The sequence below is a fragment of the Argiope bruennichi genome, chromosome 2 (genome assembly GCF_947563725.1).
Source record: "Argiope bruennichi chromosome 2, qqArgBrue1.1, whole genome shotgun sequence".
Lineage (NCBI taxonomy): Eukaryota > Metazoa > Arthropoda > Arachnida > Araneae > Araneidae > Argiope > Argiope bruennichi.
The window spans coordinates 7,223,484-7,295,572 of NC_079152.1; the positions used below are offsets into that span (position 1 = coordinate 7,223,484).

The 72,089-nt window shown below is 31.5% G+C and overlaps 1 protein-coding gene across 2 annotated transcripts; it reads left to right on the forward strand.

Moving 5' to 3' along the window:
• The first annotated feature begins 24,037 nt into the window (after positions 1-24,037).
• Positions 24,038-53,037, forward strand: LOC129961810 (transmembrane protein 272-like). 2 transcript variants are annotated; one of them, XM_056075388.1, is made up of 6 exons: positions 24,038-24,112; positions 41,025-41,157; positions 44,012-44,122; positions 45,947-46,006; positions 49,493-49,690; positions 50,609-53,037. In XM_056075388.1, the coding sequence occupies exons 1-6, from the start codon at positions 24,110-24,112 to the stop codon at positions 50,791-50,793; spliced, it is 690 nt and encodes a 229-aa protein (XP_055931363.1). In that variant the 5' UTR covers positions 24,038-24,109; the 3' UTR covers positions 50,794-53,037. The 2 variants fall into 2 exon arrangements, with proteins under 2 accessions (XP_055931363.1, XP_055931362.1); XM_056075387.1 differs by lacking the exon at positions 24,038-24,112 and adding an exon at positions 37,529-37,618.
• The last annotated feature ends 19,052 nt before the right edge of the window (positions 53,038-72,089 follow it).

Below are 72,089 nucleotides of genomic sequence, written 5' to 3' on the forward strand. Positions count from 1 at the left end.
AATAATTGTATTCCCATTAAGAAGTCGTTTATCATCTACAGATAGAATAATGAAATAAATTTTGTTTTCATTTGGAAAATCCTATTGATTACGCCTAAATCTGAACTCAGTTTTTCAATTAGGAGGATTGAAGTCTAGTTTGGGATAGAGAAGATGCATTTACAATTATTTTAAACAATAGCGGCTCGTGAATTGTAGGATTGTAGGCATGAGTACGTTGCAGCCTATACTGAATTGCACAATTGACCTTTCACCATAACTTATTAACAATAAATAATATATATCTAATCGCACTCATTTTAAATAGTTTAACCATTAGTCAATAAACGATATCAAATCGGATTTTTGACTTAATACTTATAAATGACTGAATGTTTAATAAAGTAACCGTCAATAAACAACTACTCGTTTTTTTAATTAATTATAACTTGTTTACTTGTTTCTAGTGTCACTCGTAGTGAATAAGTTGCTGTTTTTCCATCAGCCGCTGCCCTTTTGCAAGAAACGAAAGTGCTTTGAGCAACAGCAAAAATAGGTCATGTTAGAAATCGTAACACTTATGAATAAATTGTCACGTTTTTGGAAGTGAAAAGTCGTAGTATTTTCCTCGGTTATTGAGAGCATTAAAAGGAACAGCAGATTGTTCTTGGACTTGAATATCACGCGCGAAATTAAATTAAGTAATGGTTATAATATGCTGAATAAAGGACACTGGAAACATTAAGCAGTTGCAAGTTCTTCCTTTTCTCTGATTTCATCGCCTGAGTTGCCACTGGTCAAGAAAAAAAGAAGGCCTACTTACTTCCTTTAAACAATTCTGTGAAATAAAAGAAAAATAAATGAATATAAATAGACATAATGTTTCAAACGCACATTCATTACAGATTTTCAAAAATTCCCCCAAAACTAATTTTTGATTCAAGTTATTGATAATTTTTAAAGAATTTTACAAAATTTGATTAAATATTGCTAGTGGAGAATTGAAGTCAAATAAATAAAAAAATATAAATTATTTAAAATATTTTTATTTAATACGTATGGTAACAAAATAGGTAAAATGATTTTTCTAAGTATAAATTTGATAAACAAAATTGGTTAAAATAATTTTTTTAAGTACAAAATTAATAAAAATATTGATAAAATAATTTTTTGAGGTATGGAAATAGAGGTTTAAATTGATAAAAAAAAATTCATATTTAAGGAATTGTTAGTAATTCCCAAATATTATTAAGGAAATTAATGTCAAGGAATTCTTAATGACGAAACATTACTAAAACCTTCACGATATTGAACATTGAAAAAAATCTGTTGTATTGTTTGGATTTCTAGGGTGTTTATAAATTTTATTTTTATTTATATAGACTATAATTTCAATACTCTTATAAAATTATGTAAATAACGTTTAAAACATATCTTGTTGAAGCAATATTCTTCTATCTTATTCTAATGTGTATCAATCAAGTAAAAAAAAAAAAAATTAAAATGTATTACTTACTCCCATCTATTAATGAAAAAAATATATTATTAGAAAGTATTAAAATATTAAATGCATTTACAATAAAAAATACTTAGTTATTAATTTTGCTAAGGAGCTGAATATGTACTTATAAAAGGAAGTGATTGTGCGCATTTTCTAGATGAATCTTTGAACCTTACAGGACACAAGCAGTCATTATGATGACTTTATCTTGATTCCGGAATTTTAAAATTCGTTGTAGAATTTTTTATTTAATATTTTGCTTTATTTCGGATTATTTTTTGATATATTTATCTGCAGTATGGTTTCTAATCTAACTTATATTATTCGTAGTATATCTAATGTTTGAAAAAAAAATTAGTGCGTGAAAGAATAGAACAAACAATTGTCGTTCTAATAAATTTGTTCTGTCTAATAAATTTCTTATCATCTAAATTAATTTACTTAGTTTTGAGAATTTGTTTAAAATGCTGTCAATTTTCCCTAAAATTAAAAAAAAAAATGAAAAATCAGTGCAGCAAACTTTTAAATTCTTCGACCACATTTTTGAGTAATAAAATTTGAAGTGAACAATTTTTTTCCTTATTTTAAAGAAGAAAGATAGAAATGGCTTTTTTTTTTCAAATGATTTTTAAGACAATATTTATTTGAGAAGTTCCCATTTTTCTTTTCTCAGATCCTCGGTATATTTTTTCTTCTCTGGACTATTATGGACTTGGAGTGCTACAAGACTCTTGACTTGGCATGGATTTTCCTAAATGTAATCCCCTTTCTTTTGCAGAATGTTTAAGTAGAACTGACATTTTCAGGCGAATGTGTATGGGATTACCACGACATGGCACTTTTCTGTGAACTTGAGCCCGGACATTGAGCAAAGTTTAAATATCACCCACAAATTCATCACACTGCACACGATGCTTTAGGAAAAACATTATTTGAATGCGCATTTTCAGATCATCTACTAAAATGCATACTTACCATAGTCTCCTTTGTTAACTAAATAAAAAAGGGAATTGAGCACATTTTAAATGAGAAACATTTCATTCAGTAAAAAATAATAGTAATATCAAAAATAAAAACCAGCGGGAATAGTCTTCCCAAAACTTTCTCGCATATTCTCTAATAAAGGTATTATATCAGAGAAAGAACGTCTTCTGTTGGAATTTCTGGCTTAACCATAATATGATGTAACCTTTTTGTGCATGCACGCAAGTGACGTCAGAAAAAAAATCCCATGATCCCACAGTAACAGAAGTAAGTTTCTGTTTCAGTTTGTTTCGTGAAATGTGTAAAAACTGAATAAAGGGTGTAGGCCTTGTAGATATCAGAATATTAGGATTCGTGCGCTTGAAAATATGTAAACAATCTTTGTATATAATCATCTGTGCCTATGTCCTCGTCTAGAAAATAAAAAAAAATATGAAAAAAAAGAGAGAATGCTTGGATTAATGATTTTGATGTTTATGTGAACTAATTCATGCTGGAATACCTCAGTTCTGATTTTGGGATTCCCGAAAAGACAGGCAAAAGTGAATTTTCTCTAACATTTCGATATTTTTGAATTTGGGGCCTATTAATCCCACAACCTTGCTTGGTGTGATTACGAGCCATTAACTTTTAACGTGACTTTAGTATTTTTACTGAATCTATCGTGCGATGAATCCCTGGGATGTGGTTAACCGCATCCAAAAATCGATTTTGTTTAAGGTACGCTCATTTTTATTACAGATTAAAACCAAAATTTGACGCAGAACTGCAGTTACAGTCACAGAATCCCGTGCCGAATGGATACATTTCATTTCATTGATAAATTTGTGTTTTAGATTTTACATGTTTCTGAAAGAATGGATCGACAGACGGCTGAACACCTGGGATTTGGCTCAAATCTAACAAGTATTTCATGCGATAAAACGTATTGGTAATATCAAAAATAAAAATCAGGGAGAATGGCTTTAATAGATATCTGCACTATAAATGTTAAATTTGTGTACAGAATTTTATACATCTAGTTCTCTTCATATTGTTGTTAGTTCATTTGCATTAACTTCAATTCGTTCAGCCGGGTAGACAATCTTCCTCTCAACGGAATTGGCTCAAAATTTGACAGAAATCTATAAATTTTATGCACCAAAATTGATGCGTTTGGCTCAAAATTATATTGAGTTTTCTTTGTCACAGACATAATGCCAAAACTGTGTTTTTCGAACTTAGGGAAGTCACAAATGTGTAGTTCCCTCAAAATCTCTAGTTACTATTTTTTAACGATTAAAATACTTTCTCTGTACTTCGTATACGAGCAAATAAAGATTAAGATAATCTGTTAATAAATATTTAGAGATAAAGTGCCATGTTAGAAAACAACAGCAACGAAGACTACCTTTTTACAAACGCTTAGATGTGAACCAGTGGGAGAGCTTCTTCTTCGGCCTTTTTTTTAATATATATATATATATATATATATATATATATATATATATATATATATATATATATATATATATATATATATATACTAATGCAACAAGGCGTGTTTTGAATTTTACCTCATAACAATGAATAGAATCGAATACGCCTTTGGGCTTCTTTCTAGCCGTCTGGGTTCACATTTTGATGATATTTACGTAATTAATGTTAAGACCATATGCCATTCATCTAAAATACTGTGTTTTTGATTTATCGCATTCCCTAATCAACGGCAGACAAATGTAGGGTTATTTATTTGTTGGATTTGCTCTACACTTCGATACGCATCTGCAAATCTAGTGGTGAAACAATTTGCCAAGCTATTTGCTTGTTTAAGCCATCGTATTTATATGGAATTGGATGAATAGACAAAAAGAATTTCATCCAAAATTTGACAGAAACGGGATGAAACAAAAGAGCGTTATGTTCTAAGAACTTTCTGACTCACTCTTTTTACAAGTATATTTTTCTGTTATTGGGACAGAAGTGGTAACTTCAAATTGTGCCCCTTGAGTCTCATTCCGTTGAGAATTCACCCGTTTTATTTTTGTGATGACAGCTGTTGCCAAGCTGAATGAAATTAATCTAAAAAGATGGCACCTTATCAGGTATCCAGTTTTTAAATGCATTAATAGTTAATTTTGGTTACGAATTTCGAATAAAATAAATGTTTAGTGATATTAAATAAATATAATAATTATTATATTAATAAAATAAATAAAGGAATATAAAATAAGCAATTATTAAAAGTAATGAAGTAATAATAAAAATCTAATAAATTAATTAATGAAGTTAAAAAATAATGAAATGGTTGAGAATGAGTGATATAGGTACGGAATACTTACCATTCTTTAAAGCTAAAGTATATAAACTGATTGTAAGTAAATGAAGAAGAAAAACACTCATAATAAATTATAGTTTGATTAACATAAAAATATACAAATTTTGGTAAAATATTAAAGAATTTTTATAAGTAAGTATATAATTAATGCCTCATATAAATATTTGCATGCTTAAATTACGCTCCAAAATGTATTTAAGAATTTCTTATCAAAAGTTATAGTTTTGGCATAAATTTGCATTAAGGGGATCAAAAGTATTTGGAATGCTTCATTTAAAATATTTATAAACAAGAAATTTTTTGAAAACTTTTATTACAATTTTTTTCACAACATAAGTATTTTGAAAAAAAAATTATTTCATATTATTCTTTGAAAATAAATTTGTTTTTAATCATATAAGAATTTTAAGTTTGTCGATTTTTCACAAATGTCGAATGTCGACCAAAGAACTACATTCATATTTGTGCTGCAAAATCTATTTGAAATCTTGAAAAAAGTTTTTGAAAGGCAAGGGTATTTGAGTGCTAAAAAAGTGCTTAAAGTAGGTGAAGAGGAAATCTCGCCATGGAAGACGATTCACTGCATCTGATCATCAGCGCCGATCACATCAGAGAATCGTTTCTTTACGATTGTCAGTTAATCCTGAATTGAATGAGCTATCGAATAAATTTGGTTCTTCGTACACCTGAGCAAGAAAACAAGCGTTTTCAGAAAATAATGTTGCAAAGAAAAACCCGAAGGATATGTAGTATTTCAAAATGATTTAAACTGTTTTGTTATGATTTAACTCATATAATTTTTTCACAAAGGATTCGTCACAACTAAATTCAAAACTTTTTATTTAATTTCTAAGCAAAAAATAAATAATCGAAGCTCTTGATAAATTTTTCGATTTTGTAAATTTATTTTAAATAATTTTTTCGCTTTTTTTCCCTCTGCCTTAAATTTTATTCTTTTCTTATATTATTCTTTTTCTTTTTCTAATATGATTTTTTAACAGAGTAAAGTAAAAAAAAAAAAAATTATGAAATAGTTGAAAATCTGATTGGAAAAGCAGATGATGGAAAAATAACTTAATGTAATCCACATGCCGCCGCTTTCCAAACTGCAATGTATGCCAGCAATCAGTATACTATCAGACTTATGTGGGAAAAACTCATAACTCATGGGCTTTACATCACGAGAACGCACCTATTCACAGTGCTATTATTATGCGTTAATTTTTAACAAAAATAATGATCATAATAAGCAGGGTTCCATAAGCTCCATATTCTTTTCAAATAGCTCCGTAAGCCTTATTTCCACGATTGGAGTGATCTCTTCGTTTTCACTGTTTTCGGCCTATTAATATCATGAAAACGAGCAAAAATGAGTTTCCCACATGCTTTCTAATAAAGATGAATTTGTGTCAACTGAATTAAAAGTTTTCACAAATCACCGAATAGGCAATTTCATTAATATAGGAATCAATATTTATTAAATTCATACTGAAAATTCCATTAAAAAATGTTGAAATATAAGAAAAGCTGTCTTCATGTGAGTGACTGATTTAAACAGCTTTAAACACGGTTAAATCACTACTTTAAGAGAAATAAAAGCAATGTTAAAAAGTATTAAAATAGAAGAGGAATTTTAAAAAGTCGTTGCAAAGTAGTTCAAAATGTAAGACTGGCAGAATTTTTGTCGGTTTCTAATTAAATGAATACGTAATTAATTTTGTGGTTGTAAAAATGGACAGTATACTTTCTCATGTCTAAAATAACAAGTTTCTTACAAAGAGGCGGCTGTCTGAGAGGAGACAGAACATACGCAGCCATAACGGTTTTTATTTATATTTATATTAAAGAATTGTATATTTAATAACTAGAGTGCTGAAGATTTTTTAGTTGAACTGGCAAAAATTCGCCCTTTCAAAATTTATAGATTATGAAGCATTTGCGTAAATATAGGAGCATAAAAATATAAATTTTAATATATTTGAGTTATCTGCTCACCTGTAGCAATATCTCCGGCTGAAATAGAAACAGACCGTTTGCTCAGTTGAGTTCACGATAGATAGATGGAACTTCAAAAGTTAAGCAAAATAGACTAGATAAAAATAGCTTCTGGTACATCTTTTTATTAGTGTAGCAGATTTGTGTTGTTTTAATTATTGCTACTTTTTAATCTTTTAATTCATTATTATTATTATTAGTTTTGGAATTTTTTTTCTTAATTTGTGTTCCAAGTGGCATGGAATCAATATTCATGAAACAATATGTCATCATTGATAACTCACAAGCCGACAAAATTGCAGTGCAATTTTGCTCACCAGGAATGGCTGAAGAATCGATTATTATTTCTATCAATTATTTATGCATTTTTTAAAACCTAAACAATTGTTTTTTTAATGTTTAGCATTTGTGAGACAGCCAACAGTACCTGTTTTCGTGTTAAAGAGATGTTTCCTATTGACAGATCTCAATAAGGATTTAAAAAAATAATAATAAAAAAAAACATGTAAAGGCATGTTAATTATAGTGAATTTTTTTGCTTCAAAAATATGGATTTAGAAACAAAATTTAAAAGCTTAATAGAAATGTTTAATACTGATGTTTTAAGTAAATTATAATTTTAATCATATTTGCGATGTATTTCGAATTTTAATAAAAGTTTAATTTTCTTTCATATGATACTTATCGTTGTTTAACGACATCGCAGCTGTTATCCATTACTATATTGTCTTCAGCAAGTCACGCTTTTGCAGCTTTACTTTCTCAACATCTCTTCTCTTTTTTGATAAAAAAAGTAAATATTTTCGTTTTTTAAATATATTAATAATAACGGATTTTAAAAAAATGTTTACTGTATTATCTTTTGCTTTTTATATTAATTACAAAATTTCAAAAAACATTTTGCTTTCATTTTTTCCCGTTTTAAATCTTTAATTTATAATTCATCAGTATAAATATTATGGAATTTGAGAAGACACTTTTCTGAATTTTTCTTTCCACTCGTGCAAGATAAGAATGGAATTAAAATTAATATATTAATTAATATTAACCTATGAAACTATTGAGGTAGTGTGTTGTCAACGAGAGAAAACAATGTGCCAGATTTCTAATTTAAAGTTAAAAAATGTGCATTTTTTTCTCTAGCAGATTATTATTATTTTGGAAATATTTGTCTTAATGACATGTAATCCTCAGTTCATTAGTATTTATGGATAAGTTGAGATTAAATCAGCCAAATATATTTCTTGTTAAGTCAATAATAACGAACGGCCGTCAAGAAGGCAGTGAAGAATCGATTGTAAAATTGCATCTTTACATGCATGAAATAAGTTCAATGGAAAGCGTTTAGTAATATTATAAGTCGCCTTACCTCCCATTTGGGCTCCTAAAAGTAGACAGAAAAAGTTCAAATTAATATAATTATAATATTTCTTTCTTATTTTAAACAGATTTTATGGTTTCATCCATACCGTAAGCCATTCGTGGAATAATCTTGTCATTTCTTGAGATTCGAATGATATTTTTCCAAGTTACGAAACAGTCCATTGCGTAACGATGCCACCTTTTCTGCCGATTTTTATTTATAACAGATGAGGTCATTCATCTTTTTTCGGCGAGTGAAGGCGTCGATAACAATGAATAACTAACAGGCGTGAAACGTGAAGAGACTTCTTTATCTGCAGGATGTCCACAAAGTCAAACCACCAGAGTCATTCTTCCCTCGACTTTCTTATACACATCCACAACACTATGCTTCCTGTGTTTTGGTTCGGAAAATGATGAAAACATGGAGGTGCAGATGTTTACACTGACCGACTCAATAAAAAATTTGATGCCGATTTATGTTGATGCAATGTGCCAATTTCCATTTATCTAGCTTTTTCACTTTTTAGCTATCACGTTAGCATACACACGAGTCAAAAGTCAGTCAGAGAACCGCAAGATGTACGCCGACAGAACTGCAGCTGATGACGAAATCGTCCCTCCACTCCACTCCTCTCCCCTGGCGTCTTCGAGAATGCAGATGGACAGATGAACGGATTCGTCCTCAAATTCGATTTAAATCTACGAATGCGTAGAAAATATCACGCATTCCATTTCACCCTTATAACTCACTGGAATGATGAGTTATTTTGTTCGCATGAATAGGAGTGGACGAATAGACAGACTTCTTGATAACGAATTTCTTCCCAATATTTTATTGAAATTTCGCATTTTTGAAATATATAGGAAGAGACGGATTCCAAAAAAAGTTCCTTTTGAACTCAGGGAAATCTGAAATTTGAAAATGTGTCTCATCACAATGTTTGTCCATTTTCTTCTGAAATGAAAATATTCTACTACTATGTAAAATTTCAAAACTGACTGGAAAACATGTATCAAAGTTTTAAAGTGCGAAACGCGTTTTCTGCCAAAACAAAGGTTGCGGTGTCCATATATATATATAAAAAAAAGAAAGAAAATTATTTCTGTATGTCATTTCTTTCTTTCTTTCTTTTTAAGAGGAAAAAAAAACCCCCTTGTTTTTGAGATAATTTTTGTTCAGTTATCTTTCAGAACGTTAGAACGCTCAAGTTTCAGTTTCAAAGAATCTCCGCCCCTCTCCCATCGTCTCAGAAACAGCAAACACAATCTGGGCTCTTAAGAGATTGGTATACAAAAGAGGTCCCTGTTTAGCTTATATCTATTAAGCAAATGTATATTCGGACATCCTTTAAGTGTTCTTAGAAAATCTATCTAGCCCCTTTCTCCATAAATCCACCCATTTAATGAATAAAATCCGCTCCAGGAATTTTTCTGTCAATCACACTTAACAAAAGTGTGAGAAATTCGATAGTGATATCCAGGGCAACTCGGGACGAGTACCGTAAATTCGTTGAGTGGGCGTTTAGGGCCATTCCACATTGTTAGAGTGAAAGGAGGTCTTTCTAAGCTCTATTACATAAATGACACAAAACAACACGTAAATTATACTTACCACCCGTCAGTTCCTTTACTACGGAAGAAGAGAGAGAGAAAAAAAACATGCGTGAATTATAGTCGCCAGTCAAACCAAATAGAAAGATATCTTCATTTTAAAGAACATTATGTCTGAAAAATCAACTCAGAATTTGAATCAGTTCACTTTGCATAACAGCCCTGTACGGATTGCAGTCGGTGGTTACGACTCTGAATGCAAAACTTTTGCCAAAAAATTACATCTATCAAATGATTTTTTTATAGCTATCGAAAACGAATTTTTTTCCCGTAAGGGTACAATAGATGATAAAAATGTGAAAAATCAATTAAAACTGCGATTTTTCTTCTTCTATTTTATCTTTTATAAATAGTTAGTAATCACTTTCAAAAATTATGTTGATATCTTTATCGTTTACTCATAATTTTTTTTTTTGTTTGTTTATTGATGTTAGGAAACTATTCTGTAGCTGTTTACATATAATTCATAATGACACTGTTTCTTTTTCCTTCAAGTTCTGGAATTTTTAAATATTCTATGCACATTATACTTTTAAAACGTTTCTATTACGCTGTATAAACATATAATGGCATAATTTTACATGGATAGACAATCTATTATTCTTAGAATTTTTTATTGAAAGCCTCGAGAAACATTACTACAATAATATTTCTTTTTAATTTCAAAAAAATATTAAGTAATTCATGTTTTGAAGTAAAAATAGCATTTTCAATGATGTTAAACAGGAAAAATATTGTGTTTCAGGTTTATATTAGATAAAAATATCTATCTAAAAAAAACTTGAAAAAATATTTTTGTTCTATTTTAATGCTCATGGAACAATTCAAAAGTTTATAATACTTTAATGCATTTTTTTAATTTCTTTTACTATAAAAATATAAAGTTACCAGTGAATTTTGTTGACATTTTTTAGCACCATTAGCTTCAATATAATAAAACTGTCATGAAAATTTCAAAAAAAAAAAAAAAAAATATATATATATATATATATATATCTCAGTAAATGAATTTTTTTCAACGTCCATTGAAACTTTAAGTTATTAAAGGATAATCCGGCACTTATTTAGACATTGAAAATGGTAATTCGGAGATAAATAAATAAAACGATTTACTGTACAATACATAAATCTATTCATTGGATTCAACAATATATATATAATCTTTGCATTTAATGGAATATTAGCGAACTACATAATCTTTTCTGTATGTAGAAACATACCTCTTCAATAAATATCACATGTATAAGAAATTAATTTTCATGAAACCTTCCTTTGGTTTCACTGCATTTCTGCGTTTGTAAGCACACTACAACACATAATTCATAGTGTTTTTTTAAACATAGAATGTCCAATCGGATCTTTATCCAGTGATTAAATTTCAGATCACTAGTAATAAACATATCGTTCTATATAAAATTTTTTTTGAATATATTAAAGAATTATATTTTGTGTTTTTTGAGTCAATAAATAAACTATCGAAAAATTACGAACTTTAATTTTATAAACAGTTTCCGTTCATTTGTTGTGAAATATTCTTAACGCTCAATGTCAAAAAAGAAGAAAATTCTTCTCTTTTGCAGTGAGAATCCATCGAAATATAAAGTTGAATTTCATCATATTAGGCCAATCAAAGGTCAGATCAAAGAAACGCCCACATTGATTGGCAGATTTTCATGCAGGCGGTCATTGAAATGTCTAAAATCTTTGACATTTGAAGCTTCATATAGCATTTAAATGTTAGTAAAACAATATTAGACTAAATATCATTAGATTTTTAGATTTAGATTTCATAAATTTTTCGACAGGATTTTCATTATCAGCAACATAGCATATACTTTCCTTACAGCATTTTTACTACGGAACCTATGTGTAACGATGATAAATCAACTATCAGGCCGCGATTAGAATGAGCACTCTGCTTTCACTATTGCGCGATTGCATATAAATAGCGAACTTTCGAACAATTGATTAGTTCAAAATAGTTGCGAATCTTTCTAAGGGAGGAGATTGATACTTACACCCTTTTTGAATAACTTGAAAATAGAACAAAAAGATTAAATTTTTAAAAAGTCAAAATTAGCATTCAAACATCAATTTGTAACATAATTTCGATTATTTTACAAGTAATAAAAGTGAAATACACTAAATTTATTTCTATGTTTCTAATTAATGTTTAAATTTAAGTGAAAGATTTTCTACTTACGATCCTCTGCGGAAAAAGAAGGAACAAAAAATTTAGAACACTATAAATTGCCAAATAAGTTGAATTTCTAGTTGGGTTTTTTTAATGTTCGCTGTTATTTTCCCTTTCCAGTTATTCAAAATATTTATGTTATTATAGCTTTACAATTGTTCAAGATATTCTCTGTTATTATTATTATTTAGTTATTCAAAATACTTATTGTTACTATTGCTGTCCAGTATTTAAATTTATCTAATCAGAAACAGAATTATCCTTCACTTTATCCAAGATTTAATTAAAAATAGCTTTTTTTTCTGAAATATTTTGAATAGATCCTTATTTTACACTCCACTTAAATTAAATTTCTAACGAACGACCCGGAAGTCCCGAGCTCGAGGCGAATAAGCTCACTTGCGCGAATTGAAATTTCGTAGTTGCGTCGAGGGGAAAAAGAAGATGCATTGACCCTCCAGCTGCTTATCCTGCGATTTCCACTGATTGGCAATCAGTCCCTTTTCTAGTGCATCCCGCGTTTTCCGCAGTTTAGAGTGTTTATCTTTACGATTACAGATTTTTAATATATCGTATTATTATCGTGTAACATATAGTATTAGTTCACTTTGTTTGAAAAATATTTGAACTTATTAGAAAACATCGCATCTAAATACGCTGATTAAAAAAAATTACACATTCAGAGGGTTAAAAAATACTACACGCTGAAGTTGGTTTATAAAAAGACTTAATGTAAATATGAAATGTATTCCTTTTATAAACGGCTAAACTTTAAAATTTCCTTTAAATTAAATTTAAGGTAATTTGTCAGGTAAATTAGTTAAAGGTTTTAAACTTTTGATATAAAAATCTTGAATACTTATAATAGAAATGAAGAAATATACTTACGATCCATAATACCTTCAGCTAACAAGTAAAAGAAAGAAATGAATAAAAACAATTTCTTTTTTTACTTATTATTAAAATGAATTATTTATATTAACCCATTAACATCCAAAATATAACTCCCTGTAAATGCCTTTTAAACTGCGTTAAAACACTAAAAATAAATATGATGTAATTTTAAATTCTGAAAAAAAACCCCTAGGGGATCATTATTTTTTTAGCTTCATTTTTAAAAAACTACATAAAAATCAATAAAATGGCATTTTAAAAGCTTGAGCTAACAAGTAATGAAAAGAAATGAATAAAAACAATTTTTTAATTAATGTCTACAAAGGAAAGGGAATCTTGGGCATCTATGAAAGGAATGCTTAAGTGAGAATTTTTATTCCTTCGCTGGAAGCCTGAGAAGTTCCAAATTCAGCAATTTTTTAGAGCGCGCACAAGAAATAATTAAAAAAAAAAAAGTGTTTCATTTGGATCAGAAAATAAGAGAAAATTTTATAGTGAAACAACATAAGCTAATTTAAGATAAGAATAAAAGTTTTTCTTTTTGAATTCCTTTCGTTATCTCGAAAATATACATCATAGTGAAAAGCAAGAAATTTTGAAATAACTTCGAAACTTGGTTAATGAGTGGTATTTACCGGGTGAAAATAGTTCTAGATTTCGGGAAAACATATCAACATTTTAGGTACAATTGATTGCTTCTGTTTCAGCCAGAGAAGTGGAATATATCTGTTCTATAAATAAAACTTTGAGCGTTAACGACCTGATTATATTCTGTGTGTCATTCGTTGTTGATTTAAACATTAAATTTAAATTAATAAAATAATTAATTGGAATAATTTGCTTCTTAAATTCATAACAGATTGCGTCTCTCAAGTGAAACCAAAATTTAATCGAACAAATCAATGATTCTTATTTAAGCTCTGTTGCAATAGAAAACTGCTTTCAAAAACAAATCAGAATTTTAGAATTCTAGCATACTACGAAATGAATGCAAACCAGTTATAAAATTACATCTATAGAAACATGAAACAAGTAGAGAAAGCTGTTCCGAATTCTCGCACTAGTCCCCAGCTCAAACTATACGTAAGTACTGCCTGGCTTAAAATTATTGTTTTAAAAGCTTTATTTACACCAGCAAACAATCCTTTAGTGATGTTTATTGTTGAATTGAATACTTTCCCTTCTTTTAAGTAAAATTCAATCTTACTTTAATTCCATTTAATTTGCAAGTGAGAATAGATGAAATGTATAATTGAAATTTTAGCATTTTAATAAATGTTGCACTGAATTAACCATTATAATAAGCAATGCCATTATAAAAAGTGTTTTATTGAGAACTATATAAAATTCCATACATACCAGCAGCACTTCCTAAACAATTGAAAAAAAAATATTTCAAAATGGTACAAAAAAAGTGAGTAATGCCAACTTATTTTTCATAAAGATACAAAAATCATAATATTAAGTCTCTCTCATAGACAGTAGTCCCCCCTCCCTCCAGTTTCTCTTACATAACACGATATGATGCATTTTGTGTTTCACACGTAATTGAAGAAATTCGAGAATCGAATTTAGGTTATTTTCAATCCCGGCAGTTGGGTCTGAATTTTGAGGCAGGTCCACAGTTCTAATCATATATATGTATGCATAATTTCCTTCATCTAATCTATTTGCGTCATATTAAAGTGGACGGGTGAACAGACAGACTTCCACTGGACATCCGAAAATAGAAACTAAATGCATTTGGCTCATTCACCCGGAGTATTGATTTTCAGGCTATTAAGCATTCACGTGAATGCGTATTTTTTATTAATTTCATCTTGTTTTTTGATAAGACAAGAAAAATGAATTAAAGTGGACAAGTCAAAGCAAATGACATCGGGTATAACTTTCTGAAATCGGAAATGGAAATCCTACTTCGGAATGAATGTCCGAAGAAAGCATTTTTTTAGTCTTAACAATGGCGAAAGCACACGATTCAATGTTTTGATTGGTGCATTTATATTTCATAACAACAAAAATCAATTGATGCAAACTGTGTTTTATATTTAAAAATTTTTCGAGTAATGGATATGTTAGATATGGTGATCAATTTCCGCAAGTAAGTCATAGTGATTCCGTATATTCCATTGATTAAGCCTATTTTCTCGCTAAATTAAGCTTTCTTATGACTACTTTTTTTGCATCCTATTTACAATCATGTACATGTATATTTTTAATCATAGTGTTGACTGCACTCTCGTTTACATTTTCTCCATTATAAATGCCAAATATATTTCTAAGTGCAGTTAATACAAGTCCAATCCAATCAAAGATAAATTCTTAAATGATTATTATTTTGGATTTTAAAATGTTTTAAATTTTCCCGCTCATAGTTTTCCAATTTACTGTCAGAAAATATAAAAATGACATAATGAATAATCTAAGTTTGGTTCCGAGCACTCGATCCACTTTTATTCGATGTCGTTAGAAAGCCAAGATTTTATTCATTTTAAAACCAGTAGGAGTCCTTCCAACTTTCTCGTACTTTTGCATAATAATACAGCACATTTTTGTATGAAGCTTTGTAATACTTTCAAGAGAATCGAACATGCATTTGAAATTTCTTTTTGGCAAAATACGTTTAAAATATTATATTATATTTACAATATTGATGATAAAGTTATGATCTAAATTTCATTTTTAAAACGCATTGCATTTTTGAGTCATTATGTGTACTGATATTTTTAATTTAAAAATTGATTCTTTCACGTTTGAGAAGCTCTAAAAAAAAAAAAAAAGCTTATAAAAATCTTTAAAAAGATTTTTTTACAAGCGTACTAAATTAAAAATTATAAACTAAGATAAAAAAGAAAAGAAAAAAAAAATAGCCACACATTTAGTAAGCTATTTTCTTTTCAAATGGTTTTAAAAAGATTCTAACCTTTAAACTAAAATATGGCGGTCTAATAGTGCTTTAGGGTTGATTCATGCGATCCTTATTTTATTTTTGAATATTTACTCTGCGTTATAAAAAAAAAGAAGGCCAAGCACATAAGTAAGAATCCGGCAGCTAAAAAAATAAAAAGTATTGTTGCGAAAATATATTGAAATATGTTTCTAAAAATTTTATAAATTTGCGAAAAAGAATTGCATCGAATGAAAGAGGGTGTTATTGGCAAGATTATTTTTTGAATTTTATTAAAAGCGTGTGGTCTCCTCAAAACTTTCTCGCATACTTTTTTTAAAAATATATATAAAAGAATTATTTATCCAAGAGAAGGCCTCGCGTGTCATTGGAGAATAATGGATACAAAGTATAAACCCTTGGAGTGAACTTCGCATATTTTTTTTTTATTTACTATCGCATCTAAAATAAACTGCATTCCGTGATCACTTCCGAAATATATTATTGCACAAAAATAAATTTTACGCTGTTTCAAAATTTCAAAATTGTTTTTTTATGATATCAATTTAATAATCGCGCAAACTTTTGCTGACTTTTGTCAGTTTTAAAAAGTAATTTTTAAAAGTTTTTCCTAATTTCTGGTAATAGATTACATTGTCAGCCTAAAATTCGAATCACTTCTATTGTTTCATCCACTCTTTGATTTCTTTGTTGAATGCCGAAGAAGAAGGATTTTGCTTAATGCCTGTGCAGATCGTGAAATCTAATGAACCGGATATTTACGATTTTAATAGGGCTGTGGGAGCGCCGCCCATGGAAAGGTTCAGGTGCAAAATAAGAGGGACTTAACTGAGACGGTTAAAATAAAACGGCTTTAATGCCTAACAGTTGGGCGGAATCACGGACACGAAAATGAATCTAAACGATTTATCTGATATCAAATTTAGCCAATATTCTTGCCGAACCAGCTGGTCGTTGCGGCAACTAGTAATAAATAAAGTTGCCGAAATATGAAATGAAACGGATCAGATCAGTTTATTGAGAAAGAAGCGACGTGCACTGCTCAGGTCCACAAAATACCTCAATTCGCCTCCATCTAGATTCAACGATCTTTGCCCGTAGAGCTTTTTTCATCGTGAAAAGGAGGTTAGCTTTTAAACGTTTTTCGTGTTAAAATGAAATGGTGGTTCATTACTTACTCGTGTGGAAGACCAGCACGAAGGCCACCAAAGTAATCAAGATCAACTTCATCATGGTTGCAAAATTCGCTTTGTCCTGAAACGAGCTGAATGTGGAATCATTTGTTCTGATGAACCTTATATAATGCAGAAGGCCGCTCAAAAAAATTGATCAAAGGCAGATGTTTAAAGTATTCTTGCAGCACGGGAATTTAATAACTAGAGCATAAAATAAACTTTTTATATTCCAAAAGATTGGCAGTAAAAGCATTCATTCTGATTTTCTTTGTCAATAAAAGTGCTCAAACGGTTGATAAACTCTTCCTATTTTATTGGATTTTAGAAATAAGGCAGATCTGGTCTAGATTGAAACCCTATTGCTTTTGATTGACCTGAGAACAGCGGGAGAAAAACATCTAACATTCGCTCATTTCAGCGCTATAAATAGAGTAGAATTTCCAGATTTATGAAAGTCTACGTTTAGATTTCTCAGCGGCCAATTTTTTTCTTCTCCCGATTCGAAAATATAAAGAGCTAGATAGATGAAACATAATTTCGCCTATAATACCAGAAATATTTACAGATAAAGTCAGTCTATACTTTCGCATGCACTTGGACGTGATGAATAACACCACGCAACGCATTAGACCGATAAAATTTAGCTTATTGTTTTACCATCAAAACTGCAGCTATGTATAAAATTTTGAACCAAATTTGTGAAATATTCGACAGTCTGTCGGTCTATCTATTTTTAGGCTTACGAACCCTAAAATTCATTTTTAAAGTTAGATGAACAACATGTTTTGTGAATTCTCATTAAAATTTATCAATTCAAAAAAAGAAAGACATCCAATATATATATATATATATATATATATATATATATATATATATATTCTAATACGAAGCCCAAAATGCATAATTTTGTGTCAATACACGAGAAGGTCGAAGGAAAATACTGTTGTTGAAATTTTATAATTTTAAATACTTAGATTCCTTTAAAAAAATAAGGCCATTTCACATCATTTGAATCTATAATACGAAAATTCGGTATATCCAATGAATGACGGAATTAATTCAAGAATTTGATTTCAGACAAATTTCAGAGTATGTCAGATATTTCAGAAAAAAATGGGTCCGCGGTGGTCTGGTGGTAAAGTCCCAGCTTCGGAACCGGAGGGCTTAAGGTTCGATACCCAATTCCACCGAAGAAGCGGATCTGGTGCATGTTAAATCCGTCGGGGCCAAACGCCCTCTCTCCGGTGTGGTGTGGAAGCCCGGAAAAGGGGCTGCCAGCTCAGGGGTCGTCCTCGTCATGTAACAGTGGTTCAAAACTACGAGGTCCGTTCCGAAATAGTCCTAGTGTTGCTTTTAAACGGGACTTTATTATAACTAAACTAAAAAACAAAAAAAGTTATTCTTGCTTTATCGCATGTGAAGAAATCGCCAGGAGATTCAAAATCGAAAAATTGATGAACCTCCATGTTCCAAACTCCCTCGAGATAAAAAATCTGATTTTAAAAAGTATTAAATCGTCTGTCTGTCTATGAACATTACAACATAGACAAACGTTGAGCTAGGGAAATAAATTTGAGAGTTTCGCCTTTTTCAATAAATATGTATGTTTCTATCAAATTTTAAGGGAAATCCGTCTAAAAGGAAGTTTGTATGTAGCTGAAAAATGAGAGCTGGATGGATAAAATTTGGTATTTATTTTATCAGCCAATTGTAAATGGGCATCCACTTTTGGATCCAATCTTTTTCAACAGAGTAACGATCTGTCTATTTGCATGTCACTGATAAATACAACGATGAATGAAATTGAATGCACCGTCTTGTGTCCTCAAGTGCATATATCGACCAAAATTTAGATCCAGTCGAAAATGAATACATGATTTCCTCCGTCACATTACGAAGCATGAAGCGCGACATATTGAGCTCTGTGACTCTTTTGCGCGGTACATTACTGGGTTACAAACTCTAATGAGGAAAAACGAAAACAAAATGCTATGTATCTTTATATTGTATTAGGTTCTTGCATGTATTTGGATCCTTTTTTAACTTTCTGAAAAGGCATTTATTAAAAAAAAAAATTGATACAATATATATCAATCAAAATATTCAATCAGTTCCTACAACTTTTTCCCATTTTCGTCCAATAAGTCTTGCAATGGGTTGTCTTCTAATTTTTTTGGTCCTCCTGGCCGTTCTTTGTCATTGACACGCTTAAATCGTTGAAACCGAAACCGACACTAGGGATATGACGGAGCGACATCACCATAAGTTTCTAAAAGTGTCTGATGGGCTTTGGCAGCAGGTTTCTTCAAATCAAAAAAAAAAAAAAAAAAAAAAAAAAGAAGAAGAAAAAAAAAAAACAAGAAAGAAAGAAAGAAAGAAAAAGCAATGAATATCGAAAATGCAATCCGGAACGTTTCCTGATTGGGGTTTCTATACACTGAATAAATAATACTAAATGGAAAACTTTCAAAATGATAACAATAAAGAAGTAATAGCAAAATGGGTGAAACCCAAAACGACAGTCGTTTGTATAGATACTTCGCATGTTTACCAATAGATGTCGTTGACTAAACTACATGCAAACACTTAATAGTATATCTTTCTTGTAACACGGGGATGCAAACTCAAATGGTTATTGCTACATTCGACTTTTCTTAACTAAATAGGAAAAAGAAAAAGATGAAGTTTATAATATACATTGCATTTAATGCGTTATTTTCTTTTACTCAATTCATTTGCAAAGAGCGTAAGATCGGAAGGCCATTCTTTGTGTTTGCGACCAGTGTTTTATTTTAAAAGTGATTTTTTTATACGCCTGATAGATCTGAAAGTTTGTCTAATCATTTTCGAATTACCCTGTGTAGTACATCCGATCACTGCATTTGCGGAACCAGTTACTTTTTTTTTAATTGCATGAAACAAATCGATAGGATGGTGACGCTTACAGATTATTTTTGTGTTTATTACTTGATATGGTTTGGATTAAAATCTGAAATGCTTGATTGAGTGGATTTTTATGGCACAAGATTGTGGAAAGAATGTGCAGTGCAGCATTTAGCCCTTTCACTCGCCATTCAAGGCGGTGCCTCATTTTGAAGTTTGAATTTTTTATTAATTTTTTAATCAATTAAATTTTTTTAAATTTAAGTTGTTTAAAACGCCTGCAGAATGGTAAAAAAATGTAGATTAATTTTTCGCGCAAATTCCACTTAAAAAATTATATATATTTATTTTTGGAGTAATAAACAAATCTTTGTATTAGGTGAATAATTATGCATCGAATTACTTTTCCGAGTGTCAAGGGTTAAAATTTTTTCCTATTGTAATTAGAGCAAAAGTCAAATAATAGAAATAAAACTTATAACATTTAAACAACCGGCTGAACGGGAAAGTTATAATTCGATGGTAAATAAAAAGATGCTAACAGACTTTTCTTGAATGCTATCATTTGTGTTGTGACTTATGGCACTTTACAAGCCCACTGACAGTTAGTTATCTGGCAGCGATTTAAACCGAGTGGGCGTCTCATGTTTTTGTTTTTTTTGTAGCGCCAATTAGGGTCAAGCGTACAACATAGCTACTTCATGCATCATATTCGCTTGTACAACCCATTTTTACAGGGGGGCACATTCACACACCTCACAGATAGAACACAGAAGAAGAACAACCATGCCCGAACCAGGACTCGAACCTGGGACGCTCAAATCACGGGGAAGACTTACTACCATTATGCCAGGACGCCGGCACGCTGTCATTTTCTTGATTTTTAATTTTTAGGCAAGAAATGGGTGGCTGCAATGGCCTGGTAGTAAGGTCTCAGGTTCGAGATATGATTCTATTGTCGTGTAAGCGGGTTCGATGCATTCCAAATTTCCTCAAGCTGGTGTGGTGCAGAAGCTTGGAGTGGAGGTGCCAGCTCAGGTGTCGTCCTCATCATCTGATTGCCTCAAAATTCCGAAGTCTGTCCCAATATATCTCTTTCCTGGTATTGATTTAAAAATGGGACGTTGATATAACTAAACTTTTCACGGACTTGTTCCAATATTTGATGCAGATTTAATTTTAGTTATCAAGATGACAGTAAATCGAATCTCACTTTTCTGCCTTGTATTTTTTAGTTATCATAATAAAGTGAACACAAACCGACAGTTGGGCTTTGCATTTTCGAATTTCATCCAAAAGTTGTCCTCAGATTTATCAAAGTCTTCATGCCAGATGTCACTCTTCCACCTCATATCATGTTCATGAAAAAATCGGTTAATGGGCGTTTTTTCGAATTTCGATGTTCACATTTATCTCGAGGACGAATTTATTTATAGTTTCAATACATTATAAAATTCGATTGCAAGAAAGTGAGAAGGGCGGGTCTTCGTTTAAATGGGAAATGACACTAAGCATAAGAAAAAAAGAAAAGAAAAAAAAATGTTTTGAAAATTAAATTATCATGATTTGCAACAAAAAGGAATTCGAATTGAATCGATCTCTTGCTGCTGATTGTTACGAGTAGCTAAACTGAGTTTGCGATTTCTAATTTTGTATTCAAAGAAGAGTTCGATTGATCTTTCATGGGAATCTCAAGATATTATTTTTTATTGAAAAATAACTCATAAATGTTTATATCCAACCAAAGCATTTAGTACTTTTAAAACTGCTATAAAAATGCACATTACATGACGGGGAGTTAACGTATTTTGTTTATATCCTCTCTTTTTCTGCGGAGTAACGATTTTACGATAAATGTATTTCTTTTATATCAGTTTATTTTATATGATATTGAGTGAAAAACATTCGGGGATGGATCATATTGATTTGAATAAATCACGTTTTGTTTATTCAGAGAGTATTGGTCATCTATTCCATGAAAGGTTTTCTTTTCATTTTGAAATTTTTTTTCCTTTTTTTCAAATTAGACACAGAGTTCCAAATAGAAAAAAATGTTTTTTAATGTTGCTATAGTTAACGTGAAAATAATAAAAATCTAAATTCTTATTAGTTATATTTCGAAAATTATTCCTGAACGTTTCAAACAAGATTCTCTTTTGCGACAGTAACTGGCCGTTATTTCGAGGAAGATAACTCAAAGGACTCGTTTCTCTCTAGACGGCTTTTGATTGGTCTAAAATAATGCAATTAAGAACTTCATAATTCGATGGATTTTGTTCATAAAAAATGGAACAGTCTTGTTAAAAATTAATTTTATAAAATATCATTAATGGAATCAGGGGATTGTATTAAATGTCAGATCTCAGGTTCTTTGCAGTACATTTATTCATTGCAAAAGTATAATTCTGTACTTCATTTGGGGCATACTGGCTGCTGGATCTATATGATTTAACGATTTAAAAATGATTTATAAAGTACGATCGGCGAAGACAGTATAATGCTTTGCCAAAGTTAAAATGTGATAAAGAATACTCGAGAGGTTCTGTTTCGATTTGAAAGGCATGCCTAATAAGGAATATCTTGAAAAGAGAGTAAACACCCTGATTGAATTCATGAGTCGGTCTTTCAATTCAAAGGACGTGGAGTCCGGAAATTTTCACATCCTTTCAACTGCGCTGTGATTGAAAATAGACAGATAATTTAAATGAGTTGTCCTGTCATGATAACGCCTGCTTTTGTGCTGAAAGTTTTTCCTTTGTCAGTTGGAGGCCTCATAAATATTTTACTAAATATGACTCATAGGTCTGTATAAAAATATAAGATGAGTAATTCATCAGAACATTTATTGACTTATATTGCCTAAAGTAATATTCTTTACTTCACGGACACAATTTCTCCCACTAAATGTATATACCTGATACTAATTGTTTAAAAATTAGGAATTGTTTACATATATATATATATTATATTTATTTTATTTTCTCCAGACACGTGCTGAAAATGGTACTTTTCTACACTTTACACTCGGTCAGTTATAAGACGATCAGTAGGCAGCGCATGCACAGAAAAGCTGAAAAATGCTGTTCGGTTCTTAGCAAGTACTTGTCCCGCCGGGACAACAACATGCCGCTGCATTGTAGTTTTTTCTTACTGCGCATGCGTTTGTAGAATTTCACAGTTTTTTTCTGGAGTGAAAAAACGGATCACTTATCATAAGTTAATTCAGATATTTTTTGTTCTTTGTTCCTTCTGATGCGAGTTTTTTTTTTTTTTTTTTCATTTTATTTGCATTTTTTTTATAGTTTCCCAAATTTAAGCATGTTGACCTTTATTTTTATTTTATCGTGTTTCTTTGTGTAAATATCCATCATTTTAATACGATACGCAGTGAAAAATTTTCTGGGACACCAAAACGGCAATGTATAGCCAAGCATAGAATGCCTAAATCAATCCTATGAAATCGTTGCAAATATAATTCGGTCCCTTTCTGTGCCTGCGTGGCATTTTCTGTTCATGGCATTATTCAGTCTCCAGCCAATTTTAACCTACTTTTTGCTTGGATGAACGATTTTAAAGTGTCAGTATTCCATTGGTGGGGCATGGAGTGATTGTGAATGCCTTTTTTTTATATTATAAATATACTGAAAGGTAGAACCGCTCTTTCCCTGACAAAAGGCAGCGCAAAGTGGCCAATGCATGAGATGTAAACAATATTTTAAAGAAATTAAATTGCAAGAAAAAAAATCATAAGTGAAGATAAGTTTTAAATGTATCTGAAAGTTCCGATTTGCTTAAAATATATCCGTTGGCCTTTGTGATATTGTTTTGACTTGAATATTTTGTACAAAAAGAATTTGTTTCTGCATTTTACAACACTAATATAGGAAGAAAAAAAACTTCTTTTTTTAATACCGCTGTAGCAATGACACTGCATAACCGCGCGACATATAACGCCTAAACATTCATCTGAACTCTGTCATTTGATCAAAAGAAACGGATTTGAAAAGCTCAGGCAGCCTTACCCATTTAAGCCTTCTAGGCGTGATTCAACGACCGGAATGACAGAAAGCTCACAAGCTGTTACCTTAGCAACCATGTTGTGTTTTAAACGCAAATTGCGCCTTCTTCTATTTGTATCCATCTCGGTGGTTTTCCCATTCCTAAAAATGTCGCACATTTCGATTTCAACGATCAATAATTTCGGCCACTTTGCATTCGTCGCTGGATGCGTGCTGGCATGATCCCCTGCGTATCATGGATATAGCCACTTCCCTCTGCTTCTTGCGCTTTTCTGTGTTTGTAGATGGTGAGTAAAGTACATTTCTTTCATTCGAACCCGCGGAAGGGTTATCTTGTTCAATACGTATCTATTGCTTTGTTTTACAGTCACTGTGAACCGTGCTTTATTGTATAGTAAAAGAGAATTGGAATTTTTTTCCTACAAGGAAAGTTCCAACAATTACAAAAGATTTCTCAGACCAAATGTAATTGAATTCAAACCATTTAATTTAATTTATTTTCAGATTTAATTTGTTTAGATTAAAATTTTATCCAGCGCAGGGTTCTATATTTTAACCTTCCGAATATTAAGCCCATGTGGGGACAATGGGGGTGGGTGGGATACATTTAAAAAAATGTATGTTAAAATTATGTCTATGGATTTCGTAACAATATCCTTTTTCATAATTTTGTCAACGGAATGATTTTTTTTTTAATTTGTAAAAGTTGCGAAAACAAGCTGGCTTTATCCACAAATTGTCCCAAATATTAAAAGAAGTGAGTAAAATTATTTGTAAAAGCCTTAAAACTAGTGTTATTTTCTGTAAAAAGTAATTATAATGTTTCACTACTGTTATTTTTATTTTTTATTTGCTTGATCTTCGGTAAAGTTTTGGTTACTCATAGTATTGTGAAAATTATATTTTACTATTTGCAATAAATGTTGATTACCAGTATTATATCATTTTTACTTTTCCTTATATGAAGTATATAAAAAGTATTGTATTCGTCAAATAATTCAGACTTGACAGTTGACAAATCGCCACGTTTAAGACCCCTCCCCCCACTGAGTTCGAAAAACTCATTTTTGGAAAATGCCTGTCTGAGAAAAAAATAATTCAGAATCGTTTTGAACTATATGTCTGAAATGTGGCATACTGCCTTTACATCAAATATGTCTCACATTTTGAGAAAAATCCATTAAGAGGAAGTCTGTTTGCATGCGAGTTAGCATGATAACTACAAGACGAAGAGGTAATAACAACAGCATAATTCGTGTGTGTGTTCTGCGCATAGATAAAATTCGATGCACAGACTTAACACCTGTAAAATTTTTGGCCAAATCGAACAAGAGGTTGATCGTCTGTTGATCTGTATCTGTGTCAAATTTTTGAAGCATGTAAACGGGACGCCTTAGAAACGCAACGGTTTAAGTGTATTAAATTTGGTATGTGATTTTGTGACTACAATTATCGTTCAGTGCTAAATTTTGGTTTCAGTCGGGGAAGGGGAAGAGAACGCATCTGAAACACAAATTCGATATTTGGATGCTATTCATCGCTAAAAATTCGCCAAGGATTACGCGATAGATTCGGTAAAAATGGCAAATCCCGGCCAAAGGTAAATATTCTGCAACTATTGTACGTCAAGGTGTAACACTTTTATCAGACAGTGCACAAAAAAGTTTTGGAAAGAACACTCCCGCTTGTTTTATCTAAACATTGCAAATGTCTGTGGCATTTCAGTAATATTTTCAGCTTAATACTACGAGGATTAACAGATGTCATATTTCAAATAAACTGGAAAGTGTTCTCATCTCGACTCACTTCGTGTGCTGTCGTAGCATGACATACCTTGTGCCTCGTAGTATAGTGGGGGGAAAAAACAAGAACGAATGGAACTTAGGTGCTTCCCTTTTAAACTGAGACAGATCCACACTTGTGGTTGCAAGTGCAAGCGCTAAGCGAATTTTATTTACAGGTACTTGCCGGTTACAACCAAAAAGTGCCAAGAAAAAATCTCGCCTATTCGGCGATTTCAATCGTCAAACTACCCAGCATGTGATTCACACGTTCAACATTTTTCATAATAAATAATAACGAACTTTATAATTTGGGGCAATTTTTTCTCGGTACTTTTTGGCTGCGGTTGAAACCGACCGGCACTATTCCATATGTCTATAGACCTATTTCCATATGTCCATAGACCTATTTTCATATGTCTTTTTGACCTTCAGGGGCTCACCTACTATAAGTGAGTACGGGTGTCCCAATCCCGAGGTTCCCAGGGATCTTTACTCCTTTTATGCTTATTCTACCCTACGCCTTCTGCTTTTTGCTGTGTTTTTCCTTCCCTCTACGGCAGGTGAGGGAGCTCACCATGAGAAGCTGTCGCCGCTCTGTTTGCTTCTTGCTTCTCATGGACAGCCAAAAGCCCCACGTGTTTGCCGTGCGTGGTGACCCATTAGGTGGTACATTTCGGTCCCCGGTGTATCAATCGGCTGGTATCCCAGCCATTTGTCTGGTCTGCTCAAGGGGTTCAAGCGAAGGGGTCACCTTCTGGAGCTCTGCGTTAAGGGTGGTAGACGTTCCTGGAAGTGGCCCTTAGCGTATAGGTTCCGGCTAGCGCCAGGGTGGACACTGAGGCTGGGAATTCCCAGAGCCAGCAATTGCCTTCCCTAGTTGGGCTCCGTGGTGGGCGGTGCCGTCGGTTCCCGAATTTGAATTCCTCTTTCTATGGGCTTTTTCTCAAACGTCACTGAAGCAACATCAAACTGTCGTTATTTTATTATGCATACTGATGAAACTTTCCATGTGCTTTCTCCATTCTTTGTACATAAATTGATTCTATCTACCATTGGTGAAGTATCAGATATTAAGAAAATGCGTTCTGGTGATCTCCTTATTCAAACGAAATCCAAAAAGCAGGCAGATATTCTGAGTAAACTAACTACCTTAGGTTCATGGCCAATAAAAGTATCTCTTCACAAGACATTGAATTTCTCACGGGTGGTTGTCTCGGAATAATCTCTTGTACAACACTCTGATACAGAATTAGTGGAAGAATTACGATCCCAGGGGGTCTGCGCCGCTCGTCGCATTCATGTTCGACGTGACGGACGATTAATTCCCACAAAGCATGTTGTTCTTACATTTGAAACACCTGTTCTACCAAAATTCATACGTGCTGGATATTTGCGGTTTAACATTCGTCCATACATACCTAATTCTCTGAGATGTTACCAGTGTCAGGGGTATGGTCACTCCCGGCAATCATGTCGTGGTAAAATGGTATGTGGTAAATGTTCTTCATTGGATCATGAAACTAATACATGCGAGTCAGAAATATTGAAATGCCCTGACTGTGCATGCGCTCATGCAGCATCTTCTAAATTTTGCCCTAAATGGCAAATGGAGGAAGAAATCCTAGTCATTAAAATAAAAAACAACATAACCTTTAAAGAAGCCCGCCAAATAGTCAATGATAGAATGCCTAAGTCTGGTGTATCGTATTCCTCTCTTTTGAAATCGAAACCAGAAAACACTAATGTCGGTTCAACTCAAACCGAAGAATTATTGACGAAAATTGTTTGCCCTCCCCTCAAAAAATTACAACCTTTAAAAGCCAATGTAACACAGACGAAAAAACTTCCAACTAAAACTGACTATTATGCATCTACACTTGGAACGCCTGAAGATGCTAGTTCCAGTTGTACTTCACCTGTTGCGGCTGTTGCTCTACATACAGACCCTGAAGCATGCAGTAATAATAAACCGACGGAAGAACTCCGGAAAAAATTAAAATCTTCTGGTATTAGCAATCTACTTCCGTCTGAAGAACTTTTATCTATTAACCCATCCTCTTCAGACCTATCTGAAATGGATATGGAACCTTCTACGCAGCTCGATGATGTTACTGCAGGCAAAGTTAAGAAAAAATCTCAACGTAAACGCTGATTTTATGGCCACACTTATTTCATGGAACTGTCGTGGCTTTCGCAATAAATTGCACCAAATCAAGGACTTTATTAACAATTTTCACCCTGTCTGCATGGCATTTCAAGAGACATACTTAAAATCAAGCGACCCAGCTAAAATTAAACGTTATAGTTTAATTCGAAAAGATGGTAACTCTGATAGAGCATCGGGAGGTGTTGCTCTCCTCGTCTCTCATGACCACCCCACATCTGTAATCCCACTTCACACACAACTGCAAGCGGTTGCGATTCGTTCTGCGATTCCGCGCTTAATTACTGTTTGTTCTCTGTACTTGCCTCCTAATTCCGCCATTGATAAACATGAACTTGATAGATTAGTTTCTGAATTGCCAGCGCCGTTCATAATAATAAGTGATTTTAACGCTCATAGTCCTGTTTGGGGTATTAATAGCACGAATCCTCGTGGAAGACGAATTGAGGAATTTATTTCTGATCACTCTCTTTGTCTTTTGAATAATGGTGACCATACCCACTTTCATTTGGGTAGTAAAACTTTCCATTGTTTAGATCTTGCTATCTGTTCAGCCCCTATTGCTCCGTTTTTCACTTTTCGAGTGGGGAATGTCTTATGTGAAAGTGATCATTTCCCAATTTTCCTCACTCAAGTTAATATACCTGTCATAGTACCGCAACGACATAAACGTTATATTTTTGATAAAGCTGATTGGACGAGTTTCACTAGCAGAGCCAAAATATCAAAGGATATGGTGGAACATCCAGACCTTGATATTGTTGTCGATAATGTGACTTCTTCAATACTCAGAGCAGCAGATGAAACAATTCCGAAATCTGGCACTGCTGTCCCTAAATTTCGGAAACCTTGGTGGAATAGACAATGCACAGAAACGCGCAGGAATCAACAAATTGCATGGAATAAGTTCCGAAGACGGCCATCTACGAAAATTTTTATTTTATTTCAAAAAGCTAAAGCTATAGCTAGACGTACTCGGCGCCAAGCCCAATGGAACTCCTGAATTAAACTTACATCCAATATTAATTCTTCTGTATCAGTGACAGAAATGTGGAATCTAGTAAAAAAGGCGAGTGGAATTTATTCTGAATATCCTGTATCATATTTAAAAGTGAAGGATCAGGAAATTTGTGACTTACAGGAAATGACTAATATTTTAGCAGAAACATTTGCATCTGTAAGCGCAGCACAAAACTATACAGAACCATTTCTGTCACATAAGAACACAACAGAAAAAATTCCCCTTCGATTTCGCACAAAAAAGATTCTCACATATAACGTCGATCTGACCATAGAAGAATTACGTAAATCATTGTCCACAACTAAGCAAACTTCACCAGGTCCTGATGGCATCACTTATTCTATGATCTCGCATCTGGCAGATGACTATCTTGGCAACATTCTATACATGTTTAATAGAATATGGAAAGAGCATTATTTTCCATCAAAATGGAAATATGCCACCGTCATTCCAATACTGAAGCCTAATAAAGATCCTTTAGATCCTCTTAATTACCGTCCAATTGCACTGACCAGCTACATGTGCAAATTCCTTGAAAAGATTGTAAATGCGCGTTTAACCTATATTTTGGAAAAAAAAGGATGTATTTCACCATTTCAGAGCGGTTTCCGTAAAGGCCGCTGTACAACAGATAATCTGATTTTTATTAGAAAGTGCCATTCGTACAGCCTTTCTCAGACGCCACCATCTGGTTCCAATTTTTTTCGACATAGAGAAGGCTTATGATAGAGCATGGCGATATGGAATTTTGAAAGACCTATTTGAGCTGGATTTTCGTGGACATTTGCCTATGTTTATACAAAACTTTTTAGAGCATCGTTATTTTAGAGTTAGACTGGGAAATACTTATTCTGATGTTTATTGCCAAGAAGAGGGCGTTCCTCAGGACTCAGTTTTAAGTGTAACCCTATTTATTTTTAAAATTAATAATATTTTATCAGTTTTACCTTCATGCATACAAAGATCACTTTATGTGGACGATCTTCAGATATCTTGTTCTGGTAGAGATATGAGATTTATTGAAAGACAGCTGCATACAACAATCAATAATATGATAGTTTGGACAAATAAAAACGGTTTCACCTTTTCTGCTCAAAAAACCTTTGGTGTTCATTTCTGTAGAAGATTGTTACATCCAGATCCGGAATTATTTATTCAAGACACACATTTAATTATGCAGAATGAATGCAAGTTCCTTGGGGTAATTTTTGACAAAAAAGGGACTTTCCTTCCCCATATCACATATTTGAGGAAGGCGTGTCTCAAGTCTCTAAATATTTTAAGAGTTCTCTCAAACACTGCTTGGGGCGCTGATCGCACTTGCTTACTACGCGTATATAGAAGCGTCATACGTTCAAAACTGGATTATGGGTGCATCGTTTACGGATCCACGCGACTTTCATACCTTTCACGGCTTAATTATATCCACCATCAGGCTTTAAGATTATGCTCAGGCTCTTTCCGCACCTCTCCAGAAATGAGTTTGTATGTGGAAAATTTTGAGCTATCTTTGACTCGCAGAACATACATGCTTTCTTTTGTTATTATTTTCGAGTTTTATCAACCGAAAATAACCCTTTGAGGAAAATATTTTTGGATCACAGCACGGATAGGCTATTCAATAACCGGCCTTCATGTATACCTCCTTTGGGACTACGAATTCGCCGATTACTTCTAGATGAATTTCAGACTCTTGATGTCAGCAATAGTAATTCATTTGTGACTCCCCCTTGAATCTGCAATAACATCACCTACCTGAATCCTTTTAAGAATCTATACAAAGGATATTTTCTACATATTTTCTTTTCCCACAGACAATTATTTCATGATTATCTACCCATTTATACAGATGGCTCTAAATCTGATACAGATACTGGTTGCGCTTTTGTTTGTGAGAATGACATTATAAGTTATAAACTTCATGATTTCACCTCTGTTTTTAACTCTGAATTGACAGCATTGTATATGGCACTAAAATATCTTTCTGAAAAAAGTCCAGTAAAAGCTATTATTTACTCTGATTCTTTGAGTGCTTTGGAATCCTTGAATGGTGGTTAGAATTCTCATAGTCTTACACGGGAAATCAAGCGTTTGCAATCCCATCTGCATAGGAGAGGCTTTAGAATTTTATTTTCATGGATACCAGCGCATGTCGGCATAACAGGTAATGAACAGGCAGATACTGCAGCTAAATTTGCTACTACATATCGCCCGCAGCCTCTTCATTACACTGATATCAAGAGCACACTACGTAAGTGGATGCTGAAGACTTGGCAAAATGACTGGAATCAAGAAGTAAATAATAAACTCCACGAAGTAAAACCCTGTATTGCTACGTGGACTTCGACTTTCAACAGAAAATTTGATGTAATTTTAACTCGACTGCGTATCGGCCATTCACGCATCACACACAGACACTTACTATTCGGTGAATCTCCACCTGTGTGTGGTTCATGCAATGTTCCACTGACTATACGTCATATTTTAATTGAATGTTCGGATTTTTATAGAGACCGTATTAACTTTTTTAACTCCTCTGATTTTAACTTGTTTTTCCTTATAGAAGAAATACCCCATAAAAATTTATTTCCGTTCTTGAAGAAAATTGGAATTTTTAATGAAATTTAAATTTACTATTATAGTACTTTTACCTACTGTTTTACCAGTTTTTTACGTTGGATCTTAAGGAACTAAATAGAAACTCGACAAGTGAACTGTGTTTTCGGTGCAGCATATCCTAGAAAAGGATCTTGCGCCAGAGAAAAATTTACATCCAATCCATATGTCTTTGCATTTTTCGGTGATCGTGTTATTTCGAGTTCGCACAGGCAAACCGATAGACCGTCGATGCTTTGACGGATTGGGCGCGATGCAAATTTAATCATAAACCTGATTGCAAAGTTTCATTTTTTTAACTCTTTGATTTTTCGTGCACAGGAAGCAGATAAATAAACTTCTGTTCGAGAGATTTAAATTAAAACTTGAAAGAGCTTTAAGATTTCGGTGGGATGGCCATATACTAATCGCAATGTAGTACGGTAAAAGGACCCGAATATGAATTTCGGAAAAGCAATTCTACATATAATTACAAAAATGTAATCCAACATTTCTTCATTTAGTTTGAGAGTTATAGCATCATATTCAGTATAGTTCTCATTGATTCTCTTATTAGTACTTTAATTAGGTTGCTCATGGCAAATTTCAATTGGTTGCATTTCCATCTTGTCTGAAGTTTATATATATATGAGTGTTCTGCATTTTATTTTCAGCGTGCTCCTGCTTTTCATGCATGATGAATCGCATTAAAAGCTCTAATTTACAACAGACTCTGGAATGATTAGTGCGGCCTTTTCGCTTCAATCTCTACCGTTAATAAAGATAAATGTGTGCGTGTTTTGGCCATCTACAGGCCAGATCTATTGTTGTGAAATTTGGCGCGTATATATTTTGAAAGCTAAAACTATACACCTTGGAATGAGTTTTAGAAATTTTAATTAATAAAAATTTAAATGAATTTTGACGTTTTCCCACCACAACATCCGAAAACATTATTGCACAAAAAGGAATTTTACGCCGTTTTAAGATATTTAAAAAGTATCTTATTAATAATAATAATTTAATAGTCGTGAGAATATTTGCTGAATTTTGGCAATTTCTAAAAAAATATTTCTTTGCCTAATTTTTAACAACAGATTGATTGCATTGTTTCCCTGAAATTTAAGCTATTTTCATTGATTGAAATGTGATGAGAATGGGATTTTTGGCAAAAAAAGACCGTTGTCAACCATTTTCATTGTTTAATCAACTATTTGATCAGAAGATTTTCTCCATTAATGAAAATAAAGAAGTATTTAATTCAAAATTTGTGAAGTTTATGAAACCTGTGGCGGACTGGAATGAACGAGAATAGAACCTGTGACCTTGTGGTTCGCAGCCGAGTAACATGACCACAATCCAAAAGCAATTGCTCGTGTAGCGTAGCTGTTAACTGTCTTATAAGCTTTCATCACAGACTCTCTCTCCAGTGAGTCGGAGGTGAGACGAACGATATGTCTGTTGAGTGGTGATGTATTAGCCGTTGAGTTTAATGTAGAGATGCATAATCCACGATTTTTTGAATAACAAATAATATTGCTATTGTTATTTTTAAATATGCGTTCCAAATATCTGTTATTCAATCATATTATTACTTAATATTAAATATAAAATTTATTAATTGTAATTAATACTTAATTTACTAATTTAATTAACGTGTAATTGAATTAATTTATCTGTTTCAGCTTACTTCTTAAATTTTATTTTTTTTCTCAAAACTATTTATTTAATTTATTTATTTGAGTGAACCATTTTCTGGAAAAGATGAGTTAAAAATATATGTCATTTCTTAAAAATGTTCACTTTAGTCCTATATTCTACCAATAGATGGCGCCAGCAGTAAACAGAGTACATGTAATCAAAGTCAGTCATGTCACGACCAATTAAAAATGATCTGTATGGAATAGTGATCATCAAATACGAATATCGGCCACTCCCGTAAAGTGGAGCAGTGACTTCGCACTTTCCAGTGAAGCCTCGCACTTTCAGGTGTAATCGCCGCTCCGATAAATTTCAGTGATATGCAATTCAATGATACGATACAATAATTCCAATATCCGGTCCGTTCACTTTTCAATCCAATCACAGATTTCTTTCGAGAGCTTCCATTGGACAGATCGTATCGATTGTTAATCACCACTGAAGTCACCGCTCCGGCAAATTTCAGTGATATCGTATCGATTGTTACTTTCTATCGTGATCAAAAACCTGTAATCGAAATATCATCAGTAAGATCGTATCCAGGATTTGAATCACACCCCTCTTTGAAAAGTATTGATCACTTGTATTTGTGACTTTTTGATATTGGTTACGTAATAACCGCTCTGAAAATATTCGTCATCCCTAGTTTAATGCGCTTGTACCCATTTGAGCAGCGCCAACCGTTATGGCGAGCTATTGTGTCAAGTGAGTCTGACGGCTTTGTGTTGCTGCGTCAAGTGAATCTGATGACTTTGTGTTGCTGTGGGATGATGGCACCACAACAACTGTACGAAGGTTGAAAGTTCATCGTCCGAGGTCACCAATGTAGCTGATTGGGATGAGCGAGAATAGGACCTAGGACCTTGTAGTTCGCAGCCGAGTAACATGCCTACAATACAAAAGCAATTGCTAGTGTAGCCTGGTTGTTAACTGTCTTATAAGCTTTCACCGCAGACAGATAAAAATGCGAAATTACAAAACCGCGTATTTTATAAGAGAGATAAGCAATCTCTCTTATAACATTTATCTCGTTTACATTTAAATAGTGGCATGATATCACGACATAAGTCTCCATTAGAAAGTTTTATGTACACAATTAGCAAAAAAAAAAAAAAAAAAAAAAAAAGCGAGATAATTTAAGTAACATATCTTTAAGATATTGCAATTTCATGGTGCCATGGATACGAAATTATATCTAAAGAATTTAACTGAAATTAAATATAACCAATATCCACAGTGAACCAGCTGGTCGCCAAGACTAATCTTAACTCTAATGGAGGGATTTGTCCAAAATTGTCTAAAATTTGCAATTTTAATGGGAAAAAACCTTTGCCTAGATTCTTACGCCTATTTCGTTGCATATTTGAGTTATCGCGTTCACACGCTCGCAAACAGACACGCTGTCATCTCGGCGGATTTCGCCCAAAACATGCTACTTTTAAATAATTCTGATAATAAATTTTTATGCCGAATTTCGCTAATCTTGTCCGTCATGTTCACTCGCAGAAAGATGGATGGAACTTCCTCCTGGCTCATATCAGCCAAAATTTGGCAGGCATCTACAAATTATGTGTGCAGACTACATACTAAATTTTATAATTTTAGTTTATTGTATTTTGGAGTTATCCGTCCATAAATCAAAAGACAGAAATTATTTCAATACTTTGTGGATTCGGGGAAATCTAAACTATTAAGATTTATCCAAGTCTTGCGGAAAAATGTATGAAAATTACAGTATTTAGTTTTCCTGTGTATAGGAGAAGAGAGAATAAGAATGAAATACAGATTTTCATACGGCGTGTAGTGGTAACATTATAAGCCAGATAACAACTTCCGGAGAGGAGAGTACTCTTTTGTCTAGTGGTTATGTTACTCGGCTACGAACCCTAACGTTGCGAGTTCGAACCTCAACCAGCACATTGGTGACCCTGGTTCTGAACAACCGCATCCTTCATTCAGCTGTCGTGGCTCCATCTACCGGCAGCAACCACTCACACACGCTCGCCGTCACCCGCCATAACACTTGACGCGATAACAACGTTCGTCACTCGCCATAACGCTTGGCGCGATAATCACGTTCGTCGCTCGCCATAACGCTTGGCGCGATAATCACGTTCGTCGCTCGCCATAACGCTTGGCGCGATAATCACGTTCGTCGCTCGCCATAACGCTTGGCGCGATAATCACGTTCGTCGCTCGCCATAACTGGCGCGATAAATTCTACTGGTGGGGGACTATTGTAGTGGTAACATTATAAGCCAGATAACAACTTCCGGAGAGGAGAGTACTCTTTTGTGTAGTGGTTATGTTACTCGGCTACGAACCCTAACATTGCGTGTTCGAACCTCAACCCGCACAGGCGTTTTGTGATTATTTGCGGCACTTATTCACTCACATTCAGAGGTGACACATTCCAATGTGCCAAATTTAATACTTGGAGAATTGGAGGACAAACAACCTGACCTTCAGAGCACCAAAACACACACGCACACACATTTATCATTATTACTAGTAGAGATAATGCGTTGAAAATTAAAAACATTTATTTCACTTAGATTTCTGAAATTTCAAATGAATTCACATTATATCAATATTATATACAATCAATAAAGTTTTCCTTTAAATTGAAATTTATAAATGAATGGAAATAATTTAAATGTCTTACTTACTTGGCGTTTTTTTTCCCTTTCTGGTATACGAAGAAAAAGCTTTGCAAAAGTTTAAACTCGAATTTCCACATTGTAGATATCACCGAGTTCAGAAAACAGACTTTTGGAATTATGTCTGTATGTGAACACAATAAATTAAAACTGAATTTTATCTATGAGACTTTGCAACAAATTTGCAGATTTCTACCAAATTTTGAGGAATCCTGTCTGTTTGGAAACAATTGTTTTCTGACAAAATATAAAATTCGAGTAGTAGAATTTGTACATAGGTTCAGCATCTAAAAATGTAGATCCAAATCAAATTTAAAGCCGAATACGTTTTTTTGATAAAGTTGATCGTCTTTTGCATATATGTAGAAGCAATAATTCAAAAAGTTAACAAGTGAGACAAATGAATTTGGCTCAAATTTTCAACCAGCTTGATCAAAAAGTTGACGGTTTGTAATTTCGCATACTTGTAAGTGTAATAATGGCTTAAATAAATGCAATTAAGTACCCCAGTGGCGAACAAATATTTTATAGTAATTGTACAATATTATAAATTCCAGGGAACATCGAATATTGTCTCGAGATATTGCTTCCCCTCCAAGATATCCTGCTTTTATGATTCATCGGGCCACGGCCAAGTTCAAATTCTGGTTAAGTTCTGGTTCAACCAAGTTATATGAAGGGCCTAGTACTAAATAAGAAATGAGAAATACGCAGTATCACAGTGAATTTTGGTATAAAAACTTCTGGTATTGGTTGGAAAGAAATGAGTTCTTCAAACCGGTTTTCTTTCTTTTTCTTTTTTTTTTCTTTTTTTTTTCGTTATCCGACCTGCCTTTCCGCCACATTAGGCCGGATACTCGGAAATATACTTTATAATACGGATTGAATGCTGTGAAAGACACATCCAACATTTCACAATATTCAGACTTCAATGAAAGCCATTTTCTGTATGGTAATAAGGATAGTATTGTGCAATATAGTGGGTTACTTATGCACTATTATGACGTTACTAATTTCATCCATCTATTTATTTTCGGTTTTGACTTACCATATTCACATGGTCGTGGGAAAAAGAACAGATATACTTCTTGCATATGAAATAAATCTAAAGTTTAGTAGAAACCTGCACATTTGGTGTAAAGACCATACATCAAATTTCAACTTTTTGGTTCAAGCATATTTCAATTTTGTGTTCTAAGCAGACAGGATATTATTTCAAAAATATTTTTTTCGAATTCAGGTGGATCTAAAACATGGTCATTCATCAAAATATCGAGGTAGAAAGTTTTGAAAAAGACAATAGTTTCTCTTTGCCTACTTCTCATACGAGAAATAATTGTGCATTGAACTCTAACTGTATGCCTTTCACTTTACAGCTGAATGAGCTTTTATGGCTGAATGAGAACTCAAGTGTAAAATTTGTTATAATGGTATTATTCTCGTTAAGCAGATATCATAAATCAAGAGAAAAACTGATGTGCAGTTTTAATATGAAGTTTTCCAATGTTAATTAAATCACTGAACATGTAGGCAATAAACACTAAAAGTAGCTCTAGTACGATAACTATGATAATGTCATATTCACACTGGCTTAAAATATGAGCATATTTATTTATTCCTTAAATGAAACTGACGTAAAGGTAAGTAAGCCATTCAATAATTAAAAAACAAATTAATGACTTTCAACATTTTTTGTTTCATCTGATATATTACTCATTTAAAGGGCGGAGTCCTGATTAATAAATTCATTATTTGTTCTGATTTATATTTAATGACGATGGCAATACTCCTTTGTATTGTAAACAAAATGTAATAACATGGCTGTCAGTGGATTTGAGACACGGAGCCTGTGTTCAACAATTATTAATGTGAGTAAATTTAAAGTTATCACGATGGAATACTATTCATTGAATTCCTTCTATTGCATGTAAGATTGCTGTATAAAGATTTTATTGTATTCTTTCATTAATTGATGCTTTTGATGCAGTATTTACGAAATATTACAATGCGAAACTAACTTCATATTAACAAACGCTTTTTTATTTTATTCACAAGAATTAATTTAATTGTTAAATTTAGTGCATGAAGAAAATTGTACAGTTTTTTATGCATTAGAAACTATTTAACTTTTTTAAGATTAAATAGGAATATACTTCAGTTTCGGAATGTCCATATTTCAATGTGTTTGCACGTTTGTTACTTACTTACATTTAATTACTGTCATAAACATATAATTTTGTTGAATTCTTTATTTTATAATAATATCTAACAATTTATTTCTTTTATTTGAAATTTGAAAAGCTTGAAAAATGTTTTTAAAAAAATTATATATATATGGAGGGGATAGAAATTTGATTTTGCTTTTCAAATTATATTTTACAGTCAGCTTGCAGTTTTATTAGCTTTACTGTTACATTAGCTTTTTGCACTAGATTAATAAATTAGTATTAATTACAGTAAATGTAAGAAAAAAGTGCTGAATTAGTAACTTATATTTTATAAGTAAACACATACACTTGATTATTGCATTGATAGTATTTACTGTAATCATGTGAATAAAAGTACAAATTGATATGGTTGACTTTTACTTTAAATGTTAGTACTGGATTGTTTTATGAGTGGTAAATACTCTATATGAGAAAAAGTGAACTGATATCATTATCTTTTACATTTAGGTGTTTTCTCTGGATTGTTATAGATTTGACATATTTTGCAATTAAAGGAGAAAATGCTGAATTGATGCAATTATGTCTTATAATTACCTGTTTATATTAAATTATATGAAAATAATTACAATAATTATGATGAGTTGATATTCTTATATTCATAATTACACAAGGGCAATTATAAGTGAGAGATAAAGATAATTTTAAAAAAATATTTATGACAGATAAAGATAATTTAAAATAGTCATATTTTACAATTAGCTAAGAATAAATTGTCGAATGAGAGATAATTGGGTTTATTATGAGAACATAAAAAAAAAAGGATGAATTGGGAATCCTATTAATGATTTTATTTTAATTCTAAATATCTATTCTATTTAATAACATTTGATGGAATCAAAATAGTTGTTGAAAATGTTTATCATAAATTCTATTATAAAGAAAGATTTGTTCGGGAGCATATTAAAATGTATTTAAAAAAATTTTCTTCGTTGAAAATGTTAAGAATTTGTCTTAAGATAAGATAATAAAAGTGGAAAGACAATCATTATGATAAATGAAATGTATTTATTGACCATGAAGAGAATGGTGAACAAATGGCATGAAATTGCAACTTTTTTAAGACAATAAGATGCAAAATGTTATTTTTGATTTCTTATTATATTAGTTAATTTGGATTTTGATAAATTTGATTCAAATTCTTTTTACTTTGTTAAGAAACTTTTATCAGAATCTTCTGTTTATCTATCTATTTAATCCGAGGCTGAGGGCAATGAACTGCTTGAATTCTTTATCAATTGTAGTTCTCTGATTGTGAAAAATGCTTCCTTTTGAACTTTTTTAAATGTATTTACTCATAAATATAATTTATTAAAAGTGTTATTTAAGCAAATTTAACAACAAATCATTAAAATACTGTCTTGATGTTTCGTTCTTTCTTTCTAATGAATCTGAATTCAACTTATGATTTTATGTGTAGATAAATTTTATTATGTTTAATAATCTTTATTGTATATTGATTTTGATAAAAATTTGGAATTTTTTTTGTGTTAGCTTATTTAAATATAAAATTAAATTGAATACATTTTATTAATGTATAGTTTAGGTATATTATTTAATATCAAATATAGTACTTATATCTGCATTTATAGTCTAACATTTTCATATGCTCTAAAAAAGATTTATAAAATTTAATAATTTTTAGTATTTAAATGCTTCTATTTGTTACTAATAAAAAAATGCAGATTTTTTAAAAAATTTATATTGGACTGAAATACTGGTATTTATATTAACCTCTTCTTTCATTTTCGTGAATATTAAGTTGATATTTTTATAGAATAAAATGTCGGTTAAAGAATATTATTCATATTAGCTGCAATATATTTCTTTTTAAGGGGAGGGAATAAATAATTCAAGGTGTTATGTGGGAGAGAAGTAATTGTTATTTGTACCTGTTACTGGATGATGGTAATGTTAATTTTGGGCCTATTTTTTCCACCTCTAAATGGATCTACGTGAACTGCTGAATTGGAAGCAGTTTTTGAAGATGTGAGCAATTTTTTAATATGAAGAGTAATTTTTTACTAATTTATAATCTAGTTACAAAATCTTTTTTGAAAGTTTGAGCAGTAATTTTAAATGGGAATAGTAATTTTCTACTAATTTATCTATTTACCAAATCTATGCATAATCTTATGCTCAAGATCATCATTTTAAATCATTTCAAGATGCTTACATAAAAAAAATTTCAGAGCTGAAAAATCTTGAACGATTTATTTACATCAAAATTGATTCACCTGAAAAAAACTTATCTGTAATTTAATTTTAAATTAACAAAACATGCAAAAAGATAAATATTTACATGGTTGAACATTTTTTGAAGTTGAAATTTATTTCTGTTATAATTTGATTTTAGTTTGTTTAATTTTGGAATATTTGTGGCTCTAACATTTTTAATTAAGAAGTTCAGGAAATTTCTCTTAATCTGTCATAGTTATAACTATTATTATGTTAGAAGGAGTGAGGGTAGATGCAAGAAAAATAGTGGACATCAATTTGTATGGAGGAGATTAGGTGAAATTTATACTCTGTGCTTATGCTAATGTCTTGGATTGGTTTTATGTCACTAGTTTGATTAAATGTTAACATGAATAGCTGACCCTAAAAGATATTTGTAGGAGTGTTTTTACAGAGGGTGAAATTGATGGATATTCAGAAACTGGGATATGTAAATTACATATGTATGTAAAATGAGAATTTTATTAAAAAATTAATTATATATTGATAGTGATTTTTTAATTGTCAGTAAGGAATAAATGTCTTACAATTTATGTGTAAAAATATCTACTCTCATGTGTTAATGAAATGGATGTGTATCATAAAGAATGTTTGTGGAGAAGAGTTAAAAGATATGGAAGAATCGAATTGAAAAATATATTAGCAACCATATATCGCAAAAGGTCTCTTAATTTGATTATTAATTATCTATAATTACATATTTTAAAATATAATTTTTTGAAATAATTTTGCATTTTGTATTTTAAATTTAATTTTAATTCTCATTAAAAAAATTCTTGTTTATATTAATTGTGTTATGGTGTTTGTTTAGGAAACTGAAATCAATGCACAGAATTTGACTGCATCTCCACCTCTATATTCTGAAATACCTGGAACAGTTCCTCTAAGCAATGGACCTGAAAATGGCCCTCCACCCTCTTATGATGAAGTCGTCAACCCAGATGGTATGTCACTTACGAATAAAATTTATGTTGTAAATGTTTTGTCCATTATTAGACAGATTTAACTCTTGTAAAGATTATAGTTTCTTGTCAAGCCTTCTTTTGAAGAGTTTTTTTCATAGTCAGGTAGTAGTCTTTTAATGATTTATTAGAAAGAGAATGCATTTTTAGTACCTTTTAATGAAAGTAGATGGACATTGAAAATGGGTAACAGAATTCTGTTTTTTTTTTATAGATTATTTTCAATCATTAATGCTGTTTAACTTAAAAAAATTAAATTATTTGTATTCTTGCAATAGTTAAAAATGTAATGTTGTCAGAAAATTTGAATTTTTCCCATTGAATTTTGCAAAATTTTATTTTAGATTTTACAATGTTGACACTTAATAATTTGAAAGAAATTGTTTAAATGATACAAATCTTCAAAGTTTACTAACAAATTTTACAATTGTGTATATCAAACTTTGTTCTATGGGCCTTTGAAACCTTTTGATTTTATTCTACTCAATTTGGGGACCTTGAATATATATATATATATATATATATATATATATATATAATATTCCATTGGGTTTTCAAAAGTCTTTGAAAAATAAATAAAATATATATTTATTATTTTTTTAGATAGAATAGAAAACCAGTGTGTGACCTGGTTTTTTTTAAACTGAAAAAAGAATGTTGATTTGAGAATGTTGTCAGTCACTAATCTTTTCTATTTCCATTGTTAGGAGAACCGGGTAGGGAGAAAGCAAGTTACCACACCTGGATTAGAATCTCTTATAGGCTCAGCAGCTGGAGATACATTCATTGTGTCTTCTATGCTTAAGTGTTGACTATAATGGTTAAAACTTGGGAGTCAGACAAGATTATTCCAGTTATAGAAAGATGAAAGCAGTTCATTTTCTTTTTGTAAATTGAATCTACAAGAAAAAAGATGTGGAAAGCTTCGAATTCAGTATAATTAGAGGAATTTAAAGTATTGAAGAATTAAATTTTAATTCGCTACATTTTTTTTAAACTAGTGGGAGTAGTCTCTCCAAAACTTTACGTACTCTCTAATGAATGAGCTTTTGTGTTATTAACCATATATCATTGGCAAACAATAGTTACAAAAGAATCTCTTAGAATGTGACCTTTGTCACTGTTTTTTTTTTTTTTTTTGCAGTTAATTACTGAAATGTAGTTAATATAGAAATACTAAGAAACTGAATGCATACAGTTTTATGCATTTTTTTTATCGATCAAAACAAAAAAAATTGATACAAAACTACAAATACTACATACTAAATTGCATGCAAAATTTTATATATGGAAACACTGCATTTTTAAGTAAATGCACTTGCATGCTTACAAAAGTACTGACTAACAGACAGTCAATCCATTATGGACCTGTTTCCACATTTGATACATATTTATATTTTAGACATCAAATATAAATACAAAATTTTATTCTTCTCTCTTTGTTTTGTAATTTTTGTGTTAACTTTTGCGTTAACTTATGAGTGCGTGATTTTTATTATCCATTTAATTCAACATAGATTAAAACTATGAGGTCTGTGTTTCAATTTAGAAACTTCTAAAAACACTTTAGTCTTACTATCCTAAAACATTAACAAGCAAAAACAGGAATGGGTTAGAGAAGAAGAATTAAAAAATAGTTTAAATTTGGTTCTTACCAAGTTGCGAGCTCCATACATATTCCATGTGTTTGTCTTTGTTTATATGTGCTTTATCTTTGAGCATCTGGGTTATATCAGATTTGTGGAAATTCTTCAATAGAAAGGCCTACAGTGTTAGTAAAGTGCAGATGAAATATCTTTATGGTGAATATTAAGAAAAAAGATGGAAATTTTCATTGCTGCAAAATAAAACTTCAATTGAACTTCATGTGGCTGAATTATGTTCACAAGATGAATGTAGTTGATCTAGATGTGTGGCTAGTATAGTTGTATTCATTAGAAAATACTGAAATGAGGATATTTGGGGCATGAATAAACAATAGAAAAATAAGGAAACAATGACATCAGCATTCAAATTTGATATCCAAAATCAAGATTTTGAGAAAGGGCAAAAACTAGAAGGAATGTGAATGGGGAAGAGACTAGAAGGGGGAAACTAGAAAGGACTGTTGTTAATGGTGAAAATCATGAAAAGTCCAAAAAAAAAAAAAAAAAAAAAAAAAAACTACTATGTGGCAGTGAAAGATGTTTTTGCTAAGAATTCAGTATTAAATCAATCAAAAGTTTTGTTCTTTTCAAGAACACTGAAATTGTTGAAAGAATATACATTGTCTAGATATGAATATCAAATATTGCTGTTAGGCTGATTCAGTTCTTGATATCTGCATAAGCATAATATCTGCATTTGAACTTTATTTGATAGAGTTAAGTTTTATAAAATTCTTTAGGATCACATTAAATATATGTTCTATGTGAATAAGTGAATATGATAATGCATATTATTAACTTTTATGACCATAAATTAGTACCAAATTATTTCGGTGCTTTTTACATTTATAAGACTGTATCAGTAATATTCTTTTAAAATAGAATAAAATGTAAACTCAAAATTAAATTCTACAAATATTATTAAGTAATTCAACTCTTAAACTTGTTTAAAAATGACATGCAATATTATCAATACAAATTTTTTTTGTTCAAAGTGATGGTTGGGAAAGAAGTGTGGTACTAGGAAGTACTCAAAAATGGATGAATCAAGGGATACAAGTGGGAAAAAAAAGATTGAGAACTGTTAATCTTTTTAATGATTCATTTGAAAAATTATGTAATGCTATAATACACAATTATATTTCAGAACTGCATAATAAATACAGAATGTGCTTTTACATTTATTTTAGCTTCACCTCCTACTTACCAATCTCTCTTTGGACAAGTACGGGAGGCACGAAAAAATTCATCTGGTGTTGTGGATTTTTTAAAGAAAGTTATCATATTATTACTTGGCACAAGTGAGTTATATTTTGAATATTAAGGTTTTTTCTATCAAAAAATATTTATTATTATTTTCAAATAATGATAATACATCTGCCGGTGATTTTTAATTTTCATTTGTAGTGACTATTTCTGCTCTTTAAAATTGAATTCACCGATTTTAGCCTATAACAATTTAATGATACTCTTTTAGATAAGAATAAAATAATAATATCTGTTTATTTATAAACTATACATAAACTGCATTTCTTTTTCATTTCCCTTTTTATAACTAATTATGCTAAAACTAATATTATTAGAAAATATTTAATTTCTGATTAATAAATATTAAATGCTTATTATACCTGATTCTTATATGAACTCTTCAACAGATTTGTAAGTGTTTCAATCTACTAGATTGTGGTTATTTTTTCTTTATAATGGCTTTAATTTTTATTACTAAATACCTAACATGTATTAATTTTTACATACATCATTGTATTTCATAGTGTTGTAAAAGCTTGTCCCAGGGATTTTTAAATTTGTTCTCATTGTAAAATTTTACTTTTCAAAAGTTATGTTGATAATTGATGGCAGGGTGCACAAAGTACTACATGAGTTGGTTTAATTTTGAATAATATTCAAACTTTCTGAAAAAAAAATTATTGACCATATAAATTTGTTTTTTGTCTAACAGTTACACTAGTCTATAACTGAAACATATGTCTTAAAAATGAAGTTTATGAAGCATTTTAATGCATCTGAATTTTTAATGTCATTGATGATGAAAGGAAATTTTAAATAAAAATTTTCCTTTTCAATCTTTCTTAGTGTTTCATTGTTGAACTTTTGTCACCAGAATGCTCACACACCTTATTCATATTGCTTGTGTCTGCACTTGGATGCATATTGTAATCATAATTATTATTGTACTAGAATGCTCCAAGATTCATTATGTATGATTCATTGAGATGAAGAAGTTCATAAAGGCTCTGCTTCGACTCTTACTATTCATTGGTCATCTGATTCTGATGCTCACAGAATTGAGCAAATGATGCTTGCTTGTCATTCTTGACTCGGAGAAGTTCATAAGTCCTTTTTGTTTCGTGCTCCACTGGTAGATCTACCAATTAATGCATGTTTAGGAGGCATGATTATTTTAATAAAGATCATAGTTTATAATCTTCATATAAATAAATTGCACTCCTTTTAATAGTTTTTAAAACATAAAATTAGTGAATGACATAAATGGAGTGGATCCCATACAATATTCAACCAAGTGCAAGAATAACTTGGAGTCGATTTGATGCGAGTAATTACAGTTCTACCTGAATGCAAACAATGTTCAAAAGGTAAAAACGTATTGTAATTAGAATGATTTTTTTTATGGAAAAAGACAAAATTTTCATTCTCAAAAATATTCTTAAAAAGAATTCTTTAGAAAAAAAATTCTCAATTGAGTGATTTTTATCGAAATATAAATTATAATTAAAAAGTGAAAATGTATTCCAATTGGAAAAAATACTTTCTCGTTTAGTGTAGAGATGTGAAGATGAAAAATGATGTAGGCTGCTAAGATTCTTATTATAGTTAAAATGTTATGGTGTATCAAAGTGAGACATTTAGATCTTTTTTACTTATTAAAAACCTTCACTGATCTGTACCGAACAACTTTCAGAAGTTTTATTGTAATCTGTAGGATGGTATAGGCAGATATAAAAGACGGACAAACAATCTATATATATAATATGTTAGATTAGATTAATGGAATTATTTCTGAAAATCATCTTATGGTGGACATTGATCTAATCATTATTATATGTTTTCATAAACTATTTTAATCATTCCTTTTTTTTTTGCAGTTGGTTGCAGCATCATTTTAGGAATCACAATAGTTGTTCCCATCTCAATGATATTAGTTGGTATGTTGCATATTTTCTTTTCTTTTCAATTTAGAGTCTTGTGGCATTAAAAACATTTTTTTAAAAAGTTGAATGGTGAAATTGTATCTTGTAGTTGATGCAAAGCAACTAATCATGTAATTTAATATTATGGTTTTTAACTAATATACTGCAATTAGTTTAATTCAAATAATTTATTTTAAACAAGAATGCATGTTACAGAAAAAAAAAAAAAATCTGCAGTTGAAGTATGCATGAAACAAAATGAACATCCAACAAGACAAAGAATAAAAGCTGAAGCATTGACCTTCAAAAACATTATACAATAGTGTTAGGAATTTAAAAAAAATTGTGTACAGCCAATCTTAAAAGCGTTAATAAATAAGAAAAATTTAAAGATAATGCACTCTATCTTAAAAACATCTTAGGAATTTAAAAATGGTAAACATTTAGTTTTAATATCCTAGTACAAAGGGCATATTAATTTGTGTTCAGTTTAGTACTTTTGTCTAGATTCAAACTAGGAATGTTAAAAATGTTACATAGACAATATATCCTGTGATTAATTAAATATTTCTTTGAAAGTTTAAAGTAATGTAATGATTATAAATAATTTGATGCCAAAACTAAAGAGTATTATATACTGTTTTTGTTTTTGATTTATTTTTATTAGTTAAATTTGTCCATATCTTGTATATATAGTAACAATTAGTGAATACTATTTTAAGGCCTTTAATACCTTGAGACTTTTACCGCTGTATCATGTGCCAATAAAAAGAGCAGTACTGAATATCTCAATATAAAAAAGGACACATGTTTATTGGATGTGATATGCAATATTTGTTATCATAAAATCGGTACATTAAAAGTTCTGTACTCCTATTATTTGATTATTAAAAGTATTAAAATTTTTAATTTTAAATTAGTAAGCAATTTTAATAAGATAATAATATCTATTTTATATATGTTCTTTATTTAAAATAATTACAAATTAAGAATAAATCTTGTGCGCCATTTTAATTTAAAAAGTTCCTTTCCTGTTACTATTCATTCATTTCCAGGTCATACTCATTTTTCGGTCCAGTTTCTTTTAGTTCAAATTTCTAGATATATGAATTTTTTAAAATTATTTTCTGTCATTACATTTAGACAATATATAACCTTTTAATCAGTTTTGTTTCTTTTTTCCACCAATATATGCATAGACAAAAGTGCTTTTTTTATGCTGTAAATAATAATTATTAGGAATATTATTATTTATTGTTCTTGAATATTACTAATACAGTGAAACTTGATTTATTCAGATATTTTTAATTTCTATTATTCCTTGATTTTGTTTATTAAATCATGGTAAAATATCATCAATTATTTGAATTTATTTTGATTCTTTATTTGTCTGAAGTAAAAATTGCAAGAAAAAAAATCTTAATTATTTGTGTTTTTTAATGCATTTATCTGTTTATTGTATCTGCTTTGTGATAAATAATTAATTTTTTAAGATTTTTTAATTCATTTAAATTTTTTTTCCCATACATTATATCTATTAAAAATAAAAACACCGCAGAAATGTTGAAGAAATATTTTGCATGTTAAAAGTGGATTCCCTTGTAACAAATTTTTTAAAGAAATGGTAAACAAGCTTTTTTTTTTTTAAATCTTAATTTTTAGTCCATTTAATCTATTTTTGGAGTAAATTTCATATTCATGATAACATTCCAACTAAAATTTTTCTATCTTTAATTTTATAAAAGTAAAACAACTGTCTTAACTTCTAAGCTCTTAAAGGATTTAAGTAACAATTTCCGAACTTTTGAACAAGTTTCAAGCATTTCTTCAGGTTCTTTTGTGATTCACTGGACTGTTTCGCTTGTAAGAGCTGTTGCTAAGCATGCCTCCCACAATGGAATTTCCATACTAACTCTTTTCATTAATCTTTCAAACTGCATTAAAAATAACCCAATATCATCAATTTGTAGATCAAAATTTTGCGGCTCTGCTTGCCATTCAACTTTTGGTTTGGGTGTTAAATTATTGTTTACCAAAACACTGGCTTCAACTTGTAACTTTTCCATCACCAATTTATGCTATCATATAGTTTCTTCAGTAGCAATCTTTTTTCAGCAGTTTTGAATTAAATAGAATCCCTTCTCATCGTGTTTATTATTTTTTTAAATCAAGTTTTTCAAATCAACAATTCTAATGATCTTTAAAAACTTTTTTGCCCAGTTGGAACATTATATATGACAGACCACTTTTGAATAATCTTGATAAAAATGTCATTTTTTTAGTTATTCCTGCCATTTAATTCCACTTTTGAATTGTATTGAAGTAAAAATAATGAAATAATTACAAAAATAATGAACAAACTTTATTTAAATTCCAATGTACAACAATGCACAAAGAAGATCCTAATGAGAATGATCTAAAACTGATGTAAATTCGTGCATGAAAGAGATGCATCATGCTTATGTTACACTGGTTTATTTACAAATTTTACTAGGAAGTCTCTACTCCCCTCTTCCCATTTTTTTTTGTTTGAAAAATTGTCAGTTTTCCTTGTTTCACTCATTTTGTACCCACTCTTAGTTAAAAACTGTGGATAGATTAAATTTCTTTTTGTTCTTTGAGCTTCAAATAGCCAAAATTCTTTGTATTTACCTTATTAATTCTTAATTTTGACAATCATTGGCATTTTTATTAGCTTTTTTTACCTAGAAATTTAAAAATTTATCGGCAAATCTGTGTTAATAACTGTTTTGTATGTTTCTTGTGCTGTAATAATAATTATCTTTGATATTTATACTTAGTTAATTATTTATGCTATACATTGAATGCCTTTTAACATTTCAATTTGAAAAAAGAGAAATCCTCATTTATAAAAATATTCATTATTTGGAAAATTCTGGCAGTCAATTTTTTAAATGATATTTTGGTTTCATTTAAAGGCATAACATAGTTATAGATTTGAATTTTTTCAAACAATAATTAGCCTTTATTTGAAAATTATATTTTATGTTATAAAATCAAGCAATTATTTTTATGTTGTATTTTGAAAGCAGGCATTAAAAAAATTAATAATTTTCTTTCAAATTTTGATTTGTTTTTCAGTATTATTAAATAGTAGAGGTGATCTTTTAAATCTTGGAAACTATGCATTTTGTATTAATAGTTTAATAATCAGTGAAGCAATATTTTAGGCCACTGTGTGATTATGTAACAATTTATTGTGCTGTATTTGTTATAATTTTTCATTTTTGTTATGTTTATTGTTGGCTTTGATTCGTTTTGAATTTCAGGAATTTACATCCTATATAATTTATATTTTGTTTATCAGTCTTTGCCATTTCTTTCTTATCAATTTCTTGTAATTGCTTCTTTATGCGCATTTAATTTCATGAACATGAATTCTTTTTGTTTTTAGCTGATTTGCAATTCATAATTTCTTCTAAAATAATAAAATCTGTTGAAAAATGTATCATTTTAAGTGACCATTTCATTTTTATTTAGGGACCAACTATTTTGGTGAGTGTCCTGTTGAGCAGTTCATTCCAGTATATTTAATTGTTGGTGGGACATTTGGCGTTGCAAAAAACGTCTTGGGTTTCTTTTCTCGATGGAAAATGAATGAGAATGGCCAAGAACCGTTAATTCATCGTTCCCGGGATAGTATTTTGAATTGTTTTCTCATTGCTTGGTTTATCACTGGTAAGTTCAATACCATTCTATGTTTTATTTGTGCAACTTTTCTCCACCATTTTTCTATTCAAAAGCATTACATAAAAATAAATTAAGATATAAATGCATTTATTCATAGCTTTTTTAAAACCATGGCTCTTTGGTAGAGTACGATTTTCTTTACTGCTTTCATAGTGGATGGGTGACCATGTTACTTGTGGCAGCCCATATTTTTGTTTTGTTTCAGCTTAGGTAGGATTTCGATTTTGTATATTTTGAAAAACAATCCTGCTGGCATTTTCTGAATTTTTAATCCTAAATGTTTCCAAACTTAATACTGACAAAAATTGTTTTTATAAGCCATGCATATTCTAAAGCTGTCTCTTATTCAATTTACAGATTCTAAAGTTATGCAGCTCTTTATATTTCTTACATTAAATGTTTTGTAATTTTGAAAAAATGCTACTACATAATTCAGAAATGTAATGAAAAAATTGTCCATTGTGTTATAAATAATGCACTGGAAATGATTCCAGAAATTTACACAATAGAAGCAGTTGTCTATTATGTTTAGAAATTGATCAAAAACATACCAAAGAATTGGTGGGCTCACAGGGCAAAAAGTTGAGGGTCGATGATTTTTTATTAAAAATTTTGTAAAACTCTAAGAAGGAACATATATTTACTACTGTGTATATATATATATATATATATAATATATAATTAGTTTGCTAGAAAGTTTATGCAAGAAACAAATATTGTTTACTGGTTATTTGAACTACTTTTATAATGTTTGAAGTTATCAACATTATAATTACTCTCTTGTAATTAAAGAATATGCAAAGTTAGGGCCCGTTGCACTTTTTTATGTGTACCACTTATCACATAAAGTTGAATTATCCATATTCTAATTGTACAATTAGTGTCATTACTTCTGTTTTCTGGCAGGTTGCATCTGGACATATAGGGTATATGAGCCTGAGTATGAAGATGAAAAAAGTCCATTTTACTGTAACAAAACTCTATACATGTTTGCATTTTGGCTTGTGACCACCACATTCATTGTTGTTGGTCTGATGAGTGTTTTCATCATGTGCTTTGTTGTATCTTCTGTTGTCACTGCAATTGAGTGATTCAGCTTAATCATTGATTTGTCAAACTTTGTAATAAAAGTTTTATTGCTACTGCCTTCTCTTCAGTCATGTGCCTGAAAAATGCAGTAAGACCATGTTACACTGTTGTTTTAACCCTCAGAGAGACCACTTATTTTGATCTAATGGCTAATGGCCTTTAAGAAATTAAGATTATATGTATTTAATCAAATCTCTTAATTTTGGAAAAATATTTTAACTCTGAAATTTTCAGATATGCATCTAAAAATATATAATTTACTTTTGACCTGATGAAGAAAAATTGAGGAGGCCTAGATGGTTTTGTAATGAAAAATGGTTACTTTCATATTTAATTTGACAAAATTCCAATTATCCAAATAGTTTTGAGAATGGTGGAAAAATCTGTTAACGAAATCTTCCTGAATATAAACAATGAAACGAATGACTAACTGACATATTGCAGAAATGATATTTCTGTACTTTAAGTATTCAGAACTTAAAAGATTATTTTTATAGGCATTCAATTAAATTTTACAAGTAAATTTCATGTCTCCTGAGGAATTACTTTCATTTTCTCAATTATCCGGATTCAGCATGCTCTCAATTAGTCTCAATAATTGAGAGTTAAGCTGTTATCGGAATACCAATAAGATGCTGGATGGAGCGAAATGTATCAATTTTCCAGTCATTTAAAATGTTACCAGGTCTCTATTACCGCAGCAGCAATTATAGAGAAAATTTCTCTGAAAGCAGCTTCTGTGCAAAGTACAAATGGCAACTGAAACAACCGTTGTTCACAAATTGAAAACACATTTTCAAGCTCTGAACTAGAAGAATTTATAGAAGAATGTAACCCACCCTCACAAATGTATTTAATTTTGAATTCTTTTGCAATTTGATCACTAGTTATATGGCTTTTACTGTATAGGCACATGATGAAGAATTTGCTTCTGTCTCTTGAGATCAAATATTATATATGTATATTTTTTATAATTTTTTTCTTTCTAAAAGCATTTTAAAATTTGCTACTTGCATTTTGGACTTTTTGCATGTTTAAAAATGAACTTATAATAATGTGTTTTTCTGAAAAGTGATTTAAAAAAGAATGTCATATTTCTCTCTCAGTTTGATACATAGCTAGTTTATACAGGGTATCCTAAAAGATAATTTATAAACTTTAAAAATAGATCAGGCATATAGAAACAAGTCATTTCTATTTGTGGATGTAGAATCTCCAGCACAAAGGGCAACCTGTATGTGTGGTCAGATAGTAATTTTGATGCAATATCAATTACAAATCTTTTAATTATTGAACGTAGCTCTACTTAAAAAAATGTCATTAAATTTCACATGAACTGTCAAAAATACTTAAAATAACTCTGAAAAAATGAAATTCAGTTTTTTTTTCAGAAGGATACATACATTAAAAAAACCCACAGAAAATAATTTTAGAAAGCTTTTTTGACTTATTTATATTAAATTACTAAAAAACACAGTAAAATATGAAAAAAAAAATTAGGTTTATTACATAATTTCAAATTAATCAACAAAAAATGAAGCATTCTGAAATCTGTCTGATGTATGCCAATTGAAAACATTGACAGATAAAGTAAAACAGACTGTAGAAAGCATCCAATTTAGCATTTTAATTGAAATGTAACTGCTTTATGAAAAGAATGCTGAAAAATAATGAGTTGAAAGGATTTTTCATAAGACTGTCTGCTGGATAAATGTTTTGTATTTTAACATTCATGCAATATGCTATTATGTATTTGAATTTATTGTATCTTTTTCTTTTATCCTATTCACTGGCGAAAAATCCATTGTAAAGATCACCTTTTACATTTGTAATCCCATATTCTGTTGTAAAAATGATTTTTTCTGTATGCCTGATCTTTTTAAATTTGCCCTAGGAGTTTTTTCACCCCTTTTGATTGATAAGAAAATGAGTTTTTACTTATCTCATTCTGTCTTCATTGAGAGCTTATGTATTTCTCACCAGTGATTTGAGAGCTTTAAACTGATATGTTGCACTTGTAGTTTCAAAGTTTTTTTTAATGCCAGGAATATTTCATTTGTTGTGGAATTAAAAGTTTATATTAGTGAGCTAAAAATAATGTAGCTATTTTTTTTATGAGATGTAATACTATTATAGATGTCTCCATTAGTATTATTTTGTTGTTTCATTGAAATTTTAATTTTTTCTTTTGGTTGTTGCAAGGTAACTTAGTATTATGTTTTATTGTTAGTACATTTTTTATAAAATATTTTGGCATATCTGAAGAGATATTGTATTGAAGTTTTTTTTTTTTTTTTTTTTTTTTTTTTTTTTAGTAATATGTCATATTTCATTTACTATTCAATGGATGTATTTAAAAAGTGTATAACAATTAATGCTATGAGATGTTTTTATTTAAAAGGATTGTTCTATCTTATAAATGGTGTGAATTCTTTTGTGTGTTGAAAAGATAAAATGTTTTTTTTAAAAAATTATTTTTTAAATATCCCATTCTCATATTATGCATTTACTTATGAATAAATTACTTTGCAATGTTTTTTACACAAAGCAATAAATAAAATCTATTTTATAATTTATATAAATTATTTTATAAATTTGATCTGCTGTTAAATAATATATATGAATTCCTATCAGCCAGATTATTTAGTGAATATTTTTCTTTATTATGAAATGAAAATAAATCTATATTTACTTTTATGTATTATCTATATATTCTCTACTGTAACAATGGAGCATGGTTGATATGGTTAAATACTTCTTATGAATAATTTTTTTCTTTTTAGTTATCAGTATCTTGTTGATAATATTATTTAGCTAAAGTTTGATTCATGCATTCTTTTAGTCATTGTTTAATCGATCTGTTACTCTTTAGAACAGCAATCATTTTGCTTGTTATTTGCAAAAATATAATAGAACAGTTAGTCTTTTTTTTATACATAGTTTAATCAGAAATATGAATCTCATTATTTCGAATTTAGATCTGCTTCTTCTTCTTATTCATCAGTAGAACAGAATTGTTCATTGTTCTTAAATACAAAAATTAATAAAGGTTAACTTTATAATAATTTATTTAAAAATATAAATCTCACTTTTTGCTTTCTGGAAAATTTTGTTTGCATCTCTTCATTAAAAAAAAAAATTAATAAAAGGAATATTATCAAAAATTCACCATTCTGCTCAAACTTAATGTTGCATTTATAAAGAGCCAAGAGTCATTATTTGTGCTGAAATATATGCTAGAAATAATAAAAAGAAAGAAGGAAAATAATAATGAAAAAGATTTTAAAAATCAACATTGTACAAAAACTTGCTATATATTTATAAATAAATATATTTGATTATTTATACTAAAAAAAGTATTGCACTAAAAAGTTTTATCAATTAGTAAATTAGATGTATTTTTAATATGAAATCTTCTATCTGCAATAAATCAAATTAAATATCCAAAAATGTTATGCCATTTTATTAGTAAAAAATTGCTTATTTATTGTAACAAATTTGGGGTTATTTCTCTATCTTATAAATAGAGGAATTTAGTTTTAAAGAGAGAAAGCCAAGACTTTTTTTAAAATGTATTTTTTGTATAAAAGTTGATTAAGTTTGCTCTTAGATAATATTTGCTATAATTTTTCATAGAGTTGATGTATTATGTTTTAAATATAATGGGGACTTTATTATCCTGTAAAAAAAATTGCAGTTGTGTAAAACTTATTTTGTTTTTATGTATTTTTTTTCCAAAAAAGTTTATTATTTATTTACAGAACTAAGGCTGTTTTATGCATTTTTCATTTTTTAAAAGCTAAGGTTATCTAACTTGCTGCATTTGAAAAGCTATATAATAGTACCCAAAACTGCTCATCAATGTTTATTTCTTAAAACCCTATTTTTAATTAGATTTCTTTATTACATAGAATTAATATTTTGAGTTAACATTGTGTCTTTAGAAATATATTTAATTTGTATGTAGTAGCATTACAGATTTTCTTATACATTATGAAACTGTATCTATCTGTAAATTAAATTAACTCATAAAAATATTTAAAGGTATTATGTAAAAATATGGAGAGATGTGCATAAAATTTATTTAAAGTTTATGGAAGTTTGAGGGGAAAACTACTATTTTAATTCTGTATATTTTCTTGTATGAAAGCTTAGTTGAAAATATCTATAAATATTTGGAAGTAAATAATAAGCCTTAAAAAGAAACTTTCATTTTTCAATTGTATATAAAAGGTATAATTTGTCATTTGTATATAATGTCACCAAAGTACAAACTTTAAATTTATATGCTTTCCATTTCTCATGTTAATTAATAAATTATTAGTAGTTATAAATTAGAATTTGAAATAAATAAAAAATCATTGCAATTCCTGTTTATTGAATATTCATAAAAATGTTTTGAATAAGCTTTAAATTTCCTCCCCTCTTTTTTATTATATTATGTAATTATTTTGTTGCTATATTAAGATTTTTGTATATAAATTATTTGTTGTATTAGATGAAGTATTTTTTTTATGAACTGTGGAAGGTAATCTAGCATTTATTATGAAAGGATATTTAACCTGTAACTGGAGACAGTATGTGTTGTTCATCAGCTCCGATTATCACATGATATTTTATCCTTGAAACAATCACCGCCCCATAGCTTCAGTAGTACATTGGCAAAAGTCTGTGAGCACATGCATGTAACAGAGTTATTCTTTTTAAAATTTTGTTCTTACTTACGGAGTCACTGACTCCATGTCTCTGAAACTGCTTTTAATTTGAATAATGCAAAAAGAATAAAGAAATATTCTTAAAATAATATTTTAAAATATTATACTCTTCCATTTTATTTGTTAAATTCTAACAGTTATTAACATTAGTATAATTCCGCAGTATCTAAACGAAATAAATATTCATTAAAAGATTGTTTATATTTATCTTATAACATCTTTCCAACATTTAATATGATAAAATTTAACATAATATGAATATTTTTGGTAATTGCATGATTTCCAGAATGTGTTGTTTCCAAAATAAACCCCAATGCTGTTTACGAAAGACAAAAAAAATAAGTAACAATGCAATCATTTTGACTGTATGTCTTTGATGCGTGAGGAAATTCATGTCTTCACTTACAGGTTAATTTTGCCATGAATGTTATATTAATAATTGTTGTTTTTGTTTTTAATGGGAGTGATAACTCACCTATGTGTGTGTGATTCTCTATGAATCTTCAATGTAAATATTTTGTGTATGAGGAATTGATCTTTGCTTGATGTATGAGGTACTTTCTTTTTAGATTTAAAATTACTATACGGTCTCATCGAGCAACTTGCAAAATGTTCAATAAAACGATTGTCAAGTGATCATCAAAAGCCTTCACCATTTAGGGTTGCAAATAAAATATTGAGGATTGCTACATTTGACAATCTATTAATAAAAAAAATTCTAGTTTTGTGACCGTACTGTAATTTTAATCCTAGCTTGTTTTCCTTTTTTTTTTTTTTTTGTCTAAACGTTTACAGCACGTGTTCATGAGAATTATCTAGTCTAGAATTTTATGAATCTTTGATTTCAGCTTAGATTATTTTTGTAAATATATCACTTGCAAGTTTTTTTTATCTAGAACTTGCAAAAATTGTTTTTAATGTTTTTTTTTCACTTGAATGTTTCTCTTTGAAATAAAAAATCTTTTATGGGGGTAGAACTAAGAACCAGAAATGATCCCATCACAAAGCTTGCAAAACTTTAGAAACCTGTAAATTTCTACCAAATTTGGCAAGTTATCGTCTGGGAAAAAACATGCTATTGGCAGCGACTTTAACCTTTTGTTTTAGCAGAAAAGTATTGAGTTTGTTAATATTCTTATTTAAGCAACGATGTAGAACTGTGGATTTATTTCTATTGAAATATGGAAAATATGCATGTTATTTAGTGAAATATATGTTGAATGTAACATTACCTAATTATGCTAAAACTATTCCATTAAATTTTTCCAAGAATATACATAAAATAATCATCAATGAAAAATATGATTTTTTTACATGTTTTTTTAGATTTCTTGCGGTATACTTTTTTAATACTAAATTTAAATTAATTATGTTAAGAAAGCATTGCATAATCAGGAAATAAGTGGAGAAATTTTATATATCGAATCCTAGTCAAGCTAATTGTCCCAATTGTTTTCTGATTTATTCAATTCATTTGACTTTCAGTTTGTGTTTAGTTTTATTTGTGCAGCTTTTATTATTCTAATATTGAAACATGGGGTCTTTATTAAAGTTCATCTATTCAGAAGTATGTAGGGCAGATTCTGTGGCCCCAAACAGAGCAAATTGTTAGCATTTGTGCCCCGTGTGTAAATCGAGGGAGATGATTAAAATTTTTTCAATAGATGGCATTGCTCCAATATCTGAGGCTATTTTAGCAGATTTATTATTATTACCGAAGAAAAATTGTTCTTTTGTATTTTTTTTCCGAAAATTTAAAACTAAAAACGCTGTTGAAATTCTATCTCGCATATAAAGATTTTCTTTCAAAATGCTGTTTTCATGCAAGACGGTTTACAACTTCTTGTTATTTGCTCAGACATTCTTAAAATTTCATTTCAAACTACACCGCTTTGACAAATCGCGATATTCTAATAATCTAGCCAACAAGATTACCTTATTTTACTCTATGCAATTATTAACTTTTGACATTTTTTTTTTTTTTTGTAAGATTTTGTGTCCAAAGCAGATGCCAGATTATTTGCGATTTGAGCAAACTTCATTTCTGCTCGCACATATTATAGAACGTTTTGTGTTATGTTGTAGAAAACATAATTCTTAGATTGGAACATGTGGTTGAAAATATCGAGGGTTCGTTAACTGCGCATCATTTTGTTCATCAGTCGCTGCAGAGCACCGTGCTTTACGGTCACATCCCGCGAAACTATTTCCTTCCCATGCTCTGTCCTGGAGCCACAGATACAGCTCTTTTGAATAATCGAGCTTTCATTTGGACAGCCCTTTATTACTTTTTATATCCTGTGATTAATAGTTGATGTTTATAACCAAGTTTTCAGTGGAACTGATTCGATTTTTTTTCGAACTGCACGTTTTTCTGGAACACAGCGAACTTATTTATCTGCAAGCTTTTAGTAAGAATCAGTTTACTAAAAACTCATTTGTGTAAAAAAATGTGAAGAAAAATTCACACACTCTGCTAAAGAATTCCTTATCTCCTTATATATATATATATCAGTGTGTGTATATGTTTTCATGTATCTGAATGTTGTCGATATATGCTAAAATAAAGAAATTATATTTTAAGATTCCGGAATTTTGTGTTGTTTTACTGATTGAAAAACTTCATTTTGGCAAAATACACATATGTTGCTCCGTACATTCAGACAATATAACTCCATCTTTTTCGACTCGCTTTATCGGAATGAAATATAAAGGAAACAGTATACCCAGAACATAATAGAAAGGAGTTAGCTAACATGGGCCTCCTTTCCCTTTCACACACCGGCTTTAAAATATACCGACGCACGGTAGCGCATTTCAGTGGCGCAAATAGAGTAGGGCCATCGAGGTAAGTACTTCATGTTTTTTTTTTTTTTTTTTTTTTGAAATGATAAATTTTGTTGTCTCGGTGATTTGGGTATATTTGACCAGTCAGCATCCTCAGATATTTTTTATGAAGGAAAGATAATTCATCAGTACTCTTCAGGGTATCCAAAGGTTACTTACCTTATATTTAAAGATTAAATAATAACTAACCACCACTGGCGGCCAGCTTGTTTGCCCTTATTATTGAGGCTCGCTTCTTATGGAATGAAAGACAGAACTTTAGTTGGATCAGTCTTTTATAAATCTCTGTTGGTGTAAATTAAAAATTGCTTATGCAACATAATGAAAGCCGAAGTAGAAATCAAACGTCAGTGTTAGCGTCAAAAGAAAGTAATTTTTCAAATATTAATTTTAATACTGGCAAAAACACGCGATTGAGTATTTTGATGGATAAATTTGAATTTCATTGTAAAGTTAAAAACAGGTTATACACCTATTTATATTTTAAAAAAATTGTTCAGACATGACACTTTCATCATTAAAAAGGTAATTTTTTATAGTCATAGCGATTCATTATCTAGCGATGATTAAGCCTATCGTAACACTCGATTAAATTTCTTTGACAATATCTATAATTTTGATTTTTTTATATCTTATTTTTAGTTTGAATGAAGCTTTATGTGACATGGCGAGTCATCTCCGAAGAATTTGAATACTGTTTTGTATTTCCATTAATTAACTAAGCGAAACTTAAAGTAAAGGCAATTGTAATACCATTCAATGAAGAGTTTGAAGCGTTCATATGATGGTTTGTTTATATTTTTATTGCCATTAGACAACAGGTATTAAGAATGATTTCTGTGCCACGCACTTAGCTTTTTCTATGTTTATAGATTTTTAAAGAATTGAAATCTGCTTTCTCAACTTCCAAATTATGTAAGAGGAAGGTTTGATTCAGATTCTAAAGTTCTATGTTTTTATTGTAAAGTTAATTCATATTTGACGATCCATCTTAGATTTCTGTTTCGACTCCCATTTGATTATTCTAATAATTTCTTTCGTCAACAATTTCAGTGGATTCAAATGTTTTAATTTCCGTTTCTTTCTCTCAGCTGTCATTTTCAAACCCTTTTCTGCGTTTTCGAGCAACTTCTCGTCTTCGATTTTGCCCTTCAGTTAACTTTTTACGATCCATCTTATTTATTAGTTCACATTCTCGCTTCTGGGAACATCAAATACTTATCAAATAGTATCTGACAACATCAAATACTTAATAACGTTATTGTTTTTCTATTGCAGAAAATTAAAGAAAAAGGATTCTCTTTATTAATTCATAAAACGAATAAAAAAAATAAGCATAACCGGACAATTGTTTTTAATAGTTCTCTGATGTTAATAGATTAGTCTGTATTAGAAAGGTTCGTGTACACAATGAGCAAAACATGTGCAAGATAAGTAAAATAACCCGACGAACAAACTGGTCGGCCGAGGCAACTAATTAAAAAAACAACAACAAAAAAGTAAAAAACAGACATTTATCGGAAGATTATGTAAAAATGATCAGCTCCAGAAAATTCCAATGCTTGTTCTTTTAGTGGTATTGTTTTTTCCATACGGAAAAGTTATGTAACCGACTGCAAATGAGTCAATTAAAAAACATTTTTTTTTTTAAATTACCAAATAAATGTCAGTGAATTATAAATTATATGAACATTTTATCATGCATAAATAGGTCAGGTTTTTATATGTTTCATTATATTCTTTTAGTTATTAGAATATTTACAGTAGTAAATGTCTTCTTCGATAACATTGGTTGCAAACTGGGCAGTCTGAAGGGATAAATAAAAACAGATATTTTCGAAAAGTTTATAAAATAAAAGAAATTGATTAGCTTAAATAAATAATTAACGTGTTAAAAATGTGAAAATAAATTATCCAGATTATTAAAAGAGGCCCGCAAAATGCCTAAATCCACCATTGTAAATGTGCGTCTCAAAACAATGATAATCATAGACATGAATCCTCGCTCTTCCTAAACATCTTCAAAAAATCCTCCCCACTCATCAGGTAAGTCACATGCACTGGAGAAAGAGTCCCTTATTTTGTCTGAGAAAAAATGACCTTCTTCCGCCAACCATTTCTGCTCTGCCTCACACCTTTTTTTTTTTTTTTTTTCATCATCATCAAGGTCTTCGACAGCCGCGCCTAATTTTAGCCGCATTTCAGTTTTTCCCTGTGTATTTGGTCTCCCGAAAGAGGAGAGCCATAAATATACACTCTTCAGTTCGGTGTTAATTGACATTGAAATTCGTCGTCAAAGGCCAGAAGAGGATTATTTCATCGCTTCCTTCTTTGACGGACTACACACATCTGCTCGAAACAACTTGTTGCATACAAACCTTTTTGTACACCAGGGATGGGCATTAAGTCGATCGCGATCGATCGGTGGACCAACAAAACATTTTGGGATGACGGCCATTACTAAGACTCAAGACACGCATACTAAAAAAAAAAAAAATTATGGAACGCCGACAGTTATTACTATTATTTTGAATCTTGCTATTATTATTATGTTTGCAGTTATGTAGATAAGTACATATTCCGCATTTATTATTAAATTGCAAAAAAGATTGTGATTTTTTTTTTTAGCTCATTATACCTACACCACTGGATGGATCGCAACGTCTTAAAAAAATTAGAAGCATCCCGTACTTTGGAAAATTTGGAACGAGTTTATTACGAACACTGGCTAGGCTCTTGATACGCATTGACATTTATGATGTCGTTTTTTGCTTACTCTTATACGAAGCATACGTGGAATCATAATTTAATCGACAAATCCGCAGGAGTAGTCTCTCTAAAACTTGCACAATCTCTAATAAAAGTGCTATACTGCAAAAAAAAACCCCAAAACTGTGTCAAGCAGAAGACGTCTTGTATGCCTTTAGCGTACAATATTTACGAAATTTTAACTTTCGGTGTGATTTTAAAGTTTTTCAGAAAAATTTGTGTTTAGATGTGTTTCTCTCAACCGCTTGAAACAAAAATTTCACCCAGAATTTCACTTGTAGTGACAGAATCACATACCAAATTTCATATATTTAAGCCAGTGCCTTTTTTTGTTTTCGCGTTTAACACGCTACTGAAAGTACAGACTTACAAATGGCTGACCGCTTTAAGAATTTAGCTCAAAATTTGATACGTGTCTACACTGTAGATGATAAATCTGCGCGCCGAATTTTATCTAGGAACCTTTCTTCGTTCTGTAGTTATTGTGTTGGCTTACATTCGAACAGCCGGGCAGACAGACTTCCTCTGAATAGAATAATAGAAATCTATCAATTTGGCGTCAAGACAATGTACCGTCCCTTCAGGGGATCACCTACTATAGGTGAGTACGGGTGTCCCAATCCCGAGGTTCCCAGGGATCTTTACTCCCTTTCTGTTCGCCCTCCTCTACGCTTTCTGCTGTCTTTTCCTTCCCTCGCCTGACGTCGAGGGAGCTCTCCATGAGAAGCTGTCGCCGCTCTGCTTGCTTCTTGCCTCTCATGGACAGCCAAAAAACCCACGTGTTGGCCGTGCGTGGCAACCCATTAGACGGGCGGTACACTGTGGTCCCCGATGTATCAATCGGCCGGTATCCTAATCCTTTGGTTAGTCTGCTAGGGATCAAGCGAAAGGGTCATCCTCTGGGGCTTGGCGTTAAGGGTGGCCAACGTTCCTGCAGATGGCCCTGAGCATATAGACTCCGGCTAGCACCAAGGTAAGTGCTGAGGCAGGGAGTGTCCAGAGCCAGTTACTGCCTTCCCTTGTTGGGCTCGGTGGTGGGCGGTGCCGTCGAAATCCGAATTGTCTTTTCCTTTTGCATGGCTCACTTCAAAAAGGGTCCCTTCAGTGGGCATCATAGAGAAGTTCCTTTTTGTAATGTCCAACGTTATGACAAATTCTTTGTAATAAAACGCGTGTCTGAGAAAAATGAATGTTTTAACTCTGTTTCGCCATTTTTAGTTCAAAAAGCTATTACAGCAACTGTTGGTGAAGTTTCTTGCATCCGTAAAATGTGTTCTGGGGACTTGCTTGTTGAAGTTAGTTCTAAAAAGCAAGCCCAACAATTAGTCAAATTAAAAGCTTTAGCGACAATACCTGTAAATGTCAGTCCTCATAAAACTTTAAATTTCTCCAAAGGCGTTATTACCTGCGGGGAAATATTCAATCTATCAGTTGAAGAAATATCTCATGAGTTGAAAGGGCAGGGAGTGACAAATGTACGCCAGATTTCTATTCGGCGGGATGGACAACTCCTTCCCACGAAACATTATATTCTCACATTTCATAGCCCGAATCTGCCTGAATTTATATTTGCTGGCTATATCAAACTGCCTGTAAGACAGTATATTCCAAACCCACTAAGGTGTTTCCAGTGCCAGCGTTTTGGTCACACAAAAGTAAATTGCCGCGGGACACCCACTTGTGCCCGCTGTGCTGAGAAAGGCGACAGTATGCAGTGCAAAGCAGAAGAAAGGTGCGTGAACTGTGGTGGTGGTCATGCATCCTTTTCCCGGCTATGCGAGTGCTGGAATCTCGAGAAACAAATAACTGCAGTAAAAATAAAAGAAAACATATCTTACCCAGAGGCTAGGAAAAAAATTCTTTCCCAAACATCCACACCAGGATTAAGTTATGCATCCGCTGTTAAAAGTTCTTTTTGTGCAAATAGCTCTTGCTCCAACTGCGTTAAAATTAACAATCAAAGTAAAGCATCAGAAAAATCCTCAGATACTAACACCGAGTCTACAAAAAAAAAAAAAAAAAAAAAAAAAATACTGTTGAAAATGTTAAATTTGTACGAACTAAACTGAAATCAAAAGCTGAAAAATCGCTAAAACTAAAAATCGCAAAACGTGGTCCTTCACCGACGAAACTAATTTCCCGGTTAAAAATGGCTAATTTTCAGAATTCTGTCGCTCTGGGATTTGCGACGCAAGGCATAGTCCATACAGACTTAAAGTCAATTTTTGGTGACGTGTCTAAAAGTCCCGAACTCATCTCACTCCATCCGTCTGAGGAGAAGGAAGAGGATGAAGATTTGGAAATGAGTTGCGATGCCACGCAACCACCAACTAATGCCCTTAATCCTTCAAAATCTATTAAACTTTCGTAATGGGTACCTTCCTTTCATGGAATTGTCGCGGTCTTCGTTCCAAATTACCTGATATCAAGACAATTATTAACAAATTTCATCCTGTCTGCATTGGTGTTCAGGAAACCTTTTTGGCACCGAACATTCCACTCAAATTGCGCGGTTTCAACTGTGTGCGGAAAGACACAGATCATGGACATCATAATTCTGGAGGTGTATGTATTTTTACCTCAAATCTTTATCCAAGTACACCTCTCAATTTGCATACTACTCTGCAGGCTGTGGCTGTGCAAGTTCATACACGAGCTTTGGTCACAGTCTGCTGTATTTATCTACCGCCCAATGATGTAATTGCTCAACAGGATCTCGATAATCTAGTGAACCAACTTTCTTCGACTTTTATTTTACTCGGCGACTTCAACGGCCATAGTACGTTGTGGGGTTCGGATAGTACAAACTCTCGTGGGCGGCAGATCGAACAGTTTATTACTAATAACGTCTCTGTCTGCTCAATAATAACGAGAAGACTTACTTCCATGAACCCACACGTACCTTTCATAGCCTAGATCTGGCCATATGTTCTCCAGAACTCTTGCCGTTTTTGACCTTTGAAGTCAGCACTGATTTTTATAATAGTGACCATTTTCCTATTATCGTTTGCCATGCTGATAGCGGCGTAGGGAATCCATGTTCTCCGCGTTTCCTATTTCATTGGGCAGACTGGAATAAATTCTCGAGGTTGGCTGATATTACTGAGAAAATGGTGAATGTAGTTGATATCATGGAAGCTTCAAAGCTTGTCATTGATGTTATAATGAATGCCGCTAAAAATAGTATTCCAAAGTGTTCCCCACATGTAAGCAAATTTCGTAGACCGTGGTGGAACGGTACCTGTCGCCACAGTTATAAGAACCAAAAGAGACTTTGGAACAAATTTAGAAGGTGCCCAACGACAGAGAAATTGGTAGTTTTTAAAAGAGCCAAAGCCCTTGCACGTCGCATTCGTCGTCGTAGTCAGAGGGAATCCTGGATAAATTTTGTTTCGCCCATCACTTCTTCGACTCCAAGTAAAATGTTGTGGAATAAGGTTAAGGCCGCTAATGGGATTTATCGTGAATCTTCCATTCCTATTTTAAATACAGGAAATACATCGTATTCATTCCCATTAGACGTTGCCAATATTCTGGGCCAAGCATTTGCACAAGTTTCCGCAATTGATTCTTATAGTCCAGAATTTAAGGCAATTAAGAATCGCGTGGAACAGTTGCCATTGCGTTTTAATGCAAGAAGAAACTTCCCATACAACTCTGAATTTAGGATGTCGGAATTGGAAACAGCCTTGTCTCAAGCCCATAATACAAGCCCGGGACCTGATGGTATCACTTACAACATGCTTCGCCATTTGAGTAAAACTTCCCTTTGCAACCTGTTAAGGTTATTTAACAGGATTTGGATTGAGCAGACGTACCCTGCACAATGGCGGGAAGCTATTGTGATCCCCATCTTAAAACCTGGCAAGGATTCACGAAACCCTCTGAACTACAGACCAATAGCTGTGACAAACTGTCTATGCAAGACTTTTGAGCGGATGATTAATGCACGTCTCGTATACGAATTGGAGAAACAAGGATTCATCTTCCCACTTGCAGAGTGGTTTCCGTCGAGGTCGATCTACTTTTGATAACCTCGTTTTACTGGAAACCCAAATTCGCAACGCATTTGTAAGGAGCGACACCTTGTTTCCATATTCTTCGATATTGAGAAAGCTTATGACCTGCATGGCGGTATGGTATACTTTTAACACTTTTCAATCTCGGTTTTAGAGGAAATTTGCCCATTTTTATAAAAAACTTTTTGTTGTATCACACTTTTAGAGTTCGAATGGGGAACTTTTATTCTAACAATTTTATTCAAGCTGAGGGTGTTCCTCAGAGCAGTGTCCTCAGTGTCAAACATTTTATTGTTCATATAAGCCAAATTTTAAATCAATTACCATCATATGTTCATGGAAGCCTCTACGTTGACGGTCTCCAGATTTCATGCCAAGGAAGTAATATGCATTTAATTGAAAGACAGCTTCAAAATGCAGTCAACAAACTAGTAACATGGTGTGATGAAAACGGGCACACCATCTCTCCAGAGAAAAGTCGGTGCCTCCATTTTTGCAGAAGACGTAATTTTCACTCGGAACCTAATATTTATATTCGTAGCCATGCTATTCCAGTTGTTGATGAAATACGTTTTTGGGGGGTCGTATTTGACCGCAAACTCACCTTCATTCCGCATGCTTTGTACTTGCGAAGAAAATGTGAGAGAGCCTTGAACATCTTAAAAGTCCTCTCCAGAACTTCTTGGGGAGCAGATCGAGCCTCCTTAATCCGTATTTACGAGGCAGTCATTCTTTCCCGTATCGGTTACGGATGCATGGTGTATGGATCCGCACGTTCTAGTGTTTTGCGCAGACTGGATACTATCCATCATTCTGCATTAAGAATCTGCTCTGGTGCCTTTCGAACATCCCCCATAGAAAGTTTATACAATATTTGTTATCAACTACCTCTCTACTTAAGGCGTAAAAGAATTGCCGCCTTGTATTACCTCCAAACGCCGTCACTCTCGAAGTACCCTATATCTGACTTAACACTTCCAGCTGGTCTTGGGAGAATTTATGATGTTCGTTCCTCTTGCATTCCACCGTTCAGTGTGAGAATAAAAAGGCTTTTGCAGGACTCGGACTTTAATTTAACAATTATGTCTACAAATGTCTTTTGCTTTGCCCCATGGGATAACCCAGAATTTTCCTTTTTAAATCCATTTTCTGGATATGACAAATCTACAACAGCATCTGTGGTTTTTCAACAGATATTTCTCTATCATCGCTGTCAGTATTCATCTTTCATCCCAGTTTTTACAGATGGCTCGAAATCAGATGGACATGTCGGATTTGGCATTGTACTTCCATCTGGTACACTGAGATATCGTTTACATACCTGTTTTTCTGTTTTTACTGCGGAACTAATGGCAATTTCCTCTGCCCTTCAGGAAATTTCGATGTCTACTTATCGCAGCTTCATTATTTATACTGACAGTATGAGTGCTTTAGAGACACTCTCCCATCCCGACTATCAAATGCATCCTGTCGCCTTAGAAATTCTAAATACTTTACTCCTTCTTCGAAATAAGACCTTTAATATTTTATTTTGTTGGATACCGAGTCACTCGGGCATTTCTGGGAATGAGGCAGCAGACAGTGCTGCAAAAGCTGTTTCTTCATTTCTTTCACAAAATATTCCTTACTGTGATGCGAAGAAGTTCTTTCTTTGTCATCTTTATTCCACTTGGCAGGCAAACTGGAATGAGCAAGTTGACAACAAATTGCATACCATTAAATGTTTCATTGGATTATGGCCTGTACTCCCTGTACGGGGGTTGGATGTTAAATTGACCCGCCTCCGTATAGGACATACACGTCTAACATCTCATTTGTGGAAAGAGGAAACCCATGTGTCCTACATGCAGTACAGATTTTACTGTGAAACACATTCTTATTAAATGTCCTGATTTTAAATCGCTTCGTGAGTTGTTTTTCCAGTCATCGTCTCTAACTATGCAGGACTTGGTGGGTGAAAAACACCACCCAAATATTTTTAACTTTTTAAAAGCTATTCGCTTTTTTACATGTATTTGATAAATCGTCATCTTAGATAAACTTTATCCTTTTCCAATTGCACTCTCTTTGTTTATTTTGTAACCTTTTGTTTAGCTTCTTATTTTCATGTATTTGGGCATTTTCTTATATTGATAGTTCCATTTAATTTGTGTTTTAATTTTTAAATTTTGTTGCTGAATAAGATTTTGTTCAATTTCATTTGCTGGAATTCTGAATATTACTTTTGTGCTAATTAGGTTTTAAAACTTTTATATCCATGTTTTTATTGAATTGCTGAAACTTTAAAAATAAATTACATTTCAATCTCAAGTTTTATATAATACCATATGCTTGGCGCAGTATGGCCAAATTTAGCTTTTGCGCCAAAAAACCTCAACTATCTACCTACTTACCAATGTACCAAATTTTGCTTAAAATTTGACAGAAATCTTCAAATTTGACGTAAAAAAATGACCGTGTACCAAACTTCATCCGTCTAACTCAAAGCGTTTTAAGTTACCTTTATGGCAGGAAGATGAACATAACGCCAAAAAAGTGTTTTTCGAACTCAAGGAGGTTTAAAACACGGAGATTCCTCGAAATTACGTATATCTTGATAGTTCTTTATACTTCGTATGAAAGAAAGTGGAACCTAAGCATAAAATTTAGTCTGTGCCTTTTTCACCTCATTTTCAAAGAAATTCGTCAATGGGGATCTATTTGTCAGTTTATAATAATCGTCCATAGAGTGTCGGATGAAATGAAGTGCGCAGATTTATCAGTGGAATTGAAGGTCTGCATCGAAGTTTGCGCCACGGGTGAACGCAAAAATGTACAATGGCTTGGATGAATGAAATTTTAGCGTGCAACATCCGAGATGCGTTGAAGAGAAAACAACTAAAATTCTTCACTGTAGTGTGAAGCACAAAAACGCAATAAAAAGTGCCCTGTTAGGTTTGTACTGACTGGAAAGTCGAGTCCAGTGAGTTCATGCACGAAATATGTAAACAACCGTACTCAAATACCGTAATCGTCAAAATCATCCGCCCCGAGATTTGGTCCAGAGGAAGAGTAAAACGCAAACCGAGGCTCTGTAAAATTGCTTCAACCGCTTGGAAGTACCGATGTAGCTTACAGTATGCTGAATTTAATTTACAAGTCAAAAAAGTTACAGTCCTGCGCGTATTCCATTCATGATGCTGGCCAGTCTTAGATGTCAGGAAGCACAGAACTTGGTTGCGATTCTCCAAATTGTTTGTTTCCAGCAGATAGTCACGGCGCTTCTTTATTTTCAATCACCTTGTATTTCATATGAAGATTTGCGTGCATATCACGCATTTTTACTCGGAAGTTGCGTGTGCACAGTAAACACAACACGGTTTTGAAGTCTGTAATGGGGAAAAATAATTTCTGAGGGAAAGAATGATGAATATGAAATTACGCATACTCAATTTAATTGAAATGAAACACTGCCAATAATCTTGAATAAATAAATGGCTGCCGGGAAACCAATATATAAAGCTCAAAGCGTGTGTGTGTGTTGGCGCTCTACAGGCCAGATCGTTCGACCTACAGCTACCAAATTTGGCACATGCATACCTTGGAGATCAGGAATGTGCACCTGGGGTCCCTTTTTTTGAATTTTTAATTAGAATTTTAATTATTAATTAAAAGCTAACTTTCTCGCCAAAAAGATCTTTTAATATCCCCACGGGCAAATGAGTAAGGCTTCAATTTTTTTAACCACGCTAAAGAGGATAGGCTTAATATATTTTCGGCCGATTATTTCAAACGATTCTGTTTATTTTCTTATGTTTGATGCATTAAAATTTAAATATTGTTAATTAATCGATCTTTCAGATTCATTCTGAAGTACTTTTGAATTAAAATAAAACAGAATAAAGGAAATTAAAAATTTCTAATCTGCGTAGCGTTACCCCAACTGGCGTTGAAAATTCACGTATTTGTGTTACCATAACTGGCGTTGAAAATTCACGCATGCTCATTGTGTTCTGATTGTTGACAACTATTTTCAACGGATGCGGACTTCATTTAAATTATTTTTAGGTTAGTTTTATGCTTTTGTAATTAAATTATATTTATGTTAGTCATATATTTTTTGTATATGCTTATAGTTTTAAGTACATCGTTTTTTGAAGTAGTTTTTTTTAACCTGTTTTCGACCGATTATTTTAAACGATTCATTTTATTTTCTTAGTGTTTGATACATTTAAAATTAAACATCGTTAATGAATCGATCTGTTCATGATGAATCTGAGAATATTTTTTGACAAATTCTTGAGATATTACATAAATTAAGAAATATATTCTTTAGTGCCCATAAGGTTTAAATGCTCAGTGACTCTGTTTTCAGTAACCATATTATTAAAAAAAGATGCTTTGTTTCAGTAAAAAATATTATTATATTAATTGCAATTAATCATTTCCACTTTAATTTAAAGTATAAATTCTACAAGAGCTAACAGAAAATGAGAGAGATACATATTACGTTATGACTGAAGGCGTTTATAATATTATGAGTGAATTATATGACTATCAAAATTTGAAGTTTGGAAATATTTTAATGAAGAAACTGTAACGGCAAATAATAATTATTAATTTTTACAGCATATATTATAAGTTTTTAAAGCATTGTTGTAATTTTTAAATATTTTCCGTTAACTCATTGCAATAATATTTTTGGCTGTTAACTGTAAATATAACCTGATTTGTTGTGAAAAACGTGCTGGCGCGCGGATTGATTCTGGCTTTGCTGTGGTAACCCGAAAGACATCGGAGTCAGCAATTTACCAAATAATCAATTTGGAATTGAGCTAAGCAATAGTGGTGGAAATGATTTTTCTTCTAATTTATATTGATTCTTTCGATTAAGTTATTGAATCTCAATAGTAACTAATTCAACATGGCAGTAACGTCTCTTAACAAAGCTATTAAAGTAGGAATTACATAAAATATTTAATTATTAAAATTTCAACGAGCATGAAGATTGGCGAACCAGCTGGTCGCCAAAGGCGGCTAGTTCTTAATAAAGAAAGTGAAGAAGACAAGTGTGAGAAACGCAATAGCACTAAATTTTAATTTTCAAATCAAGGTCTGCAACCGGCACCGGTTCTTCCAGTGTTCCGTGCTGCATCGGATAAGAAAGTAGTGGATTTTGCTTTGATGACGATCCTTTTTCTGTCAGGTTTCTGTGCTTAAATCTAAGCTCTAGCACCGTTTTTATCCTATGAGAAACTCTCGAATTCCGTCAAATGCGACACCGGCGGACGGGTCAACAGCTGCGCGCGAGGAACAAAGACCCGCACTTTTGACGGTCGCAAAATTTTTTTTATAGTCTTTTATTTTTCAGCAGATCTGCGGCTATAAATACGTCTCGAGGGGAGACATATTGCACAACGCTCCCAAGAACAATTGCGTCTTAAACTCTTTGCGTCGTTTTGAGGGGCTAAGTGCTAGCAATTAGTTTGAATCGGAATGAGGTTTTATTTTTCAAACCTTCCAGTAGTTTTTTAAAAGAAAGTGCGTTTGAGACTTTAAAAAAAGATCAGAAAGTTAATGTCTGATAAAATTAATTGACATAAAATAATAATTAAATTACAAAAATTTAGTCATATATTAGTGTACTAAAGTAGTGAGAATAATTTTTTAATCAAAGATATGAAGGTTGAAACGAATTCGTAAAAGAATGATAGAAACATTCACAAATAATCAGAATTTTAATCGCATTTGTAATTTGTAATGGCAGCGTTTCTCAACCTTTCAGTATTTGCGGCCCAGTTTTCCATCATAATTTTCATCGCGCCCCCCGCTTACAATAAAATGTATACAACAATAATGTATATTGAGTATTTTGGATTCTGTTTTCAAATTATTTTCAACTAACTGCAAAACAAGAGTAAAAGCGAGCCAACGTTGGCGAGAAATCACATCTTGCATTTTGGACAAGCCTTCGGTAAACAGATGAAGCGAATGAAAGCGGCGAAAATTTAAATATTATATTTGAAATGAAAGTCAAACAGGGAGATAACGTTAAAAGAATATGAAAATAAAAAAAAATTCGTTAATGAAAGTTAACCTAGACGGAGTGAGCTAAATTTAGAAACTGGGAAAACATTTTTTCGAATAATAAAAGAAATAAAACAGAAGCATGACTAAATAAAAGTGAAAAAAATAAGCAATGTTTGTGGAAGGGAATCCACACAACCTATGCCGTCTCGAGCATGCGCGGGAGCAAATGTTTTCTCATAGGAAGAAGGTAAATGTTCGATAACGCAAGTTTGAATTCCAGCCAGTCTCATTCGAGTCGATCCTTTTATCGCTATCGAATCTATAGTGAATGTGTATGTTATAATGTTTTCGTGTAAACTGCCATATAAAATATTAACCATATAAAATATTCACGGCAGCAGATTTATGCAGACTCATGGATAAATTTTTAAGCGGAAGTAAGCGAGCATTAGGCGACAGTCAAGCATCAACAAGTACACAGACGAGCGTGGTTCCGAAAATAAAATCAAAAAAATATTCTCAAGAACACTTAAATTTTGGGTTTACCAGTACTGAAGTAAACGAAGAAGACCAAATGTCAAAATCAAATGCTTTATCTTATGGGGTTCGCCATTTCTCCGTGTTGATATACACGTCTTACATGACTCACCCCTTGGCTTTTCAATTCTTTGAGAATTTCTTCTTCTTCATTATTAAACATTTCTCCGCAGGAGAATTTAAAGAAACACGTGGAGAAACGGTGATTTGGATATCAGCAAATGCCTTCAAATTCATTATTTCGATTATGCAATTGTTTCCGGGATTCATTATGCGATTGTTTCCGGGACAGAACTTCCACTAGCAAGTCTCCAGAACGAAGTTTCTTGGTGCATTTTATTTCTCCGATATTTCCAGTGATGCTTTTTTCAACTAAGAAAGGAGATACCGAATGAAAAGTCT

Bases quoted from the DNA above. Each gene is read 5' to 3' on its own strand.
- LOC129961810 (XM_056075387.1), top strand. From the start codon at position 37,568: ATGGCTGTCAGTGGATTTGAGACACGGAGCCTGTGTTCAACAATTATT. The intron at 46,007-49,492 runs GTATGTTGCATA...ATTTTTATTTAG, and splicing joins CATCTCAATGATATTAGTTG to GGACCAACTATTTTGGTGAG. The intron at 49,691-50,608 runs GTAAGTTCAATA...GTTTTCTGGCAG, and splicing joins CATTGCTTGGTTTATCACTG to GTTGCATCTGGACATATAGG.